The sequence below is a fragment of the Populus euphratica genome, unplaced genomic scaffold, assembly GCF_000495115.2.
Source record: "Populus euphratica unplaced genomic scaffold, PopEup_1.0 scaffold477.1, whole genome shotgun sequence".
In the NCBI taxonomy this organism is placed as follows: domain Eukaryota; kingdom Viridiplantae; phylum Streptophyta; class Magnoliopsida; order Malpighiales; family Salicaceae; genus Populus; species Populus euphratica.
The window spans coordinates 53888-125976 of record NW_011500355.1 but is presented as its reverse complement, the minus strand read 5'-3'; the positions used below and the strand labels follow the sequence as shown (position 1 = coordinate 125976).

Below are 72089 nucleotides of genomic sequence, written 5' to 3'. Positions count from 1 at the left end.
GGCCTAGCTAACCTAATAAGATCCAATTAAAAATTTAATTATAATTTGTTGATTTTTTTATATTAAAATAATATTATTTTTATTTTATAAAAAAATCAAAATTAATCTAAACGATTCAGCAACTGGGTTAAAACTCAGAATTGAAGCTTGAGTTGGGTCAACTATTAAATTTGATTCAACAACTATGATTTGGATTGTTGCCATTTTAATATTCAAATTATTCTCGAAGAACACAATGCCAATAACAGGGTCAAGGAATTTAGATATCTTGTTATCAGCTTGCCATGATGATTCAGATTATTTCACCTGGAAACGGATATGCTCCCCTTATTTTTTTGTTGCCTGAAGAGCATTTCCCACTCAGCTCAAGACCATCTCTTTCCCGTATCTCCTCCCACACCCACTAGTAAACACACTGGTATTTTCCTTTCATCATCTTTGTCTTGGAACTTGGCTCAAAAAGATGAATCAATTAGTCTTATTCTAGTTTGTCAATAAGGACACAATAGAGTAGACACTATGAAAATGTTCCTAGCTGAATTTGGAGTTTGGATGATGGTTTTGCATACAAGTCCAGTTTAACGGGTTGATCTAGAATTTAGAACTAAGTTGATCTAGGATTGAAATGGGCTAGGTTTTAAAAAAATAGAAAAAGTTAAAATCTAGAGTGATTCGGTGGCCTAGCTAACCTAATAAGATCCAATTAAAAATTTAATTATAATTTGTTGATTTTTTTATATTAAAATAATATTATTTTTATTTTATAAAAAAATCAAAATTAATCTAAACGATTCAGCAACTGGGTTAAAACTCAGAATTGAAGCTTGAGTTGGGTCAACTATTAAATTTGATTCAACAACTATGATTTGGATTGTTGCCATTTTAATATTCAAATTATTCTCGAAGAACACAATGCCAATAACAGGGTCAAGGAATTTAGATATCTTGTTATCAGCTTGCCATGATGATTCAGATTATTTCACCTGGAAACGGATATGCTCCCCTTATTTTTTTGTTGCCTGAAGAGCATTTCCCACTCAGCTCAAGACCATCTCTTTCCCGTATCTCCTCCCACACCCACTAGTAAACACACTGGTATTTTCCTTTCATCATCTTTGTCTTGGAACTTGGCTCAAAAAGATGAATCAATTAGTCTTATTCTAGTTTGTCAATAAGGACACAATAGAGTTTTTCAAGGTTTAAATTGAATTTATTAAAAGTTTGATTGTCATTTTTCAAGGTTTAAATTGAATTTATTAAAGGTTTGATTGTCAAAAAATTGATTTTTCAAGTCAATTTAGACTTTAATTAGAAGAAATTAAAATTCCAGGATTACTTTAATTAGAAGAAATTAAAGTTTCAGGATTGAATTACAATTTTAAAAAATAAAATAATATTATTTTTATTTTATAAAAAAATCAAAATTAATCTAAACGATTCAGCAACTGGGTTAAAACTCAGAATTGAAGCTTGAGTTGGGTCAACTATTAAATTTGATTCAACAACTATGATTTGGATTGTTGCCATTTTAATATTCAAATTATTCTCGAAGAACACAATGCCAATAACAGGGTCAAGGAATTTAGATATCTTGTTATCAGCTTGCCATGATGATTCAGATTATTTCACCTGGAAACGGATATGCTCCCCTTATTTTTTTGTTGCCTGAAGAGCATTTCCCACTCAGCTCAAGACCATCTCTTTCCCGTATCTCCTCCCACACCCACTAGTAAACACACTGGTATTTTCCTTTCATCATCTTTGTCTTGGAACTTGGCTCAAAAAGATGAATCAATTAGTCTTATTCTAGTTTGTCAATAAGGACACAATAGAGTTTTTCAAGGTTTAAATTGAATTTATTAAAAGTTTGATTGTCAAAAAATTAATTTTTAAAGTCAATTTAGACTTTAATTAGAAGAAATTAAAGTTTCAGGATTGAATTACAATTTTAAAAAATTAATTTGATCAAATCAAGAACTTAATTGCATAACTAATCAAGTTTTAAGGTCAATTAAGGACCTAATTGTGAATTTTTAAAACTAAGAACCAGCTGAAAAAGACAAGTGAATGCAAGGCTGAAATTGATCAAATTAGGAGTTAAATTGAAAAAATTAAAAGATAGTTGATCAATTGAGGGTCAAAATACACAAATCAGAAACCAAAATACAAGATGAAAAAGGCATTGAACTTTGAAGCTAATAATTGAGTGAAATTGCATGCAATTAAAAGTTGAGAGGAAATAACGAGTATAATTAAAAGAAATTAAAAGAATATAGACTAAATTGAAGTTTGTCAAAAAATTAAAAACCTTAGTTTTTAGGGTGTAATCTCGATAACGCGTTATTTAAATTTAATGAACGAATTAAATGACGCGTTGTTCAACTATTGTTCACCTTTTTTTTGCAGTTTTGGCCTGATCGAGTAGGCATTCTCAGACGAATAAAAGTGGTGTCACAAACTACTTTAGGAACTATAATCACCACCATTCAACTGAAAAACAGTCTCTCTACAAAAATTAGCTACTTCTATCAAACATTTAAACTTAATTTTCTTCAATGAACTCAACAATAACTTGTTCTTGATCAACCATTATTGTATTCATAGATTTTAAGCTCACCATCTTCAAGAAAATGAATGTGAAACTACAGACATTTTAATTGATCAAGATAGGATCTAAACAAAAAGTATGCACCCCTTACCAACTTCAGGTGATATTCAACGATGATGACGTTAGAGTTGCTTCAACAAAACCTCGAAAGTGGACAACTCAGTCATTACTGACCGTAATATCTATTTCTTAAAACCACTAATTTTTTTTGTTTGTCCATATTTCAAGCTTTTCTAGTAGGTTCTTATCAAAGGTTGATTGCATTTCTCTAAATATCAAATGACTAGAAACAAGCTCAATGGTCTTCTGAGAAAACCACTAAAATCTCCAAAACAAAGATAACTACAAAAGCACCATTATAAAACCAGTATAGTTACAAAACTCACAAATGTAAAACGTACCAAAAACTCTCTCATCGTGATTAAAGGGCCAAGCTTTAATGAATAAATATTAATCTTTTACTAAATCTATAAAAATCCTAACTCGAAATTCTATAAATACTCCTTAAAAAATCAGCACAGAGAAAAAAAAAAGATACAGAAAGAGAAAGAGGACATGATAATATTGAAAAAAAAAAACCTAAAGTGTGAAGGTTTAAGAGCCTATCTCTAAATTTCTTTAACTTTAAGAGAACTTAACAAGTTTGGAAAAAAAGAGGTATAAACTATTGTTAGAGCTTGGAGCTTTAATTCATTTATCTTTTGTCATATTGACTTTAGATTTTTATTTTTTTCACTAAAGACCCTAATTGGATTAACAAGGCCTTTAAATTTCTTCACTCTTTCATTTTAGTCCCTAGTTTTATAATTCATGCAAATTTAGCCAATTTCAACCTTTTTCTTTAATTTTCCTTTTGAGCAAACCTCTAATTGTTCCTCAACAATATCCCTACCTAAATTGTACCTATTTTTGATAAAGTTTTTGCTTTTTTTTTTAAAAAATAATTTTTTTCTAATTTTTTTCTAAATTATATTTTTTATTATTTTGGTTATTTTTAATAGCTGTTCTTTTCTTCTTCAAAAACCTATAAAATTTTTATTGATAAATTTTTTTGGTGTATTGTTTTTTAATTTTTAAAGAGGGAAAATTTTTGTTTATGACATACTTAAATAGAGAAATTATAATTTAAAAGCTTAGGAGTTATTATAAGCTTTTTCTAGCTTTAAAATAATCAAAGGTATAAAACATAAACTGCTGTTATGTAAAGTTATGACAAAAATTGTTGACATTTTAGTAAGGTTGTGATAATCACTTATATAATTTTAACTTTGTTTGTTTTGCAAACAAATTATTATCTTTTTCAATATGAATGGAGTAACAATTGTTAATTTTTGCATAAAATGGTGTCAAAAGTAGGCTTATTCAAATTATTTTTTTCCTTTAGATGGATAAGGTGGCATAGATACACATGATTTGTATTTTTTTTTGTATATAAATTATGATTTTATTATGGAAACAACAACAAAAAAAGTGAGAGATCTACATACTCTTTTTCTTTATGCCAAATATACAAGTAATGAAACTAAAACAAACAAGAATCAAAATTTAATTATCATTTATCATTAAAAGTGATGAAGGTTTTTGAAGAAAATGCAAGATAGTATGAAACATATCAATAAATGAATCAAGATAGTATCTTTTTTGTGTATCATTGAAACAAAATCAGTCCTAATTAAAGTTAATATGAAAACTTGAGGTAAAAAAAGTGATATTTACTTGGTAACAAAACTGTAGAATCAAAAGGAAACTGACTTGTGATAATTCATTTTCTTGTCCTTAAATCAATTACTTTAATTAGTAAAACCAAAATAGTATTTCACAGTGTGAACGTCTTTATAGATCTTGTCAAAATAATATAAAGAGTCCAAGATAAGAGAAGAGAAAGAGAGAAATTTTGTTCTTTTAACCAAATAAAAAAATTAACTTCTCATATAGGTTATGTCCTTATTTATTTAAGTAGAGGAAGCGATGACTTCCTTTAATAACTCCTCTAAATACTTGGACCAAGCTTATTCCTTATGGGCGGATCAAGCCTAATCTAATAACCAATATCTTTCATTTGTCTATGAAGGATTGAATTTCTCTAATATATTATATTTCAAACTTGCACAGGAATGTCATACTTGATGAACGGACCGTGTAGCCTGAAGTACATAATAAAAGGAACTCCAATATATAAACCTAATATAGGTTATATAAGAGACATTAACCTCATAATTACTTGTTCCTAAAAGTGTGCTCATATATCTTAAGTATTTTTAGTCACACATGATTAAATATAATTCAATCTCTCAAGAATCTCATATTCAATCCATCATTACAATTACAAGTATTCTAAATCATATCAAATTTATTCAAGTGATATGATCATAATCGGTGAATACAAGTAACAAGTGTAAAACTAAAATTACCTTTTCTTTTGCACACATATCAATCAGATCTGAATTAATTCACTTTTCTAAGAGTATTATTTTAAATTGAATCATTCCATGACTATAGAATATACTCTTAAAGTAGAAATCATTTATACATCACCTCTTAATATAGTCAATAATCACAAAGGTTAAGATTTGAGATCTTAGATAAGATCTCCAAGACTCACAAAATAAAAAAGCAGAGATCCATTCTTTATTCCTGTAATGGTCATTATTACATATAGTATAAAATACATGCTATAGTGGAGCATACTTTTTTTTTTTTCATGAAGATGAAGAGTGTATGTCATTGCTTTTCTTATTAGATAAAATACATCTATATGAGTCTTAGTCTTATTGCAAAAAATATAGACTTCAAATCAAAAATTCTTATTTGTTCATTGTCGACTTCAATAATAATAGACACATGAATGGTGATAATTCATTTAAGTCGATTTTTTTATTTAAGATCCTTATATTGGTTCCAACAAAGGTGACATTTTAATAATTACTTTAAGTTATAATTGCTCTCACTACGCTTAGTCGCTCATTGAACATTAAAACTTAATTAGTCTCATCTCTACTCACCATAGGTGATTGCTCATGTGAGTGAGTCAATCTAAGTCTATCGATAAACTTTAACAAATTATACTATACAATACTCAATATAATCCATAAAATAAATAATAAATAAAATAATAGTCTAATGGTATTTATTCATTACCTAGTTATTGTAAACCTTTGTATGATCCTTAAAACTAGTTACATTGCTAATTATATTTTACATAGGTAAAGAGATCTCACATATCTAACAAAGACATCCCTTCTTATTGGTTTTATGAGTGGATTTACAACCATAGAATTTATAAAAATATGTTTTAAGATTATATCATGTTCAGTAATTGCTTTTCTAATATAGTGATATCTCGTCTTGACGTGTTTGGTCTTTCCATAATATTTTGAATCTTTGGTCACAGTTACTACAATAATGTTATCACTGAATCTAATGTTAATTTGACAATTTTCAAATGATACATGAAAAGTTTTTAACCAAATAGCATCTTGTATTGTTGCAAAACAAGCTACATACTTAGCCTCCATGGTAGATAGGGTTATGCAAGATTGTTTCTTGCTCTTCCATTGTATTGCACTATCATTAAATAAAGAAAGCATATCTTGAAGTTGATTTACATTGGTTAACATTTCCTCCCCAATTAGCATCGGAGTAACCAATCAATTGTAAGTCTTTCTTTCCTTAGTAACATAATATGTAACTTGAAATTCCTTTCAAATATCGTAGAATTTTTTTAACTGTCATCCAGTGTTTCTAACCAAAGTTTGATTGATATCGGCTAACCAACTTAACGACATAACATGTATTAGAATGTGTGCACATCATTGCATGTATCAAACTATCGACAACACTAGCATAAGGTACTCCAGATATTTCTTCTTCTTTTAAAGTCTTGGGATACATATCACGACTCAGGCTTAAATTTTTATTAACAAAGGTGCCCATTGATTTACTATCTTGCATATGATAATGTTCTAAAATCTTTTTTATGTAAGTCTCTTGAGTTAAATTCAAAATCCTTTTAGTGTGATCTCTTATGATTTTCACACCAAGAACATAATTAGCGGCACTCATGTCTTTCATCTCAAAGTTTGATGATAACCATATGCTAGTAGTAGCAATCATCTCTTTGCTATTTTCAAATATCAAGATGTCGTCAACATAAAAGGAAAATACTATAAAACTATTATTAGAACTTTTTAATTACACGTAATAGTCCTTTACCATCATTATAAAACCATTTTTAAGGATAACTTGATGAAATTTGATGTTTTTTTTTGTTTAAAAGCTTGCTTAAGACCATACATGGATTTTTCAAGCTTGTAAACTTTGCGCTCTTGTCCTTTAGTCTTAAATTCTAAGGGTTGATCCTTATAGATCTACTCATTTAGTTCTCCATTGAGTAATGTAGTTCTAACATCCATTTGGTGTATAACTCTATGTCCATATGTGCGACTATAGCTAAAATAAGACCAACTGAAGTAATCCTCTCAACTGGAGAAAATGTTCCAAGGGTTGGTCCTTATAAATCTACTCATTTAGTTCTCTATTGAGAAACGCAGTTCTAACATCCATTTGGTGTATAACTCTATGTTCATATAAGCGACTATAGCTAAAATGAAACCAACTAAAGTAATCCTCACAACTGGTGAAAATATATCTTTATAATCAATTATCTCTTCTTGAGTGAAGTCTTTTGCTACTAGTTGAACCTTATAACGTTCTAGTGACCCATCCACCTTACATTTAATTTTAAAAACCCATTGATTTCCAATAGATCTTCATCCTGATGGTAAATCAACCAAGTCCAAGACTCAATTAGTTTTCATCGACTCCATTTCTTTTCTTATAGCTTTAATCCATTCTTTTGCTTTAGGACCAAATAGAGTATAACTGAATACTTTAAGCTTTTTATCATCTTGTAGAGCAATCATGAACGCTTCCCCCTCAATCTTAAATCAACGATGAGGAATTGGTTCACGAATGCTTCTACGAGGTTAAAATTGGTTATGATCTTGCTTCACGAGAGTAAGAATAGACATAATATCACTCCCACTATTTCTAGGAAGATTAAAAGTTCCTTTTAAGTCCTCTAAGAAATGGATTGTTACGCCATAATCTACATTTTTTATTTTTTATAATTGAAAATCTTTTTCAATCTCACTTGTCATTGGAAAAAGCCTTTTCTAAGAAGACAACATCATGTGATTCAATCTCCATCACTCTTACATCAGTTTTTTCACCAATAAATACAAATCTTTTCAAATGTTTAGAATATTGTATAAAGATACATTTCTTCCCCCAAAAACCAAGTTTCTCTTTTTCATGAGAAGTATTGTAAATATAAGTTGCATACCTCCATGGATGTTAATGACCTAAATTTGGTCTAATCCCATTCTATAGTTCATACAAGGTGGATGAGAGAAATTTAGAGGGTACATGATTAAGTACGTAAGCAGCAGTTAATAATGCATCTCCCTAAAATAAAATTAATAAGGTAGTTTGCATCATCATTGACCTAACCATACAAATAGGGTTTTATTAATAATGCATCTCCTTAAAAGGAAATTGGTAAGTTAGTTTGCGTCATCATTGACCTAACCATTCAAATAGGGTTTTATTTCTCCTTTCTGCTACAACATTTTGTTGTGGAGTATAAGGAATAGTTAACTATCTAGCTTTGCTCTTTTCATTTACCTAACCATGTCAAAAAGGTATTCACGTCTTAATCAGTTCTTAAAGCTTTGATTTTGATGGTGTATCGAATAAAGCAATCCAATGCTTCAGACTTATGTGAGATCAAATAAACATGACCAAACCGTGTAAAATCATCTATAAATATGATGAAATAATTTCTTTCCATCTCTTGCCCTCATATTTATTAGGTCAAAAATTTCTAAATGATTTAGTTGTAATGGACTACTAGCTCTTTTACCTTTGCCAAATAGTAATTTAGTTGTTTTTCCAGCAAAGCGATGCTCACAAACGAACAATTTCTCTTTGGTAAGTGATCCTAAAACAATTCCTTTTTAGTAAGTGATTCTACTTTTTCTAATCTATATAATCAATCTTGTTCAATGTGTCATAATCTAGCATTCCAAGTTATGATATTACTATCATTAATAGTGCTGGAATTCCAAACAACATAAATTGAAGCTTAATAAATAACAGATACAATAACAATGTCTAACACCATAAAACCATTTAATACAAAACCAGTATAAAAAAAAATATTATCCAGATATATTTTTACACAACAATCAACAAACGTAATATTAAAGTCTAATTAGAGTAAAGCAAAAACAGACATAATATTCCATCGAACTTCTATAGCATATAGTACATTATGAATATAATGTGTGCAACTACCCCATAACTCCAGTTTGTTGATACTGATCCCAAGCACAACAACAGAAGCATTATTCCTTAAGCATATGTATCTACTTCCCTTTGAAATTCGATGAAATTCCACAAAGACTGTTTGATCCCTTGCTATATGGTCGGTTACTCTTGAGTGTATAGTCTAGAAAGGAACAAATTCAACAAGCATTAAACAACTGCTAAAGTATAAGTTTGAGGGGTGATTGTAGTTACACATTACATTTGCCTTGGTGCAATTATGAGCAAAGGGACCAGGTTTACTACAATTGAAACAATTCATATTCTTGCATTTCTTACCGTTGTGTTTCTTAAATTTGCGTTTATGTCCATTATTACTTGCTTTTATTCTATTTTTTTCTTCCATATTTAGGTCCCTTGCCCTTAACCTTTTTATATTTAAAGTCATATGCTCTACGCATCTTAGTCTCAGATATAAAAGCCTCATTTACAGGCTTCTTAGCATCAAATGGATCTTCTTTAAGTTCGACATGATAAGCAATATCATCAAATATCTTGATGTTATCATTGTGGGTAAGGTTAACACGCATGTGTTTCCAATTACTTGGCAAAAAGTGGATAACTGCTTGGACTTGTTATTCATTAATTATCTCATACCCAACACCTTTTAATTCACTAACCACATTAGCCATGACTGTAAGATGCTACCTCATCGTCTGATTTTGGCGCTTCTTATAACCATCAAATTTGAGGGTTAATTGACGAAATCTAGTAATGAAGATTTCTCCATATTGAATCTTTATTGTGTCCCAAACAAATTAGGTTAAACAATGCCTTTCAAAACACAACATTATATCATTTCTCATATTGCTCAACATTAGAATGCGAGCTGCACGATCCTTGTATTTATAAGTTTGATATGCTTTCATATCAAGTATGTGCTAAGCAAGATTTCCTTGCTCAGGTTTAGCCATTGGTTGCGTCATTGTCTCCAGCATTTCTTGTTCTTTCAAGAGGTAATCAATCTTATAATATACTGACGTTTCCTCTAAATCAAGATTTCATCAGCAAGATTATTGAAATCTAAGGATTTCAGCCTATATTTCGATGATAGTCCCATCGACATCCATTCCTCAGTTAGAAAATTGAAAATGATTAACAATTGATGTCCCATGTAAAATTCATAAATACCACTCATAGCCAGTTTACTCATCCAATTATATATATAATCAATATGCTCTTGAATTTTATGAATAAGATTAATAGCATAAATAATAAATGATCAATTTGTTGTTGCTTATCCATAATAACAAAATGTTCCAAAAGCATATAAAAATTATAATCAATATTTAATTAAGTCATATATCATTTTTTTTTGTTAAAAGCTAAATTATTATAATAATTAAGCAATTTATATTAACAATGAATAAATTAACACTACATTTAAGCAATTTATATTAATAATGAATCAATATTAATTGCCTTTTTTATTATTCTATTTCAACTGCCAAATGGCAGTTACTTAACTATCACATGGAAGTTACTTTACACATCTCTAAAATTATGATGTGTTCAAATGGTTTTTTTTTTTCCAACTACCAAATGACAATTATAAATTTGTCAAACTAGATGTGTCCTCATGTGTCTTAACAGCTAAATGACCGTTATTTAACTATCAAATGATAGTTTTCAATTAACCATTGGGAATGTAGTTAATTGAAAATGGAAATGGCAATTTCCATTTATAATTGAATACTGTTATATAGTCAATCAGAAATGCTCATTATCTCTCAAATGTTATTTGTTGTTAACAAATAGCAGTTATATAATTGTCATTTATTTTGCAGAAAGTACTTCATTAAAGTTTTGTAAATCCAAGTAATTGTCATTTATTTTGCAGAAAGTACTTTTAATATATAACTCAATAAAGCATGCTTTCAACACATAATCTACTTTTAACATATCTATAGTAGCAAATGTATTGCACAAAAAATATTAAAAATATAGCTCTAATATCAATGTAGAATCGAAATGAAACTTTCTTGTAAGAATTTATTTTTTTGTCTCTAAATCAATTACTTCAATATCATTTCAATTATCATAACCAAAATAATATTTTAAAGTGTGAACGTCTTTATAGATCTTGTCAAAATAATATAAAGAATTCAAGATGGGAGAAAAGAAAAGGAGAAAATTTGTTCTGTTAACTAAATGAAAAAAATTAACTTCTGATGTGGGTTATGTCCTTATTTATCTAAGTAGAGAAAGCAATTATTTTTTTTTAGTAACTTTTTTAAATACTTAAACTACATCCATTCTTCATAGGTAGATTATGCTTAATCCAATAACCAACAAAAATAAAAAACTATCCATTGGAGATATTGTTTAAACAATTTATTATAAGTGTATTTTATTGAAAAAAAGAAGATATATATAAGGAAATAACAGATTGAATTCATAGATCTAACTACTGAGGATATAAGTGAAAAGTAAAACATATTAAGGATGAAGAGAAAATCCAAAAATATTTAGAAAAAAAAGTAGTGATATTCTTTTGATAATTCTTTTTTGAATTTTAGGTGAATTTAATATTAGTAGAGCTTTATTTTCTATTTTTCGTAGCATGTTTCGTATTTCACTTCAAGGGAGGCACCAAATCAAAATTTATTATATACTTAAATAGAGAGACTATAAAATATATGAAAGCTTAGGAGTCATTGTAAGCTTTTTCTAGCTTTAAAATAATTGAAGGCATAATTGTTTTTTTCGCTCCGAATAGCATGATAATTGAAAACGGTTTAAGCAGCATCATCTTTAATCTTGGATTTCCTACCTGGAAATTATAGGCACATTAGCTTGCATTCTCTCATGTTTTATAGGTCAAAACGATGGCTATGATCAAATTCTCAAATATTTATTGCAATCGTAGTTTTACTTGGTTATACTGATTTTTTCTTTAATTATAAACAAAATACAAGTCTCACGGGTAGGTAAATAGTTTACTACATTTTATTGTCACCGTCCAATTTTTTGGATTCCTCTAAAATTATTTTTTTTCTTTTATACATAAATTAAAACAAAAAGAAAAAAGGTTAAAAAAATGTAGAAAGAAAAGCGACTTTGTTGACGAGAATAAATTGAAGAGAGATGTGTGTGCATAAATAAGAGATGAGGGACCATACTGGATCTTTGATATTTTTAGGAACTTAATTGCATAATTGAAGGATCTAAATGTGAAAGGTAACGCAAATTCAAGGTTAACATAAATTGAATATTGGATAAAGTTGTATAAAAATTAAGTTTGAGGACTTAATTAGATTTTTAATAGGCTAATTTGATTTAATTATAGGTCTAATTAAAGGTTTAATGAAGTTTATAAATTAATTTAGGCCAAACTTAAAAGAAGTAATTACATGTGAGGATTTAATTAGACTTTTAATGGGTCAATTTAATTTTATTAAGGACTTAATTAGCGAAAACTTAATTTAGGCTTAATTGAGAAAAAAATAAATTTTAGAGGATCATATTTAATTTTTAGAAGCCTAATTGGATTAAATTACAAGAAAATCAAACTTTAAATGTCAATTAATTTTCAAATTTAAGAAATTCAAGACCAACAATCAATTTATAAAAGACGTGCAATATTAGGGTTGTACTGAACTTTTCTGGAGACTAAATTGAAGTAAATCCAAGTTTAAAGCTTAATTAGAGGCTAAATTGAACAAATTAAAAAACAAGGACTACTTTGAAAAATACACCTAATTGTATAAAATTAATTAGTTTTGTCTTAATTAAGAATGTTTAAGCTTAAATTGACACAATAATGACCAAATTAAAATTTATTAAAATCCTACTTTCAAAAACCCTTATTTTTAAGGTTTAAGTAGATAATATGTTACTCATTTTTAATAAAGGAACAAAGTTACACATTGTATGTCCTTGTTTTATTGTCTTTTTAATCTGAAAAAGCTGATCAGTATGTCCTTGTTTTATTGTCTTTTTAATCCGAAAAAGCTAATCGAGTTGTCACCTTCAAACGAATGAACGTGACATCTTCGACCACCTTAGAGACTCCAACCATCATCGTTTGACAAAGAAGATTCCCTTCTGCAGGTTTAGGCCACCCTTTGTTTTGATATCTTTGCTTCACCTACTACATGAAAGCTCTCAACTTCTTTTCCCAAGGCAACTTTTTCTATTTCAGTAGAATTTGACAGTAGTATACTTAACTTTGGATCGATGATATAAAAGCTACAAACCACCAAATCAATCATGACTTGATCCTGGTTTAAGAACAACACCTCCTTTATAGGATCTATATCTTGATTGGCTTCAATTACCCTCTGTGTGCCACAATTAATTCATGGAAGGTGCATCCCTAATCGTCTTATTTTTTGCCATGTTTCAGTTATGAAGTTCCTAATAATTTTTAGAAGCTCCGAAGTTTGTTAGATATTTAGGCAAAGAAAATACAGAAGAAGATGAGAGAAGAATTGTCTGTTAACAAATCAAAGAAAATAATCTTTTATGATCTAGTTTCAGAAAACCACCTTTAAGTTTCACAACCTCCTGTCATTTTCAAACTATAAAAGAAAAGGAAATCACAGGAAAAGAAAAGGAAGAAGAAATACATAAAAACCAATAAAATACTTAGAATAGAATTGAAGTAAAGGTAATAAAGATTGTGTTTTAAAAAAAAAGAAAGGGGAATCTAGATCAATTGGAAAAGCAAAAAATCAAAAGGAAAGAAACAAAGAATCCAGAGAAGGAATCAATATTCTCTTTACAAAGTAAACCTTCAAACTTTGATGAGGGAGTAGAGCTCAATAAGCAAACCTCCTCCCTCTTTTCTTGTCTTTTTTTTTCTCACAATGTTTGTTATGCATTCTTTGAAGTCTTTTGTTAGTTCAAAAGCTATAATTTTTGTTTTGAAATGTTTAAACATGTTTATGCATGCTCAAGTATTGTTAATTGTCTTGTTTTGATATGTTATAATATAATAATGGAATGGTATATAATAATATATAATGTTGTTTTACATGTTTTGCATGTTTAGTTAATCATTTTTTAAATTATGGCAAAATGTGTAAAGTATTGATGTTGTTATGTGTCTTGTTTTGATATGTTATAATATAATATGTAAAGTATTGATGTTGTTATATGGTTTAGGTTTGTTTTAAGATAATTTGCTAGTTTTGTTGAAGTTGTAAGCATGATATTTGAATTCAATGACAATAAGTTTAATCAATGAAACAATGTTTATAAATAAGAAGATGAAATTTTTGAGCTTATTATAGGCATGGATTTTGCATTTTGTTTTGCTCTTGATTTATTGTTTTTTGTTTTTTTGATGGTTCAAACAAGTTATGTTATGCGTGTTTAAAGTTTAATTGTTGTTCCTAGATTTTAGATATTTTCTGAGTATAAAGTCCATGTTTAGCATTTCTAGGTTTTGTTGGATTTTAGATTTCCTTTTCATCCGTTAAAGATTATCCTATATCCATGTTTTATATGTTTTTTTTATCAATGGTTGTCCACTAAACATTAATCTAAGATCTTAAGGGTTTAAAAACACTTAAATCATGACATTTGATCTAAATTTTTATTTATATTTTATATAAAATTAAATAATTGTGACTTTAGATTGTTTGTTGTGATAATCCAATTCTAAAATCTTACTTTAATTTTAATTATATAAGTTTCATGCCATCTTACTTTAATTTTAATTATATAAGTTTTATGCCTTCGATTTTGCACTTCAGGTTGTTTGTTGTGATAATTGAATTCTAAAATATTATTTTAATTTTAATTACACAAGTTTCACGCTTTTAATTTCACATAATATAGTCTAATATTGAATCTTAATTTCTATATTTCTTCATGAATTCTTAGTGTTTTTAAATGAATTCAAATATTTTTCCTCTATAATCTTCATTCTTTTTTATCTAATTTTAGATGATGTTTGTAAGTCCAGACTAAGAATCTCACCCAAATGGATGGATCAAGTTCATTTTCAATAAGATAACATAATATTTTTATCTAAAAAAATACAATATTTTATTTTTAAAACATGTTTACCAAACACAATCTTATGACATTTTTTAAGATTTAAATTTTTAGTTAAACACATCTTCAGCAAACATACTGTATTAATTTTCTAACAATGCTTATTTTTTTATTTTTGTGCTCTTGCTTAATAGATATTAAATAATTTCTAAAAATTCCAAAATAATTCAAAAACCATTTTAAATTTATTTGAGTTTCTCTAATGTTTCCAACCATTTTATTTAATATTTGAGCTATAAATTCACATTATAAATACTAATTTGATATTAAATATACCTGTTTTTTCTTCAAAATTTCAGGAAAAAAAACAAAAAATTCCTTAATTAAAAAAATTACAAAAATACATTTCATACTCCTGTATTTATCAAAATATAATGTATTCATAAAATTATTAAACTTCAAAATAAAAACATAAATGATATTAAATAATATAAAACTAAAATAAATTCTGAAGCGGAATCAGATATGACACGATAGCTGGAAGGCAGCTAGACTGGTCAACCAACCACATAGGCATGATCATGAAAGTCGGATAGAAATACCAAAAAACCGAGCAATTTCCCTTAATCTATCTACACTATCCAAAGGCATTGCCTTGCTCATGGATCAGGAATTGATCCAATAACTCAGGCAGATTTACATTTACCAAAGAGGGATAAAAAAATGGGGGAAACATTTCAAGGACTCCATAAATTATGTGTCCTAAAATCTTGGCTGGGGACAAGCATTTTACTTCGATTGAACTCTATTATCACAAGTTGAAAATCAAGCAAGGAGTCGATACTTGGTATTTGAATTTCGTATCAAAGCCCCAGCCAGTTTCTCACTCTGCTATATATCTTTTCTTTATCCCTATACTCGTGGGGATTCCGTAACATACTGGTGATGCTCCAATGAGGAAAGGGAGGGTGCAAGCTTCACGAGCCTGACCCATGAATGCTCCAATCTTTGGTCTATGGTCGCAAGAATTTAATGCAACACCGCCATCAAATGTTCCGGCAGATTTTGTTTTTGGAACCTTTTTCTTTGCCTTACCTTTACCAGCCTTTATGTTCATTGCCTCGAATTCTCTAGCTACTAAATTGCATTGATCGCATCCTAAGGAAACACTAGATCTTTCCTTTAACCAAGCATCAAGCATAGCCTTGCCAAATCTATCTATGTCTTTGTCTGTCACTTCCCAAAGATTAGCTACAATGGCAGGAGAACCAGCAAGTAGATACGATAGCGCAGTACCTTGGGGGGCATAACACCCATTTAATGATAATGAACCGCTACTGCATCCCATTAGAAGAGTAGCTGCACAATTTTCCAGTTTCTGAATCTCTTGCTGGGAAATGTACTGTGCACCTACACAAGACATCGTCACAGAATCAACATTATTGCAATGTAACTATTTTTATCCATGCACAACGTAAAGAAAACACAATGGAATATATTTAACATGCATACCACTTCCATGGCCAAAATATATAAAGAGGTCATGATTTTTCAAGGCAGAGGACAATTCTTCAGAAGTGGGTGCAGATCCAGCCTTCCCCTGAATGGATTTCAATGAACATTATTTGGAGAAAGAATTCAGGGAAAAAAAAGGAGTGAAAAAGATTTCTACCAATTTGCTTTTCCAATATTACCAGAGACTTCTGCACATATATTATCAAGTATGCAATTTGCTATTCATGGCAAGAAGAAATTACCTCCAAATTTTGATCTATAAACCAGTTCTCAAACTCCACTTGTGTGCTGCTAAGATCACCACCAGGATTCAGCAAATAAAATGCATCCAAGGGATCTATCAAAGGGAAGGCAGTAGTGATCTTCTCAACATGCTCCTGTTGGTGGCATCTTCTATCAAGTGTGAAACAGATGCTGCCAACAGATGGCATTCGATAAACCTCCTGGTTTCTTAGTATCGGAATGTTCTCCCATGGAAGCATCTGCATATAACAACCAGTCTAACAAGTTATAAATGAAACAAAAGAGCACACAAGAAAGAAATACAAATTACTCAAATCCACTCCAAAGGGATGCAGTCAAAGTTTGAAAGGAGACACTTGTCAGTATAAATAGATTTAGTTCGTATCCACATAAGGACTGCAGATAAAGAGATATATATAAACAATATCAGAACATTCAAATTATCACTCAAATCAACTATCTATCAAATACTATCTAACTTAAAGTAACCTGGATGGCAGTTCCACTGATGAAGCATGACAGGAAAATATCTGAAGACCCATTGCCCTAAAGGCTGGGTTACAAGTCAGCCAGCTATAAGGTTTGCAGTTCAGCTTTGAAGTCAACTTGATTAGTCATTGTTTAATAATAGGAGATAAACAGCTTTGCGGTGTTCACGAATCAAAACTACAAATAGTTTACCTACAATACCTTTTCTTTCCAATTATTTTTTTTAGAAAAGATGAGAACTATCAGTATTCTTTTGCAAAATATTGTGTACTGTGTACTGATTTATCAGCAGGATGACATAACAATATAATGAAATGTATTTTTCATCTAGACTGGCATTCAATAGAGTTGTTTCCATCATCTATTATACTTCAGATTAGTTATAACTTCACAGAACATATCATAGAGGAACCTTTCAAATTTCTAATGGTAAACCTAATGGATAAGGTATCCAGTCTCAATTATATACAGAAGAAACAATCCACCCCGTCATTCATTTTTAAAGCTAACCCTTCCTGTTTGCATGCTTGCATTTAAGTTTACAAAGAACTCAACAATCATATAGCAAATTACCATCACAGTTATAAAGATGGAAAAATTGACACGATAGTCAAGTTCAATCTCATAATGATGGGGGAAGGGAAGGGAAAACCCAACAAAGACCCACCTGCACCTCATAGTCAAGCACCAAAATTACCGGTTCTCTAATTGTGGACTCTTCTTCTTGAAGCTCATTCACAGCATCATATACCAATTGGACAGCAAGGTCAGACAGTTTCGTGGCCCCTTCAGACACTTCAGAAAATTTCTCACACCTTTTCTCTTCTGAATATCCAGCTTGAACAATGAAGCAACCCTTTTTAAGAGACGTTAATTGTGAAATACAAGCTTCTCCATTGAAAGAATGTCTTGCACCTTGAAGAATAACCTTAAGAAAGCTTTCATTTGTATTGATTTTGCATTTGGATTTCAAATCATGCACCAGCTTCTTCATTATAGAATCCAGGCGTGAGCAGTTGAACCAATCTCCTAAAAGAACACACCTCCAAGGGCCTAGCCATGAACCTTCAATTTTCCTGGTTCATAAAAGCATCATATTGAGTTAGAACCAAGATAAAATATCAAGTAATTTTAAGAAACAATTCCAAAGCTGTTATATAGATGTACATATGTATAGGTGGCCTATCTAACAGAGTTCATCAACAGCCACTAATAAGAGCTTAATACTAAAGCTAACTTAATTGAGCCAAACAGGAAATTCTATCAGACACCAGAAAAAAAATCCAAGAAACTTTGAAGATTCCTACTAGAGTCCTAAAACTAAATTGGTGTCAATAAAGCATCTAAACATTTTACCTTATGGCAAAGTAAGTCCGCAGTGGACTTTGTTGAAAGCATATTACATGGCTCCTAAATGCTCAAGTCATAACCCAACATGGAAAATTAGTGAAGATTAATTTGATATACAACTGTGACAAGGAATATTCAGCTACGGGCATTTGTTTTGCAAAAAATACACCTAATAGAAAAGTGAATGATGGATTTTCGCGTGTTTGTTTTTCATAAAATAATTCAAATGAGAACTAGTCAATGCACAATATTTTACAATCAACCTCCCACCAAAAATCACTAGTGCTATCACTAGAAGATGGCAGCACTCTAATAGCAAAAATCCCAACCAAAAAACAGTCTGTTTCCTGATAAAACAGTTAGACTTTGAAGCTTCAAGATGGCCTCACACAAGCCTGAAGTAAGCTTGTTCTTTCCATTTGTCAATACTTCAGAAGATTTATGCGATTGATTTCTGGAATTTCAAGATGGTTTATTTAAATGTCTGTGTTCTATCAAGATATGGAAATCTTACTGGTTGCAGGAATTATGTCTTTTTTTTTCAGTGGCCTTTATAATTTTCAGGTTTAGAAGGGTGAAATTGGTTTTTGGTAAGAGACCAAGGCTGAGATTATTGTCCTTGAATTTGCAGTTTCGCATCTTATTTTACTCTTTTTTCTGTGGCAACAAGGAGGCAAATTAATTCCTCATTAAATTAAGCACGTCAACATAATAATGAGTTACAATGTGAGCCTTCAACATCTTTTCTAACAGGCAACCACTAGCAGATTAGAGAAAAAATTTAAAATTCTAGAATATTTAACTGACCATGTGGATTTGATAAAATTCTAAAATGCTTGAATAGATAAACCTAACAAAAAAGTTTTAAGACTTGATCAAGAAGTATACAAAGTTTTAGGACTATTTATGCTGTTATCCCTAATCTGACTATGTTTGAGTCATGAAACTGACAAACAATTTAAAAATGCAATAGAAACTACCTCAGTAATTTGCCAAGTCGATGATCAAGCTCTTTTCTCTTCATCCACCATAAATTTCTATTCTCTTTTGTGTCTTCCAGGGGAAATTTTGACGAAGATAAGTAATTCTCCTCCAATATAAATCTAAATGTTGGAGCCACATCATCAACCACTGTCGAACCCCAGGGACAATGCCAGTGTTTATCCAAGTTGTTGCTCGCAAGAAACTCTCCAGTGCAAGACATAGCACAATCATCATCTGAAGTTTCTGACAAATTGTTGCAAATTATTCAGCACTGTGTGTGAAAATCATGAATTCCAGCTATCCATACATGTGTTAATCAGTGTACCTTCTAAAACTTTATTTACAGGTAGAAGCATCATAATAGGCTGACTCTTAAACTTCAAGCGTGACAACAACATCCACGCACTAATACATGAAGGATATTGCAGTAGATCTTTTAATAAATTTGCACAAGGTCCTCCGATTAAACTTATGCAAATGATTGTTGTGCAAGGAAGGCCTGAATAAAATTCTGTCACAAACTGTTCCAAATCTTGAAAAGACTCAGGAGCAAGCCTGCAGCATGAACAAAAGGTATCTGAGAATGTGCTTAGAACCATGGAAAGCTTTAGTATGCAAAAGACAGCAGAAACCTTGGTAAGTTGCATGTTTCTGCTCCTTCCCAAGCTGAAGCAGTCACACATGAACCCTGAAGAAAGAATTATTAAATTGTGAAAAAGCATGAGCTATTAATATGCCAATCATGTGCACAATCAACACGAAGGTTGAGATACTTGACCAAAGGCACAGGTTCCTAATTTCTAGATCTGCATTTTGACACCATCAACCGGTAAACTACAGAATATATATATTTCCTGAAAAGAACCAAGCTCTCAAAAAACAAGACAGCTCAGACCATTAAAATTAAGCAGTTTAGAGTTGCACCTTTAGATCTTTAGAATTACTTTTATGTTAATGCAAGTTTACTGAAACAGACAACACTCATCATGGTGAAAAGTAGGCCCATCATTAGGATTAGTTTTAACCATCACCAACATTAAAACCTAACACTCCATCACCCTGCAATCTTGGACTCGAACAGAACAAGGCACTTCCCAATTTTTTTCCCTATTAAAAAAATGAAAGGAACAGAGTTGGACTCAAACAAAGAGCTTGCATATTCATATGCAAATCTAAAAGAGGATATTTCCATGCATATGTGAAGATATATGAATTACACAAAAGAGGTTTAATTAATCATCTACTTCCTAATAAACATGGAAACATAAATGGAGCCAGCATTGAGAAAACACACCATACCACAGAGAATGTGCTGCTTCTTATTCTTAATTGTTTGAGTTCTTTCATGGTTTGAACAAAGCAAATCATTGATGTAGATTGCAACAAATTACGACTGAAATCAAAACAGGAATTGTTTCCATACAAACTTAAACAAGTTTCATAGTTTTTATTGGAACTCTCTAAACCAAAGTATGGAGAGACCAATGACATCTCAAATTGATTGGCACATAAACCATGAAAAAGTAAGGTAAACAAAAACATAAACCTTAAACTTCTTCAAGAAGCTACTCATCAAATAAAGCAATTCCAGCTGAAGAGTGAAATCATAAGCATGCAGGTCTACCTGATCATCGGCAAAGTTTCGAGCTTTATGTTTCAGAGTTGTATTTGAGAGGAACTGAAAGTTAAGGTTATTTCCAAGAGAAGCTTGATGAAAAAATGAAGCCCAATGACTTTCTGAGATAACTTTGCTATAATTTGACAACGAAAATGTCTTGCTAGAAGAAGAAAGTACAAATATAGCTGAAAGTAATCTGGAAACCTGTTGAAGTATGATTGCAAGTCAACAACAATTCAAGATGGCATAAAAGGAAACACAAGTAAAGCCAGAGCTGCAAGCAACAAGTGAAATTAAGATAAAAGGAAAGACAAACTCGGATTATAATGATCAGACATACCAAGTCCATTAAAAAACCAGAATTCTGATCAAAAGTGATTGCTATAACCTCTGCATTGCTTTCATCTATTAGTGTAAAAGAATGCTCTCCTTCAAATCCAAGATAATGTTCAGATTTGATTGCAATAAGATTAAGTGCATTATCATCTAAGAGCATAAAACCAACCACGGTAAGCTTAGTGCCCCGTAGAAATTAGAAAAACTTCAATATACTACTACTGAATATCAACTGCAGAGATCCTTTTAGGTCCACTAGAAGAGGCCAATGATTGAATAGAAATATTTAATGGGATTTTATAGCCAGTGGGATTTGGTGATGTTCGTTTCAATAGCATAGCAGCTCTAACTTTCATTACATGACAATCACAGCGACTGCACTAGAAACATCATTTTTATCTTTCTTTGAGTAATAAATGTTATATATGCTGTGAAAATTTTGCAGTCTTAAATTTTTAGGTTTGTGTAGAAGTTATCTGTATTTTTTTACAAGTTACAGCTGCAACAACAAAAACAATTCATAACACAATCGATGGCCCAATGACACCACAACTGCAAGCATGGAAGCAAACCATGATTGCAAAAAGAAATCCCACATCTTAAACCAAATTCATGGTGTACAAACCCCAAGAAAGGATTTGTTTAGCTAAAAGCATCCACATATTCCCAAAAATTCCTCATGCAACATTCCAATACATGACCGAAAATGAGATGATAGGAAACTTATCTACAAAATTAGCATCTTGGAATGCGTGATAGTCATTCCACCAACAAAGAATATATAACCCATAACACAAAAAAAAAAAAACCTCAATGGAGTCACATCATATAATTAAACATGCATTTGATTAAACTTAGTTCATGGTAAAATATTGCCGTAACCTCTGCAAACTTATGTCAGCAAAATTAGTCTAGAAAATCCACACTACTATCCATATTCAGAATAATCAATTACAAGGAAAACAAATGCTTATAACAGGTCCTGTTGTTTTGGATTCCCCTATTATGATAACAGTCCACGTACTTCCAATAAAAAAGACCAGACTTTTTCATAAATATCATACCTACAGAAAAGAGATCGTTGGGCATTGTTGTTTTATTCATGCTTAATGGAGCAGGGAAACTTTTGTTACATTAGAAAGTCTCCTTGTCTTCAGTCAGAATGAAAACAGAAGCTGCACTAGCATTAGGAGTGTTCATCCCACACAAGAAAACAATCTCATTGGTTCCCTTTGGTCTATTTTGTAGTCATCACTTTATATGGCTCTGTTTGGCATTTCAAAACCTCAAGAAAATTGGTTCCATTTCCCTTATGACTTTCAGAAGCCTAGAAAAACCAAACTCCCTAACTCATTAGAATGAAAAATATGCCTGTCATCCCAAATAAGGAGCCCCTAACATTACAAATTAAATTTTAATTTATATAAGTTTCATTCAAATCAAATAGCTTTTAGTCTTTTATGAGTTGAGCATAATATAATGTCTTTTTAATTGAAATATATATATTGAAATTTGATTCTTAACGTTTATGGACCACCTATGTTGTGGCTGATGAAGTAATTTTATTCTATTATCCTGTCCTCATATAATAAAAGGTTTTTCGCAGTTTTTCTTTTTGAACAATCAGGATTGCTGAAAAATAAGGCTTGCACAACTAACTTGGTCAGCTAAGTCCTTTAACAATCATTTATTGGGCAAATGCTGCCCCATATGTCAGCCTCCTTTTGATTTAACTATTAGTCAATGGGTCAACCTTAGACCAAGACCAAAACCCCCCGTAAAATGTATTTTGAGGTATTAACAGATGCTAACAAAGAATCAAGATTTTTTGAGGTCAAAAAGCTTCTTTTTTATCCTGAACACTAAATTGACAAAAATTAAAAATAGGCTAGAAGGGTTCCAAAATGTCTGCATGTGGTTCCCAATGCTAATACAATCATTTTGTGAACATTTCAATTAAAAATAAGCTTGGTTTGGTGAGGCATTACATATTGGACCACGCAAACATTTTGTGAGCATTTAAAATTTTAAAGCAGCCTTCAAGCATAAACAATCCTAATTGAGTAGTAAATTTAACCTCACCTGGACTGAAGTTTTTGATTTCACAAACCACAGTTCACTAAACAGTACCAACAATATTCGCTCTATTCAATTAGCTTAGCTTTCTATTAATTTTGTTTCAGTTAGCATCAGAAATTCTTAAACTGATCTTGAATGGTTCAGTTCAAAATTATCATCCCAAACAAACAAAGACAACCCATGAAACTTCCTGTGAGGAGTTGAGCCATCAAATACAAAAACAGGGCTTAGCCCAACTCCAACTAATCAATTAAAGGTAGGAGAGTAACTGGAAGTCCAACATATAGGACCACAACACAATATCTGAAGGCCTTATACCTTAAACAAGTCAAACATTTTTCCCAGCAAAGAACCAAAAAAACCTTTACCAAGTCATCACACATATAAAGACAGAACTAAAACCAAGGGATAAAAAAAAAGAAAAAAAAAAGCAACAAAACCAATCGAAATTAATGAGAATAGTGAATAGAAATGGTTAATAATGTGAAGGGAAAAAAAAAAAAACAGATTGACCTTCTGAAGAACTGCAGGAACCTGCCGGCAGAGTACAAATGCTAGCATCAACCAAGACACTATTTTTGGTACTTGAACATGGTATAGATCACAGCAGATAGTCCTGGAGCATATTATATCAAGACAAAAGTAAGTCAATTAGTTAAAAAGCCGACTTATAACAAACACCAAGCTATAAAACTGATTACTAAGTAGGCTAGGATTTTAGTCTAGATTACAAAACAAGATGAAAAGCTAATGAAAAAAAGATCTCTTCCCCTGGGAGTCATTGAATCATTGAGATACATGCAGAAATGGAGATGCAAAATGGAAGTATCCATTAAAACAAATACCCATTATCCTTTGAGGAGTAGCTCTTCAGAGAACACCAAGATATGTCGTAAAGTACTGCTGCACGCTCTATACTGAATACATCCCCTGGCAACTCTTTCCCAACTAGATCAAGCAAGAAAGTGAATGGAACACGAGCATGAGCAAACAGGTTTCGGCTGACTAGGACAGAGATGCTTTGTGAAATAATTTCATGTGCTTCATGAAATCTGCCTTGAATTTCCAGGCATTTTCCTGAAATTAAACACCATAGATAATATTGGATGGATCTAAAAATTAAGAGTGAAGAAAGAACGAATGAAGTTCCATATATATCAAGGTCATAGTTAGTCCTTATATTAGCTGGGAAAAACTGTGCGTATTTACATGTATAATGTGTGCTACTATCAGCATGGATGAACAAATATACAATATGATGAAAGAGTTTCATAACCTTTCCCGGAAATGCTTTGTGAAATAATTTCATATTAGACAAATATGCCACGTTGAAGTTTTTGTATCATTTTTCTTGCTATAAAAACCTCTAAAGAAATCTTGTATCTACTTGACCACTATGACTACACTACATTACTTCATAGAATAATCTAATGACATTAAAAATGTAAGTGCGCACTCACAAACAAAGCTCCATACATGATTCACCCATAAAAATATTGAAGCATGTGTGATATTTGATATGTTTGTGTACAATAAAATAATCAGAACACATGAAGTGTTGTGTGAAATATTCATATACAAGGGTATTTCTCTAATTTCAAAGTTGCTCAAAATTATCTAGATCTAAGTATTTTTTATGTTTTTTTTTTCTCTTAGTTTTAACCAAGTCCTAAAATATGTTTGGTTACGAAAGTGAGGTTTGAGCTCAAGACCTTTTGGGGGACAGGAGGGACACTAGTGACTGATGAGCTACAGTTCATTGGCAAGAAGTCCATAATTAAGTAGGTTTAGGTAGGAAAAGTATTTTCTTATTCAAGAGTCCAAGTCTTTGTAGGATTAGAAAACCACCTATGAAGGAAAAGTGGTGTTTCCCTACATCTTTCTACAATTTCTAGAAAACAGACTTCTATATTCTAACCATCAAACATCTACATTGAACTACTAAACATCCAAACCTTCATACCCCATCAATCCTATATAACTATTATAACTAAATTACGCAAAATCCCTATTCTAAACACTGTTCGTAGACCCTAAAATAGAGCACCAGAACATCCCTTATGCGTTCTTGCGTTACCTGCAAGCAAGAGTCAATATATGTCATTTAATCATTAGGCTTTAATACTCTCAGTACCACAACAAATGCCCATCCACTCATATATCCCAAATAATTTGTCCTTGTTTTTCTGTTGAAGGATCAATTCTCAACTCTTCTGCATCACTCTTTAAGTGATCATTGAGTGGACCAAAATAATCCACTAAAATTAGACTACTTCCTTAAACTGATAATTCAGAGATGACACCAGGAATTATCATAGCTTATAATTTTATGATTTCTTGTGCGTGCAACAATGACCAAACTAATAAATAATACTCAGCTTCCACTAACCAATGCCAGATAGTAGCCTTATTGATAGCCGCCTACGAGCAAACTCCCATTTCAGATATATGAAATTGCTCAACAATCCAGATTCCTTAACTTCCCTCGCAAGGCAAAACCAACACTTCTTTCCATTGCAAATGCAAATGATTTCACACCCCAAATCAACCATGCAACTCTTTCTTCCAGAGATACACTGCCTCTGACCATTAGGATCAACTATATCGCATGTTTTGTTTCCTTTCAATTGATTTAAAGGGCCGACTTGTACCTCAGCAGAACTGTCTACTTTCTGATTCTGAAAAGAATGATATCTGGAACGAGTTGATCTAGTATTGTGCTCCGTTACAAAAGATTGCTCCTTTAGCAAACATTTTGTTGCCTTTTTAGTCTTTCTACACTTTTGACTTTCCATCTTCAATTTAGGCCCCACCTGACAAGTAGGGAAACAAACAGAAGCTCCCTCAATTTCTTCCACATCTTTGGAATAGCTAACAGAGTTTTTCCATTCAGGATGACCTAGTCTGTCTAGGGCTGATCTGTACAACCTTTCAGCAAGAGATAGTCTCTCTATACTCCTTGTTGTATTAAAGAGACTATGGGATAAATCACCAAGTTGTTGATCAATTGTGGCTTCAAGCATCAATCCACACTTTAAACAAGAAAAATCTGCACAGCCATGTACCAAAACGTGTTTGGCATTTTGAAGTTCCTTTTCTGACAGATCCCAAGACCCCTTGTTGCAGTACAGTTTACCTGATGTTTTAACAGATATAGTAAGAGGATAAACTAAACAATTTATTACGTAACACAGAAATTAATACAGGGAAACAGGTAGCATGATCTTAATTAGTTCATACCTAAAACAGAGGAAAAGGCAACTATAAATAGCGGCAAGCATTGGGAGCAGGAGATGTCTTTACCCCACCGTAAAAAAATTTCAGCCTCAATTCCATTTCCAATTAATTCATGGATAGTTCCAACCTGCAAGGAATCCAAAGAAAATCAATAAACTCTATGCAAAGAAGAGAATCAGCCTTAAATTTCTAGGTCAGAAAGGTGATGGTCAAAGAAGGGGTGACCTGGAGAGTGCTTTCAAGGTAACACTGAAGTATTTTCCATGGGCTAAGATAACAGGCATCCATGTCCTGTGGAAGGGTATCGAATGACCAAACTTCACAAGCAATTGATTTTTGCATTCTTACATCAGAAAGACCATATGTATGCTTCTGCATATCACTGCCAGCTCCAGTGCAGTTTTCTGATTGCTTCTCAACAGTATACATAAATTTATCTTTAAAGAGTTTAGTACGCAACCGGTGAGCTTCTTTAGCATATGAAAGTGCCTTCAAACATGAGATAAAAATAGTCAAAATTAAAATCATATGAGCAGCATGAGGCATTAAAACATCAAGATTAACTATTAACCATTATGGAACCAAAATAAGGGTGTAGTGCACAAAATTACTTTCTTGAAACAAGCAGAAAAAGAAGCAATGCCATATTTACAAAGTATACGAGAGCATAACTAGTGAACTGGAGCATAAGTTGAAACAAAGTTATTTGCAAAGCTTTAACAAAAAGAAACACAGGCTTGCAGATAGAGTATAAAGAGTGGTTTTGTTACGATGGAGAGAGAAGAGGGCAAATCATAACTTACCAAAATCGAGATATCATTGAGAAAAATAGTAACTTCTAAGCATCTTATAGGAAGAAGCCTGTGAACCTTGTGGGACAGCAGAATATGATTCGTTTTTGGAATTACAGGATGGCTTTTCAACTTTGAAGAGCCTAATAGATACACTTCTCCCAAACCATTCCCATCCATTTTCTAGAAATGGAAGAAAAAAGTGGGACTTTCTAGACATACATACGTGCAGGCTAAGGAAACTCTATAGTTTATTGATTTGTTCATATTAAAAAATCAAAATATGGTCAATCTCTGTTGCTATTTGCAAATGCTTACCAATTATCTTAACTACTATCATGATTCCATTTGGATGCCTGACCATTTTTCTCTAATAATCATTTACAACATAAACAGTCAAATTTCACAGAAAGATAACAATGAAACAATTTCAGGCTAGAAATAACACAAGTGTATGTGGATAACAGCTAACATGCCTTACATTACCAAAACAAAATAGCCAAACTGAGACAAACATGACAAGCTACTTTTGAGACATGTTTTATAAAAGCTGAATAAACTTACTTAGGCCACAAAACGGTGGACATTTGCTTTAGTAACAAGTGACTCAAAACAGATGATAGCATAAATAAGGTACAAGGTGGAAAATGCAACTGAAAGAATAGGACAAGTGTAGGGCACCAGAAAAGGAAGATGGTATAAGAACAAAAGCACTTTAATTGCAATGGAAAAAACAGAATTAAGATGAATTAATAGGAGCATGTAATATTCAAAAGACCAAAATTTGATTATAAACATTACATTGGAACAATCACTGCTATTCCTGACAACCCATGTGTCCACGAGGTTGAATTTGGTGCTTTACATCTCTCACATGCAGATCTAATGAGTGCTCAAATTCAAAACAATTATATGTGCATTGTGATAGCAGCTATATCCAAAAAAAGCAATATCCAGAAGTGCTTCAGGATTCACATAAAGTTGGTCTAATATGCTGAACAAGTGCTTCAAGGGCACAATTCCATTTCAGTGTTGTTTTGAAATTTACAAACAACAAAATCTGCCATTTTTAGCTTATAGCCAGACTAAGTTTTGGGCAGACAGATTCAAGAATTATTCAATAACCCACTTTCATCATGCAACATATGAATCAAACTATGTATTGGTGAAGAGTTACAATTCCATCCTGAATGATGATCATCATTCTTTTGTAAGACCCACTCAAAGCACTTACTGAATCACCTTTGCAATTGCAATATCTAACATGCTTCACTTACACCCCTGATGCCCTTCTTTGTCAATGTTGCTGATGTCTACATAAAACTATGGTAATGTTATGGTTGCATATACATTTTGCATTCCAAGCATACTTCTCCCATACTTAATCCAGATATGACTTACTATTTTGCACACTCCAATTAACAGTCTACACTAATTTTTCACCTACAATTTTGACTGGTCTAAAACAAGAGATATTTTCTTGTTTCACGAAGATATCATGAATTCCCACAAAACAATTTAATTGAGATCCTATACTAGGACAAAGTGAAATCAGAAATAGTAGGCCATCCTGGTATGTAGTTATTCAATACAAAGTCATCCAAATTAGGTGTGCTGTTTTGCACAGAATAGAATCAAAAAAGTGAAATCAAGGTCTCAGTAAATCAAGAAACAAGATTTCCAGAGACTGCTCCCTTACCTCAAACAAACGCCCATTTGCAATAAGTCTTTCACACAAATCATAGTAAAGATGTCCAGCAATGAAAAAAGAATAGCTTGTGGCAGGAACCTATTAGAAGAATAATAGAAAACTATTAACAGTTTTGTGTCACGACAGATTATGAAATTAATGAAAGAGGCAACTTAGGTTCTAGGGGAAATCTTACACTTGAAATGAGTTTAAAGGCAGCTTCTTTAACATCATCAACAGTGATATCAGACTTGTAAGGTTTGTGATTGTCAGGGTCGCAATGAAAGTTTGTAAATAGATATGAAAAGTTTTGTTGGAACCCAACTAATAAAGGTGGGGACCCCTTTAGACAATGAATCCAGGAATCAATAGACCTAAATTGTTCTCCAGAAAAACCTGGTGAGGTCATTATCAAAGCATCATTTACAGGTGAAACACAAAGAGCATGGGTAAGCCTTCTACTCTCCCACAAAATGGATAAGCACATCTCCAGTTGGACATTCTTCCATTCAAACAATCTAATCATCAACTTATATATGTCATTGTGAAATTCCATAGAACCCTGAATACAAAGAACAGATAAAGCAATGATGCTATGAGCTGGAAAGTAAAGAATGATAAAAGAACACGACAGGATCATAAAAATACCTTCATTGCTAACAAGTCAACTATATTATACAGAAACAAAAGTGCACTGTCAGGCGACATGATACCCTCATCGTACGCAATGCCATAATCTGGGATTGGAATGCTTAACCAAAGATCCAAGGCAGCTTTGATATCTTGAAAGACTTGCTGATAGTAAGGAAAACCAAGCAAACATTTAGTAATAATAGAAAGCTTCATTAGCAATTGTGTATATGCATGATTAAAGCCTTAAGTAGTGAAATCAGGGAACTAGCCTTTTATGATTAACACCTTTGAGTTTGGTTCCACTTCCTGGGTACATAGCGCACGTAGGCAATATGTCACGGCTAAATGATGGCAGGCAGGAGTTCCATGGCTACATGATTCATCATTCTGTTCAAGCGAGTATGTAAGTAAATCATTGTACAGAGCAAAGAGCATCTACTGAACCTTTAATCATGAAAAAGAAGTAAGAAGTTTATCAAAAAATCAAAAACCAAAGAGAAGGTAAGAGCAAGAAACATGCATTGAGGCCAAAAAACTCACAATGACAGAGATTGCTTCTGACAAGCATTGTATACAGTCCTCCAAACCTTCAGAACCACAGGACCTCAGTGCCCGTCCTTTTCTGATCAAAACTCTTGATTTCTGCAAATGACTATCTGTGACATATACATCTTTCAAAAGGATATCTATGACTTCCATTTGCATTCTTTGACAAAATTCAGGATGCACAGCATACATTTCTTCATAAGCAAGAAGCTCCTGAAAATGTTAGGGACAGAAAAGGAAGAGAAAAGCCAATGGTGAGAAGTAAAAAAGACTTAATCCACAATAAAAAAATGCAAAAGGAATGGACTGATAACATCTGTCAAAAGGGAAACATGAAAAATGCTCAGACCTGCTGTAAAATTTTACCAATTGTCCTCTTTGACACTCTCATAGACGATGATAGCATACAGTACAAGGTTGGAGCATCATAATCCACGATCATGTTCTTATTATTCTCACATTGCATCTGGAAATTAAACTACATTTAGACAGCCAAAAAAAAAAAGGAAAAAACATACTGAAGACAATTGGAATCTTGCAGATGCTACCTTCACCCATTGTTTCACCAAAGGTACAGGACCTGACAGCCTTCTGAACAAATCTTCAGCAATAGACCAATTTTCAAGACTGTTTACAATGATCTTTTTCACCCTAAGACTGCCAGATTTATGGAGAACATCCAAAAGAAAAACTGTTTGGTTACATGCCTCTGTGACAAAATCCAGAATAGCATCTTCTGAAAGATCACCAGCAAACCCTTCAGACTTTTGCATTGACATCTCAGATAGAAGTTTGACACATTTCCATGATGCTCTGCAACATAATTCCAATGGCTTCAAAGCCTGCAAAGATGAATGATCAATAAAAGAAGGCTTTAAAAAAAGGTAATAAAACAGGGTTCTTGATGCAAGAGAATTAAGCATACAAGAACATCTTCTCCAGGTGATACCAAAGGAATAGTAATCAACGTGCACATCTATGCATATATGAAGTTTACTCCATGACCTGCTTTCCATGTATCCAGATGATCATATGTCTAAACTCAAAACACTCCTTTAATGATTTAATCCATCAGATAACAGTCCACATCTCTTCTCCTTATACCACTCCCACCGTAATTGTTACCTTGGGTATATCACAGTTGCCTGGAACACAGTATATGCCTGGAACACAGTATCTACTGGTTCATGGAACTTGTAAGCCACAGGGAAAGCCATTTAGATTAGTTGTGGCATGTACGGGGCAGTCTTATCGATTAGGAGTGCCCCTTAAAATTATTTTGGTCAAACATTAGGAGGTAAATTCCAAAAGAAGCACGGCATGTTTTTCACATTAATTAAGGAAAGTGTTTCTAAGCCATTTGACAAAAGCATGTTTCTTCTCCCTTTGTTTCTTTATCTCACACCTTTCACCACGCACAAAACCTAAATTATAAATTGGCTTGTCAATTTTGGCAATCCAGCCATGCATGGCTGTAATCTCAGAATGCAAAACGTAACCAATTCAAGATGCATGGTACCATTTCAAGGTCCCTAAGAGGTCAAGTGACACCAGTAACCTCAACCGCTTTCTTTACACCAAAAATGTGTCAGCAAAACACAGGGCACACTTTCAAACAGCAGCATGTACCTTTATAAGGTACATTTATGTATTACCTTCACAAATGTCTTTTGAACTCTAAAAGAAGCACTATAAACAAGTGGTAGCATAGCATTAAAGCAAATATGATGAAATGACTGCATCCTCAATGCACTTCTTAACCACTGGATTTTCAATGAAATTCAAATTTGGCACCATTATTTAAGCATTCTTGCAAAAAGACCAATAACATCATGCAAACAAAAGGAAATGAAAGCGGAATTGGCTTTTTATAATTTAAATTTTTTTAGTTTATTAGCCAGATACGATATCAAGTTAATGCCAATATGTTTTCCAAGTTAGAAATCACATCCATAAGAAATTACCTCATTCACTTGTTTATTTCTATACAAAAGTAAGCCAACACTGTATAGGGAAGCAGATATATATTTCAACCCCTGAGGTTGGATCCATTCGCTAGCAATGATCTGCTTAATGAGATGAACACTCTTCTGTAATAAGAAAGGGAAAACCCATCAGCAAAATCAAACTTTGAAAAGCAACATATTGTCCTTCAATTATATAGGATCAGTAGTTCATTATTAAGTGAATGGCAATCACTTTGGATTTTTTAATTTTACAAGAAAGAGAGAACCTGCAACTTGTGTTTTGTTCTGCTGGATAGAATGAAAGTAGCAACAGATACAGTGAGAATCATCTTGTTCTCATCAAAACCAGCTGCCTCCCTCTTAGATTTGTTTCTGCACCCATGTATTAGAATTATTCAGAGAATGCTAGATAATATTGGTAGCTAAAGATGTCAGTCAAAGTTCCATCCATGGATAGGTTTAAATAGTATAGGACCAAATGATATAGAGGAAAGGAGGACAGGAGGGGAAGGAGAAGAAAAGAAAAGGGGAAAAACAAAGAAATTAATTACAGAGGACCCAACTTTGATCTACCAGTTATACTTTCAAGCTAGCCTCAAATCTAGAATTTAACTTCTAATTGCATCTAGTATATCCTTGAGACAACTAACAGGATCTCCAATAAGGCCTTTCTTTAACAAACATGGGGAGACAGCATATATTATGCACTAGAAATGTTAAAATTTGAAAATGGGGAGTCATGTGTAGCAACATGCTGGCTCCTCATCTATTAAGTTTAAAAGATATCACTAAAAGAAGGTCCTGATGCACATTTTGTTATATATGATGGATACAATAAATGCAACTAGAAGTATAGGAACTGATTAAAACTCGCTAAATAAATCAACACTCGTGTAGCACAAAAACCTAAGTGGTATAAACAAGAAAGGAAATGGAATGAAAAAACATAATATCCCTTGGTAAAAATTAATCCTAAAATAAGTTTAATTGGCTAGTTGTGCATCTTATAGAGATAAAACAATTCTAATACACCTCCAACTGTTTTTTCTACTTCACTCAAGATAGGGTTCTCCAACAGGCACTATCCTCCTGGTTTCAGACTGAATATTGACAGACACAAGCAACAAGTAATGTTACTCCTAGAAAAAGAAAAAAATATATATTTAATCAAACACAATACCCTTTGTGAGATTCTAAATGAAATGGAAAAGATGAACTCACTTGCTAGAGGATGCAAATATTACTCTTGTTATTTATAGAAAAGAAGATGCAGAAAATTATACATAATTACCTGTGAAAATATAAAACAATGTCACTGAACTGATGAAATGCTTCTTGGATACTGCACAGCATCATAGAAAGAGAAGCAACATCGCTTTCGAAAATTATCTGCTTGTTCTGAGAGATCACGCGTTCAGAAAGCGGCTTACAGAGGAACTTCAGCACATTTAAGTAAGCCAGTAGATAAACCTCTCTACTTTTTTGTGTGCAATTTATTGAGGTTCCATGGTGAAAATCTAAATGTATATCAGAAGCAAGATCTTGGTAGTCAATCCCACATGACACACAGTTCTCTTTGCAATTATCATAAAAGTAGCTCCGTAAGGAACCAAGTACGGGTGCTAAATTGCGAAGTGTAACTCCTTCAAGAATACCAACTGCATGCTCATCTTTTGCACCTTTGGATGGCATAACATCACCAATCATGGACTTAGCATTATGATCAATGAAGGACAATCCAATGGCATAAAGTCTGATTATCATTTCCAATGGTGTCATAACCTGCCATGCAAGTTAAATTTCAAAGCATATACAAGTACATCCACATAATGATGTGACTGCTGCATAAAGTACAATAGATGGAAGCCTATAACTAAATCAAATACCTGACAGAAAACACCAGCTAAGTCATTTAGGAATTCTGCAAAAGTATTACAAGAAATTGTGGTTGCAGCATGACATTTACTTGCACAATAAGCGACAAGTTCAACTAATTCTGTTCCCCAAATTTCCACTTCAACCTGCCAAAAAAAAAAGGTTCAAAATAATATCTTCACTCCAGACAGAGCTTAGATACATAAATTAAGTAAAATCTAGGAGTGTAACATGAACTGAGTAGTTTGAGTTAAACTCAAACTCGACTCTGTTTGTGGCTTGGTCCTAGCCAATCTTGAGCAACTTTTAAGCTCATTCAAAAAATGAGCCGATCAGAAAGCTATATGTAGATCAACTCACTTTGTTCATGAGCATAAAGGTAATTGAATTTTTTTTGTCATATTCATCATGGCATGTATAAAGCTAAAAGCCAATCCCTCCATCATCTTTAACCATTGATGAAGCATGTGTTCAGTGCAATGGAACAAAGTTCCCTTAATCCTGATGTATATCCAGCATTGACTTCATATTCTACAGCAGATAAACAAGCACATTCAAACCACTAGAGATTCGTTGTTCACTGATTACTTGTGGTAGTCCAATTCTTTTCCTTGATACATTAAAATTCCACTTTTGTGTTTTATTCTTCTTTAGCAGATCCAACACTTCCACTTCCTCCTCCCCAAGATTGTAAGTTAAGTTTATCACTTGCCACTGCTTTCATGCAGTTAACAAAATGGTTTGTTATTTCTTAAAAGAATATGTTTTTTTAAGGAAAAGGAAAATGTTTTCTTTAAAGACTAAATCTCTCCTCTCGGATTTATTGAGGGGTATAGCTAACAAAATGAAGCAAGAAATTCCTCCACGCAGATTGAATGGAAGGTGAGGAGGGAATTTTTTGGTGCGATAAATATGTTTTTCTAAATTAGAATCTTGAAACATTGATAGATGTTGCATTTAATTTAGACTTAGCAAGGTTTACTTGATTAATTAGATTTTAATGGATAAATGTCAATTTTGTCAATCTTCATTACTAATAATTCCTTTTTTTATTTCTTATTGTTTTTTTTTTCACAAACTAATTTTCTGGTAAAGGTCCTGTGTTCTTTTTTAAAAGGCAAGGTCACAAAATCATGAGTTAAGATACTTGATGGAATATATTCACTTTTGTGTATGTCACTACATGCCACTCAAAAAAAGTACAAGTCTCCTTCTACATTTGCAGATTTAAATATGCTATTCAATTCAAAGTTAGTAGGACTACTAATGAACTGGAATCCGATCTAAAGCTCCTGCCTGAACTAAGCAGCCGAGCTCCATAAATGTTTGACAAGCTGAGCTGGAGCGTTTAGCTAAAAGAATAGCTTAAGGCAAAACAATACATGTTTAGCAGTTAAATTTTTTATCCAAGGTTGATCAGCGTTGTATTCAGCTCAGCACATCTCCTTTTCACCCTTAGTAATATCCTAAATAATCCACTTGCAAACTAACTTCCAAATCATAAAATGAAAAGGTATTGTTCATTATGATGTACATTTTAACTTCAAGAACTATCAGGATTCCAGATTTGGATAGTAATTTCAAATTTACTCAAAGATACACAGAAAAGAAATATATCTTGTGGATTTATTTTCAAGAAAAGTAATTAGAAATACATAGCAAATCATACTCGTCATTCACCAAGGAGAAGAGCAAGTAAAGTCAAATATAGCCTAGCTCAAAGTTCATATTCCATATATTCAATGATTGGTAATATCATGACTGCTTATCCTTGACAAAAACAAATATTAAATTTATCTTGCGACAAAGTTCTAAATAGATAACCTACAGAACAGGCCACCCAACATATCTTTCATATGAAATGAACAAAACAAGTAGCAAGAGAGCATTTCTATCCTGGCATAAAAACTGCAAACTCCAACTGAAAAGAACAAAAGGCAGACAATAACTAGGACCAGATAATGAATCAATTTGCACCTCTAATAAAATGCAACTCTCTAAGTAGAGTAAATCAAGGCATTTGCCAATTTCATGGACTTTCTGCTACAATAAAAATTAAATAGGAAACAGTTCTGGAAAAGTGTTCGAAGGTAGCATGCGCCTTAACAGTTAACAAACAAAATGCCAGTGATCAATTAGGTAATGTAAATGATATACGTGTTCAAATTACCTTGCATTTTTGGGCAAGTGAGTCCAAAACACACATCAGTATGTCAAATTTGACTGAATATCTATCAACTTGAAGGAAGAAAACAGAGCAGATATGACGAGCAAACTGCAAACCAGAAACCAATTAGAGAGACACAAAAATCTCCCAGCAATCCGTGTGGCCATACATCAACCATAGATTACTAGATTACCTTGTAAATTTGATCCTTCATAGACGACTCTGAATACTCATTTAAAGTTTCTGTACAGAAAGCGCACACGGTACCTCCATCAAAAATCATTAGCTCCCCTGCGAGAAACTGGGTGCACTTCCGCAGGTAGGTCACGAGCATCCTATGTAACTTCTCATGTGAATTGGCATCTAACACGCTAAAACATTCATTTAGATATATACTAGTCAGCAATACGGACCCAATAAATATCAGCCACATTTTCCTTCAAACAAAATGTGAATTTCACATCCACTAATTCAACCAGCATCTACAATAAGTTAAATTCAATCAACATTAATTAAGCTTTAAGAAAATTAAAAACTCAAACACACCTGAACCAGGGTTTAACCTCATGTACCATTCCAATAACCCTTTTATAATCCTCATCATTCTTACTCTGCCCTAACGCCACGCACTTCAAAATAGCCATCGCAACCTCCACAACCATCTTCGCAAAATCCAAATCCCCATCCTCAAGCAAAACAGGCAAATACTCCCCTAATTTCTTCTTCCTATTATTTTTCGACTTCGGTCCCGAATCCAAACCCCTAAGCCTCTCCAGAACCCGAAACCCTTCATTCTCACCCTCCCTGTACAATCCCCAAGCATCCAAGCAACATGCCAGCCTCAACCTCTGCCTATACACCGCGTAGGGCTTACCGGCCAGCTGCGAAGCCACCGATTCCAAGCAATCCAAACAGAGCCGGTAAGCATCGAACAATTCGGTGACAAGTTCGGGGATTCCGCCATCGTCTTGCTTGAAGGAGGGTGAGTTGAGGAGATCGGAGAGGCGTTTGGGTAGAATGGAAAGGCAGCGGTTTACGAATGGAAGGAACTGCTTGGCAAGAGATCGGGTTAGGGTTAGGGTTTGGTTTTTATTTAGTGGCTTTTTGGAGAGATCGGTGAATGGGAGAAGGTAGTTCGAGAACTGAGAATAGATTGGTGTGGAAATGGATGGAGATTCGAGTTTGGAGATTAGAGCAGAAGATTCCTCCGCAGACGCCGCCATTGCTGTGAGCGAGAGAGAGGGTGAGCGAGATATTGTGTTTTGATGTGTTCGTTTTCAAGGGCGGGAGTTTAGCCAGTTTTAAATTTTTGAAAACATAAAGAAAGAAATGGACTCGAGTGAACTACTCCACCGAGTAAGAGGGTAGATGTAAATTCATGAAACCAACATGTGTATATGACCCGCCCGTTCTCTGACCCGGCCTAGAACCCAAGTTACCGTGTCATTTAAGTTCAACCTAGTTCAATTCTAAAATATTTTAAATAAAAATTTAAAAAAAAAAGTTATCTTCATAAGTTTTATTATATGATTGATCAAGTTAACTTTTCTTGAAAAAGTTATCTTCATAAGTTTTATTATATAATTCATCAAGTTAACTTTTCAAGTTACTTAGATTTCACGAAATCAATATCCAAAATAATTTAAAATAAAACTTAGTTCGAGTTAGGATTTAAATTAATAAGTCATTCAACCAACATTTTACCAAGTTAAATAAAAATGAAAAATATAGTATGTTTTGAGGATGCAAATTAAAAAAAAAAAAGGACGTGGTTGGGAATTAACATGTAAGGGGCTTGATTGAAAAAAAAAAGAATAAGGATCATATTAAAATTACCTTGTAAGCTGAGCATTTCTTTGAGATTTGGCATATACATCAGTCCTTACACGCGCACATGCATGTCAAAGAAAAAATAACGCGCTGTCTATTGATATAGATTTTGGTGATTCTTTGATCACTCAAAAATCAGCCAATGATGTTTTATAACTAAAAAATTATTTTTCAATCCATTTATTATTTAAAAATATTTAAATGATATACTATATAAAATATTTATTCATCACCTCAAACAACTTAAAATTAATAAAAAAATTAAAATTAACTTAAATTTAAAAAATTTCTCAATTCATATTTACTGATAAGGTGAAGCCAAATAATATTTTAATAAAACTTTTTTCATTGAATAAAATTTTTAATAAAAAAATTAAAATTAACTTAAATTCAAAAAATTTCTCAATTCATATTTAATGATAAGGTGAAGCCAAATAATATTTTGATAAAACTTTTTTCATTGAATAAAATTCATAAATATTAAGATTGATAATTTTTGTTGCTAAAAATTAATATTAATGATTATTTTTTTTAGTTGGAATATAACGAACTCTTTCACTTGTCTCTTAGATCAAGAGACTAAAAATTAAATAAAATGAAGTTTTAAAATGGTTGAAAATCAAAAGAATTTTAATTTTAAGATTGATAATTTTTGTTGCTAAAAATAAATATTAATGATTAATTTTTTTAGTTAAAATATACCGACTCTTTCTCTTGTCTCTTAGATCAAGAAACTAAAATTTAAATAAAATGAAGTTTTAAAATGGTTCAAAACCAAAAGAACTTTAATTATTATCAATTAGAAAATAAAAGCATCAAACTTAGCATTTCATGCCAAATTTGAGAATTCCACATGGTTTTTTTATGTTTTTCATTTCAATGCTCCAATTCTAAATATTATTATTTTTCAACAAGCCAGAAGCAATTAATCATCAATTTAGTTATAAAATAATTCAATTGATAAAAAAATTTAATAACTAAAATAAAAGAAAAATCACTATTGAAATTCACAATAATTCGTTAGTGTGTGCACATTGCAATTTAGCACGGTAAAAACTCAATCTGTTTAGTTTTTTTTTTTTTCGGTAAAAACTCAATCTGTTTAGTTTTTTTAAAAAAAAAATGCAATAGAGATTAGGAAAATGATTTACCTGCATTCTAAAAACTGATTTTCATACAATTTTTTACGCTAAGCGCCATTTGATATTGTATTTTAATGGAGATTGAATAAATTTTATTTTTTTATTTAAAATTATTTTTATATATATTTTTAGATTTATTTGTTAATATAAAAATAATTTTTAATATATATATACACACATATAAAATGCATCCCCAACCGAAATATCACAAGTATCGTCTTGTTTTGGATTATCGTGAGGAAAACTATAACTAAAATTTTTTTTATTTGACATTAATTTAGAAGCATGTGTGTCTTTAAAGTATTTTTTATTAAGATTAATGTAGCTGTATATAAATATAAGATAATAGCATGATAAACCAAGAAATCTCAAGATTCTATTGTTAAAAATAATGAATTACTATTTTTATTTATAGCATGTAACCAGTCAGACAATTATATGCTTCGATCTGCATTAAAAGCTGGACTATTAGTTAAAAATAAATGTACATCGAACCATACAAAGTTTTACTATGAGCGGATTGTACCTATTGGGCAAATATAGGTTAGATCAAGATTTGTTTATCCGGAGTACCAAAAGCAAGCATGACAACATTATATACATATATCAATTTGCAAGCGGTAAAGTATGGCTCTTATTAATTTTAAATTGAAATAATCGACTTTTTATTAAAAAATCAAGTGATTATCACATGTTTGTGTGTTTGCATGACAATTTCATATAAAAACTCTGTTTACACAGCGTTAGTCTAGAGATTAAACAGGGTGCCACTCCAAGCACTAACCACCCAAATGGATCAGGAGGTCTTTGAAGGAGAGCAATGCAATCACGATTAGTACATATATTATGTATCAATCGAAATGAATCAATTTTTCACTGTACAATCTCAAAATCTAACTGGGTATATGTTGCATTTTGATCACGCCCTATATACCTCTCATCGCAAGCCTTCTGCTGAAACACAATCTCCTCATCGTTTTAGGCCAAGCAAGACAGGCACTCCAGCATTTTTAATCCAAGCAGCGCCCTGAAGGAATTGGCCAGCGGTGAATCGAAGAGCCTCGTTCCTGTTAATGACATGGAAAGTTTTCCAGTTCACCCTCTTGTTGGTATTTGCACCAGCGCCTCTGTTGGCATACTCTGCATAGTACAAAGTGTCAAGATGTAAGCTTCCGGCCCATGGCATCCACCCCGCAGGCTGAATAAAATCTGCCAGTTCTGATTCCATGACAACCGTCCTGGAGAATGGCTTCCATGGCCTGCCGAGGTATGTTGGGATCTTGAACCTATCAGCAACTAGCTTCTGCTCAGGGACAATCCTGCAGTTGTGGATGACCAAACCGGTGGTGGCATGATTCTCTTTCCTGCCGTCTGCAGTCACCGAGTTCTGCTGATTGTCATTAGGTCTTCGGACGACAATCAAGGAGTTTTGGATCACAGCAGCGCCATAACCGAAGATGAAATCAACTGTGCCAGAAATAACACAGTTGCGGTAGAATTGACGCTTGGCCTGGTACAACAACGTGTCTTGATACCCGTCCATCCGGCAGTTGAGGAACGCTGACATATCAGGGCTTACACGAAGTGCCACAGCCTGGGGCCCGTCAGGACCAGCAGTGTTTTGGAATCCTATCGACTTGGCAATGAACCCATCAGCTTCAGCCACTGCACAAGCAGAAATTAATCAAGGTAAAGAAAAGCTTATTTAAAACAAGTCTCGCAATTCATTTCTTCGAATTTTCCCAGCTGGTAATTTCTTATTGTTTCACGCAATTTCAAGGGCCGTCATATCTCTAAATCGATATGGTGCATTGAGAGGAATTTAATAAAAAAAAAATAGAAAATCAAGAAAAGGGATCAGTATACTTCTTTCACCACCCAAACCAAGATTAAGCTAATTATTAATCGTGAACCCATCATGCATAATTATATATGTTTAAGATTAATGGCAAAAAAAGAAGCTTAATTGTTACCAAAAGTAGCCGTCTTCCATGTGCCTAAACCATCCTTGGCAAAGCTCTTGCTTCCGGTGACGATGGTCTTCCTGGGTCCATCACCATAGATGAACACATTGGGTTTCTTCTTGTCAATAGTAACATACTCGCGATAAGTTCCAGCCTTAACATAGATAATATATCGTCCCTTGAGTTTATTGGGATATGCAGCAATGGCTGCACTGATGGTCTTGAATTGTCCACTACCATCCTGAGCCACAACCGCGTTTGGTTTAACCTTACCATTGCCTTGTGCAGCCAGAAGCTTACGATCAGCACCAGAGAACCAGGTGGGAAATCCATCCTCGGCAAGAAGGCGACGAGAGTTGGAAGGAATGTTAAACTGGAGGCCCATGGATTTGAGGTAGTCTGACAAGCCAGAGATGATAGCCAGAACGTTATCTGTGAGCTGGCTAGCATTTACGAAACCTTGTTGAATGGTAGGCTTGATGGGGCTCTTATCATCGAACCCGTCCACGCATGTTTCTTGATATGCAAGGACAGCACTCAACCAACTTTGTAACTCTGCAACTCGGTTATTTGTGGTGTGCAAATCACTATCTCCCACCATTGACATTGATGCCTGGAGTTCTTGAACGGCATAGTCCAACAATTCCTTGCAATCGTCCAAGGCCATTTTCTCGCGCTTATCTTGACTGGCCTTGACGATCAATTCCTCGGAGAAGTTGAATGATTTCTTCACAGCATCTGAGGCAGCTAGTATAGCATGCTTGACAAATTCCTTAGGATCGGTGCTGTTCACAGAGCTGAGGGTCTTGGTGCACGCCTCCTTGTAATCTGACGGTTGACATAGCTGATTAGCGATCTTCATTGATGCAGATATGTTTCCGTCTTTTCCATCGGATCCCTTCTGATTGGTTTGCACTAGAGCCACCACCCCAATGACAACACCAACAATAAGAAAGAGGGAAATAGCAGAAACAACTACTTTTCGAAACATTTTTTTCTGGTTTTTTGTGTCAATACCTGGCTTGCGCCAATTCTTGATTTCTACAGGTAAAAAGAAGAAGAAAAATATGGATGGAAGAGAAGGATAGCGATGATGCAAACAGAGACTTTGCTCTGTTTGTACGGCCAGGCTGATGGTGAAGAAGGGACGGTGCGAAGATTTTATAGTGCATGGCATTTTCTAAAATAAGGTTTTCTGCATGCATGCAGGGAATGTCGATAATTCGGCAATGGTAGAGCGCAGTTTCAGTTGGGTCATGAGCTGGGTAAGCTTTTTGATTGCAAGTTCAAATATTTTTAGAAGAATCTGTTAATCATGCTTCCATTTTCGCTAGCTCTCTCCAAAGATAAATCATAGAATGGAGGGGTATTGTTAAGAGCTCCTTGCCTTGACCACTCTCCTCGTCTCCATTCTCATAGATAGCACACACTTACTGCACACGCACTATTAGCTTGCAAAGGCAACAAATTATTTGTGGATAAGGTATTTTTTCCCCGATGGTAATGGGTATATTAGGAAATTAGTTTGCATATCAATCAAGTTTAAGTATTTTGGGTTGTTTGTTTTTATGTTTTAAAATTATTTTTAAAAATAATAATTTATTTTTTATTTTTTTCTTTAAATTAATATTTTTAAATCATTTTAGTATATAAATATCAAAAATAATTTTTAAAAAATAAAAAAATATTATTTTAATATATTTTTAATTAAAAAACTTTTTCAAAAATAGATATTATCATCCTCTCAAATATATACTTTTTCTTTAATGACTTTAAAAATGTATTTATGCATATTAATTGGGTTGCATTCTTCAATGATAACACCAATAACAACGAGGAAAATAACAAAAACAACTATATTTCCAGGTATTTTTTTATATTTTTTTGGATCAACACTTGGCTTGCAATAATTTATGCAGATGAAAAGAAAGGAGAAAAATATGGATGCAAGAATAATATCAAATATATTATACTAATAAATTCCCGTATATCCTGGTTCTATTAGAAAGTCAAAGAAAAAAAATAATTTCTTAGTTCTCGGTAGATAGGGTGTAGGCCGATCTAAATTATTTTCAACACGGAAAATGGATGTTAAGATGATAAAAGTGGTTCAAAAAATAAAAAAATAAAAAATATACTTGATTAATTTAAATAATATAAATAAAAAAATATAATAACAATAAATAAACTAGAAAAAAAACACTAATAATGTAAAAAAAACCTTGAAACTTAATTATCTACCAAATAGTTTAATGTTAAAGGATAAGATTAAAATTTTTTTATAAAAAACAATGAAAAAAATCAAAAATCAAACCTTGCAATCTTAGACTTATGACTGAGATAATTTTATATAAAAAATAAAAATTAATTTTTAATAAATTAAAAGTCGAATAAGTAATTGAAGATAAAAATAGAAAATAACCCGAAAAAAAGAAAAACCAAAATCATCTCATGTTAAATTTTAAAATTTATAACTCTGATTATAAATACAAGACTTATTTTAAAGAAAGCATATTTTAAAAAATAAAATAAAAAATTTAAATTAATAAAATAGTAATGAATAAAATTAAAAAAAATAATACGAAAAGATACATACGTGTGCGTGTAAAAAAATAACAATAAAAATAAGGATTAAATAAAATAACTATAAAAACAATAAAATATATTTTTCCTTCTCCTTATAAGATGAAAAAAAATCAAAAGAATATAAAATCAAGTTTGATATAAAAATTAAATAAAATTAAATGAAAAGGGAGGACATTAAAGAAAACATCAATGAAAAAATATAAAAAAATAATAAAAAATAAGCATCAAATAAAAAAACATTTATATTTTGACAAAAATAATAATAAAAAAAAAAACATTGGAGCCCAACCATTACTCGCCTATGTAGCACCAACAAAAAGATCACCATGAGCCACTTCCAGAATCACCCTAGTGGGTAGCACGTGGATGAAGGACGGCAATACATACGCTAATAACTTTTTAAAAATAATATTTATATTATTTCGAAAGACTAAGTTACCCTAATTAATTTGTTAATTACTAAAATATTAGTTTGAAAATAAAAAATTGCTTTTAATTTTTTTTTAAGAATAATATAGTTTTTATACAAGGCATTTAAAGGATAAAAACATCAAATTATTCATGATCAATTCTATAATAACTAATTTTCCTTAGAAAAATATTATATCACCTATAATAAATTGATTGATTTTTTGTTTAAAAAGATAAAAAAAAATTATACTGTTATGGTGAATACTATACCTATATCTAGATACACCATAAATTCTCCATAACAATCAGCAATTATATATATATATATCTTCCTAGTTATTATAGAATGTAATTTGGATTTTTTTTTTAATTGATTTATGTATATCAAATAATTGGACATTTCCATTTGTAAATTTGTCCCAAAACTAATCCCCAGTCCCATCAATAATGTCTTAATGATTTTTGCATAAGATTTTAGGATTATAAAAAATTAATCAAGGGTGTTTGTTTTAAAAATATTCTTTCACTTTTACCATTTATATAGATAAATGTTTATTATTATGAGTAAATTTAAAGAATAATAAAGGATATTAAAAGGAACTGAGTGAAAGTGTATAGTTATACTTTGATATTTACGGTCGACATTTAGATTGGACGGTAAAAATAAAAATAAAATTGAACACTTATTATATATGGTGTGTTTGGTAATGGGTTCAATCCACCTTTTAAATTTTTTTTGTTTGAAAAATCATGAAATTGATGTTTTTAAGTATTTGTTTTGAATGATTTTAACATATTAATATTAATTTTTTTTAAAATATAATAAATATTATTTTAATATATTTTTAATCTAAAAATATCTTATATCTACAAAGGTAAAATATGCTGCTGTAATGTGTCCATTGTCAAATTTTTTTATTTAAAAAAGAAGGTATTTCTATACCTACAATAAACCCCTAATTATAATCCTGACTATCCCATATAGTAATTCCTACCAATGCTACGTTTTTAATGTTTTTTTCTCCTCATTTTTTATTTGTCGAAGGAGAAGAGACAATATTCCCATATTTTTCTCTTATTATTCATATTTTTCTCTTATTATTCTTCTCCTTGTCTACTACCCCACCAAACTTTAAACCACTCAGTGCTGGCATTGTGGATTAATGTCTTTTAAGTTTCTTTTATTTATGGTTTTAGTTGAGAAATTTTATGACAACGAGAGTAATTAATAATATATTATTAGTTATTTTTTGAGTTCATTTTAAATAAAAAATAGATATAAAAATAAGAGATAAATTTTAAGTGAAGATATTCTTTTTTTTGGACAATAAGTAGTTTTTTTTTTATATCAATGTAAGTGTCCAGACCAGTTTGCGTGTAATCTTGATTAATCCTACAGATTCTAAAATTAACAATCATGTAAATCTCTATTGGCTTTCATATTAGCAACAACAAAACTCAAACTTGAAACTATAAAGGGGATAAATACCGTGATTCTAAACTCTTATCACTAAATCATCTACTAAATGATTATTTTATTTTATTTTTTATTTATATTTATCTTTTAATTCAAAGTGGATTCACAAATTTACTAATAAGATTTCACTAGTTATTCTCTTGGACACTATAAATTTTTTTAGTTTTGATGTATTGATATAAAAAATAAAATAATTTTTTTTAAAAAAATATTATCTTAATATATTTTTAGAAAATCACTTATTACCAAACAAACAATAGTATAAGAGCATTATTAATTTGTTATATCACCGTTTAACAAGCTAATAAAAATAAAAGAAATGGAATCTCAAGTGTGATTGATAGAATTTTAATGATTAATATTCGGTAATCATATCGGATTTGAAGTGAAATATCATTGTAAGTATATGTAATAATAACATTTAGGTGATTGTCTTTATTATACAGGTTTAGAAGTATTTATTTAACTTTAAAGACAATAATATCTTACTAGCAATTATAATGAATTTTACTGTCATGGGATCTTAAAACATTGGTTTTAGAGGCCATTAAAATTTAGTAGCATCCGAAACATATGGTTTTATATCCAATATGGGTGAATATATATATATATATATATATATCACAATTATCACTAATATTAAGACAAATACCGATAAAAATATATAATAATAACAATTATAATATATATCTTTCATAGCATTTATTTTTCAGTAAGCTCTTTATGACAAAAGTTATTGAAAAATAATTTTGTTAGGTTGTTAAATGTCATCACGTCCTAAATGTTGATTTATAATCATGAAAATAATCTTGACTATTGTTGTATTTGGAATAACATATTAAATTATAAAAATTAATTTAATTATACTATTTAAAATAACATAAATAATAGAGTTTAATTCAATTATACTATTTGGAATACAAATAAAAATTAATTGAATTAATAATTCTATTTTTTAAAATCATTTTTTTTTGTTACAGAAACCTTTATATTTACCACTTTTTAACTACTATCTTTGTAACAATTGTATCATCTCTAAAATCATATTTTCTTAATAAAAAAAATATAAGTATTAAAACTTTTATTCTATTATCACATATTTTTAGAATCAATTGGGTTTTACAAAATCAATAGAATTAAAAATATATAGTGTTTATATTTTGTTGTAGGAAGCAACAACGATTGATACAATTTTTAATAACACTTCACAATAATTTTGAAGAATTTAGAGATTTAATTTTACATCATTTTCCACTATTTTTTGTTGGTTCTAATACCATATTAGACAATCCATATTAAACAAAAATAAATACAAAAATAAAAAAGAATGGAAGCTAGAGTTTTATTGATATTGCATTATCGCTTTATCCTAAAGAAGAAAATTGATGGTAACCTGAATACAAAATATTTATATATAAGCTAAAGTAAAAATAATATTTTATTTTTAATAAATAAAATAAAATATATTTATTGACAACACATCCTAAATGTTGATTTATAATAATAAAAAGTAGTGTCAACTATTCTTATAGTTTAGCACTAGCATCCGATCGAAAATGCATGCTTGTCACCAAGGATATTCATGGTTTGGTTCGGTTTGGTTTGGACTCAAAAAATCAACCGAACTAAATTATATTAATTTTATAAAATATGAACAGGATCGTACAGAAATCCAGTTTAAACAGAATCGGTTTAGTTTGATTAAATCTGGTTTTTTGGCAAAAAACTAGAAAACCGAATCCTTTTACAAATCAAACACTAATTTTTCCTTGTTTAGAAATTTATATTTCTTGTTATTGCAATCTTGAGCTGATAAGTAAGGAATAATGCAGTTTAGCTAACCATTCAGAAGATTTTGTAATAGATTCATCTTTGTTGCGGTAAACAACAAAAGTTATAAATTTATCTTCGATCATTAATCAATATTTCCTGTTGATATGCCTTGGATCCTTGAGCAAACATAAAGCACTAGGTCAAAAATTATCTAGTTATCTTTTCTTTAAAGAAGTTGTCTTCTTTTACTGCAACTGCAACAACTTTCATAGAATTGAACAAGGCTTGTGTAAAAGTAAAGAGAAGAGAGATCAAGGAGATGAAGAAGTGGATTTGTGTTTAGCTAGAATTTAGATAATGTGAGACTTTTGAGATAGAGACAAACACAGAGATAGAGCAATTAAAATTTGAAAGGGAAAGGAAGATTGAGATAAATATTATAAGGAGTCAATACGATGACTTTTAAGGTTGGATTTCAATATTTAACTATTTATACCCCTTTTAATTTGTATAGTTTTGGTTTTTTAGTTGGTCCAGTTTGGTTTGTCAGTTTTCGTTTTAAAACCGAAACCGAATCGGACCTGTTAAAATTTATGGTTTTAAAAATCAGTTTAATTAGTTTTTTTTTATCTCGGTTCAATTTTTAATTAATTTTTCTTATATTTTCTCAGTTGATCGATTTTTTAAAATATTCCTACTTGTCATCTTTATGTAATTAGGTACTCAACCATCTCCTTATTTCATTGTCGCCGATAGAACTTTGGTAAGGTCTATGAGCTACTTGATTCAACGTGTTTGTTTTTGTGTTTTATAAATATTTTTTTAAAATTATTTTTTAAAATTAATATATTTTTAAATATATTTTTTAATAAAAAATAATTATAATTACACTCCCAGCACTCTCAAAATGAAAGAAACACACTCACAAAGAAAGCGCAGGGGTGCCTACCACCAAGTATTGTTACTTCACCACTATCATTGCTTTTATGGCCAAGTCTTGAAATGTTGATAAGGCTTTGCAACTAGCTAAGAGAATGAAGTCAGTTGGATGTAAATTTGATACGGTTTTTTTACAATTCCTTGATTCATATAACACTAAGAACCGACTAAATTGCCAACCTCATTACAAAGTTTCTTCGAGTGGATATCTATTCAAATTATGCTCAAATTGCCACTCCTATTTAAAGTGTAATTATATAACTATCATTAAATTTTATTTTTATGGTTTTTTTATTTTTATAAAAAAACTAGGATTTCTTATAGCTAAGTAGAGATGACGGTTCTAGCATCGAATCTCACAACTATTTATTTTTTAAAAAAATATAAAAAAATAAATAATATATCATCCATTCATTTAATAAAAAAATAATATATCATTAGATATCCAGTATTGACCTCTAAGCCTGCATGTACCTAGCTTGCTAGTGGAGAGCTAGGCCTGAGCTAGCTTATTATTGATTTTTTTTTTCATTTTGAATTTTTTAAACACTTCAAAAAACATTTTATTATATTTATTTATTTTTTAGTTTTGACATGATTTTTAAATATTATTACATATTTTTATTTGAATTTTAATAAAATATTTTTCAATTATTATGTATATGATTTAAAAATAATACTACCAATAATAAATTGTTTGTGAAAATTTGTTTGAAATTAGTTTTTTATTAAAAACTTTATATAGATATTGAATATGATTTAATTATAAAATATCACAAGGCTTGTGATGTCTAATCTACTGGCTTTCTATATGATTGTTGCCATGAAGAGCCTGCTTTGATTGGTTGCAATGGTTGCCGATGCCTTTTGCTCATTTTTTTGTGTGTGTTTGGGGACACCTTGTCCTTCATTTGGTTCATTTTCTAACCATTGTCAGTAGTTTTTATTTGTGATACTAATAATAAATTGTTTGCGAAAATTCAATTGAAATTATTTTTGTATTAAAATAATTAAATAGATTTTAAATATGATTTAATTATATTTATAATGTTTTTAGCTTTTAATTATTAAAAAAATATGAATATATTATTTTGATATTTTTAAGATGTTTTAATAATTATAAAATATATTTTTAAATAAAAAATGATTTTAGTAAAATATTATAGTGATTAATATAAATAAGAAATATATTAATAAAAAAATTTATTTTTATTATTTATTGTAAACAACTCTATTTTTAGATTTAATTACCATGTTCGAAAAATTACTTAGAACTGAAAATCTTTTCGAAGTTTAGCATTAACTAAAAGATTCATAGCCTGACATGGGATGGTTCGTAGGGATAAACGAAAGTGTAATCCGAACACAACTCTAATCCCAAAGAGCTGTCCAATCCGGCTCGTTTTACTACACGTACAAGGATTAAAAATAAAAGACAGGGAAAAGAGTAAAGTGTTCTTTTAAAGAGGATTGCAAATTCAACAAAGGCAAGCAGTAAGAACAACTGTAGTGGTAAGATAGGAGCAGGAGGAGAAGAATCGAAAACAATGACAGACTTAAGCAAAACCCTAGAAGAAGGGGAGAGAATTGTGACTCCCAGCAGACGACCTGACGGTACCCTTAGAAAACCCATTCGGATTCGGGCTGGTTATATCCCCCAAGACGAAGTCGCCGTCTACCAATCCAAAGGGGCCCTGGTATGCTCTTATTTGATCTGGAGAATCATGGGTTTGGTTCCGTTCTCTTAAATTTTCTGCTATGTGTGTATGTGGATGAAGAAAGATTGACATGGGTTTGGTTTCTTTTGTTCTAATGTGTGATGCAGTGGAGAAAGGAAACGCAGACTCAGGAAGTTCCCCCGGGTTATGATCCTGTTTTTCCTACAAAGCCAAAAACTAAGTCTGTTAAAAGGAATGAAAGAAAGAAGGAAAAGCGGCTTCAGGTATGTTCCTTGCTACCGTTTATTTTTGATTTACTAGTTGGGAATCTCTGTATCTGCGCATCGTTCAACTTCCCATGTGGTTTCCGTCGAAGAAATCTATAATCTGCTTCAAATTTTGAATACGATTGTGAAACTAGCAAGTAAAGAAGTACCGTCTTTTCGAATGGAATCTTGGCCTTTGAATGATGATTGAAATTGCTGTTTCTTGAGATCAAGATGTTCTTATGTATTGAGTACCCACCTCTCATTCTACATGACAAATTTGAATCCACACGGTTTCCAGCTGCCAACAGTCATTTTTGCTAGCATACAAAATTCGAATTATCATATTTAATCTAGTTATGTGGCACTAGATGCAACATGTATTTGATGGATTGTTTTTTCGACTGTTACTTGTATTTTAATTTTTTAAATTCTCCAGCATTCTAATGTCTCAGTTAAATGTTGCAAAATTCTGTGTTAGTGTAGAATGTTTTCAATTGTAAGCATGCATATTTTATCTTCATGTTCAAATACCAGTGGCGCTAATAGTTATTCATATCTACTTTCTTAATCCAGCCCTTCTCTTTGTGTATTCTTTATGCTACCTTTACCAGTCATTGAAATTTGTTGCAAATCGATTTATCTGTCTAGAAGCGCCTTTAAATCAAGAGTTCATGAATTATAATATAATTTGTATGGGTAGAAATTTTGCAGCTGTGGGGTTCGAAATTTAGGCATCTTAAATAATCAGGCAATGCATTTCATGACTATAATGTGACCAAGAAACCAAGCCACTCAAATGTAGATTACAATAACATTTTGTAGCATTCAAACATGCACATATTAGTTTATATTTAATTTAAAAAGTAACAGAATGAAATAGACAAATCAAATATCAATGGAACTAAAGGAGACTTGTTCAGTGAAATACTGTTTTTTTCCCCTGAGATCAAGATGTTTCAAAAAGTCAGATAAGGAGATAGAGTAGTTCTCTCTAACCATTATCCAGCAACCAATGATATCAAAGATGTCTTTTCCAGCTTCAATTGAAACAGAATAGTTTGTACTTTAGAGAAGCTTTTGGGGTTAAGCCAAGATTCTATGTTTGTATTAGATTTCCTACTTGTCTATTCTCCTGTTACTTCTGGATGTTCTCCAATGGGTACTTTGTAGTCACTTATGCTGTTTCGGCATCTTAAATAGCTCAATATTTCAAGCAAAATTGTAATATAGTCTTAACCTATGACCTTTCGAAACAAAATAGTACAGGATAAAGTGGGGTGGGGTGTAGTGGAGTCCCTCTTCGATGGATATTCTATATTTCACATGTGCTTTTGTAAACCGTATTCCTACTTTCCTTATGTCGTATCCACTCAAAGGCTTTCTACAATAACTTTCATATACCTACACACATAATATACTTTTTTCAGATTAAAACTCCTCACTTTCTCTCTTTTTTTTCCTTAATTATGATTTGTGTTCATTAATTTCTTCTTCATTTTTTTTTCATTATAATACTTGAAATCTCTAAACCCATAAGCAAAAATCCACCCTTCTCAACTTGAATTTTGCAGTATAGGTTATCGATTCATGTCTATAACTTTAACCCTCAATTGAATTATGAACAAGTAGCATAAATATCAATCAAAACCCTAGAAAAGCAGGGTTTTAACAGATTCTATTGTCATATTGTGTAAGGTAACAATGAAGAGAAGAAGAGAAATATCAAAGAAGAAAAGCAAATTTGAGAGTGAAAAAGGAAAAACAACAGAAGGATAATGTTGGTATGCTAGAGAGTGTATGGTGTGTGTTCAAGGTACATGAAAGTCACTGTAGTAGAGAATTATAAAGATTACCACTTAAGAGAAGTAGGAAATCTCCTAATTCCTTGGAAGTAGGAAATTGTTGTCCTGCCTGATAAGAAATTGCCGGATATCAGTTGTATAATTGCTTAGAGGCTAATTTGGATTTTGCTATTCATTTAAAGTTGGTTTCTGTAACGAAACTATACAACTGCATTATTGCAGTTAGCGCCACTAAAATTTCTGCCTTCTATATTAGTTTTAAAATCTTTGCAGATGGAAGACAACTTTGTTAGAGCTTGTGAGATACAGTGTGCAAATGTTTTTTTTTTTGTTACTGTTTAGTAATTTTATTTGCCTTCCTTTTAATTTGATGCAATTATATCCTACACATGCCCCTTAGCAGGCTGCACTTGAAAAGGGCAAAAACTCTGAAGCCATGGAAGATGGGAACATGGAAAAGGGATTGGTACCTGCTGAAGATTTAGGCTGTGCATCTGAATCTTTTGAATCATTGTCATCTCAGATGAATGAGCTAGCTGTTTCTTCAAATTCCTCTGTAGACCTGGCAGATTCTTCAAATATGGAATCTCAGCTTGAAGATATCGATAAGAGAATTCGGGCTCTTAAAAAGAAGGTATATTTTAATCATGCCTTTTTTAGCCTTCTCTAGTGATAATGATGGCTAACGTGTTTTCCACTTATTATGTACTCTAAGGAATTATGTAAGTTGTGCTACGTAAGTGGGCCTAAAAATGATGCTAAAATTTCGACTGACTAATAATCTTGTCTGAAGAAACCGAAGATAACATGTGCATTCTTCATATTGAAAAATCTCAGTAAGAAACTGAAGATTTTACAGGTTTGGAATTATTTGGGGGCATGATTAACAAAGCAAATGGGCATTTTCTGCATGTTGAATGATCTGATCTCTTTCTTCAAATGTGCATGTTTTATTATCATGGTTATTCCTCAAAGTACGTTTTCCTTTGGCAACACCTATATTGCTGGCGTTCTTTGGACTTTTTTCTTACAAAGTTGTCCAGATAGATGAAAGAATGAGGATAGTGGAGGAAAAGTAGTAGAAATCTATACAACTACTGATGATTGTGAACAAAAGAATTGTATGTAATCTTAAATTGTCAGGGAAGGACTAACAATTATGAGATCAAAAAAATTATAACTATTTCCTCGAGTGAGAAACGAGTATTCTTTTGACATACTGTAAGCATCTTACTTTATCTAATTAAATTTCCAAGGTGCATAATATGCATCAAGCTGTAACTTTTTCCAGTGTTATACTTATTGTACATCTGTTTTTGCCATAATGAGGGATGAACCATGGTTTATGATTGCAAAAGGGCTGGATTACATATGTGCTCCTATTTGCAAAATGATGAACCAAATAAGTGCTCAGATAAATATTGATAAAAAATTTACAAAGGGCCCTTATGAATGCAAAATTCTAATTCTATGCACTGATCACCATTAATTTCTGAGTCCCAAGTATAAATTTGACTTTGTACTGGTTTTCTATTTCCCTTCTGAATTAATAACTACTTCAATTTCAAGTTTTGGAGACAGAGGGCATGATCTGTATAGATATTTATAGCTTTGTTTAATGTTTTACATAATATCTCCTAAAAATAAATCCTATTCATGTATTTCTCGAGTTCCTTCAAGAAATCACAAGTTTCCTCCTCAGTTTAGATAACAAGACTATAAACTCTATCACACATGAGTATTCATTTTCTGTACATAGAAGGTTTCTAGCATTTGATTTTGTGCAAGGATGTAAGATTTTGTTGCTTTAATCTTTCATACAAAAGAGATAAGTATATGGACTTGCCACAAAGGTTTGATGATTTTAGTTGCAAACATATGGTGGTCATTCTCCCTCCCTCCCTCTCTCTCTCTCTCTCTCTTAATTTATTTTGGAGGAAAACATGGTAAATTATGTTGTATGATAGATGTTAATCTGAAACAAGATCATCTCTCGTATCCGCATAGGTTCATACATTAAACATGATGCAGACTTGATTTGGTTGTAAGGGGCCATAAACTGCACTGCCTTTGCATGATCTAACAATGTTTTTGTCTTTTCATTGTTAATTATATACTAACAATTTGAAGATATGAAGTTTACACAAGAGTAGGATTTAGTTATTTATTTAGAGAACATTGAAAACTTTATTAGAGGTAGGAAAACAGAGATTTATCTACATCAAGACAGGGAGTCAAGAAATGTGAGTTCAAAAGTTGCCATACGATCACTAGGAATAGGGCAACAGGATTCATATGGCTGACCCCAACTAGTTTGGGATTGATACCGGGTCCTTCATAGATGTAAGCAAATCACTGCACACGCTTATATTTACTTGGTGACTCTATATTCCATGGAACAAAGCCATTAGAAACCGAACTAGTTCTGGAGCAGAGGTAGCTTGAGATGTTCTTACCCTGGAAAAAAATTCAAGCACCAAGGTGAAAAAATAATGAAAAAGGTATAATAATAAAAGAGCATTTTGACTGGTCAGCCTTTTTTCCAGCTCTTTCAAATTATGTTACATTTCATAGAAATGCTTTTAGTTATTTAGAAAAAATGTTTCACTTTCACCTACAATTTATTTTTAGGGTTCTGTTAACAAAAAAGTTACTTTATAGAGCTGTGGCATGCGTACTAGGTTCTGGCCTGCTTAAACAGCCATTAGTGATTCCACGCATCCTTCAAACACGTTGGACATCATGACAATTTAACTGATTCAAGCTCATACAACTTTGTTAAGTTCTTGCCTTCAATTGAGCTGGTCTGTTCTATAAATGAGTGGGAACTGATGTAGAGACTAATGATTGGTATGCTTGGTTGTTGTTTCCATATCCAGATTCGACTAGTGGAAGCTCAGCAGCAGAAAACTATGTCACAGGAAATGAAGCCAGAGCAAATGGAGAAGTTGACAAAATTGGAAGGCTGGCGCCAAGAGCTGAAGCTTTTGGAGGGTAAAAAGGTTGAACAGGCATTGTCATGAATGCTGTTTTGTTTTAGTGTGAGAAAACTCTGTAGTTTTCCATTTGCTTTTTTACTTGCAGTGGGGAACAAGATTAACCAATCCAGAATTTTTCAACCATGGCTCTTCAATCTGCTTGAACCATTTTGGTTTAGAAATTATCATTTCTTCTTCGTTGATGAGGGACCTTTATACCAGATATACGCAAACTGCACCAACCATGTATCTGTTAATTTCGGATTGATGTCTGTGTTCATGGTGCAAGTGTGCTTGTTTACATCATACGTTCAAGGGAATCAAACTCTTCACTTGTCCTTAAATGACATGCCACCTCAGAGCAAGATGTTAACCATCAAGGTGAATCCTTTGGGAATTTTTCAGGATCTTTTGCGGCACGCAAATTTTCTTACCATGCCACCTTTTGCAGGCAGACATGGTTTCGAACTCCTTTTCATGACTTGCATATTCTCACTTAACATTTCGTCTTTACTTTATTTCTATGAGAAGAATTTGGTTATGCAAAATAAATAAATTTTGTATGGCACTAAGTGTTTGTTTGAAATAGTAGACTTTTTTTTATATTACAGTTAACCCGTAAAATAATTGAGTTTGATTTTGTATTCATAAAAAAAAATCGTGTAATAGTTTGATCTCTGTGATAGTGAAACTCTTGAACAAATAGATTACTGAATTTTTATAAATATAGATTATTGAATTTTTATAAATCTTAATGAAATCTATCTAAACTCTCATTTTTTAATTATTATATTTATATATTTTTATATTTTTATATTTAGTTGAGTATTTAAAATTACATGTTATTAGAAAAAAAAGTTTTAATTTATAGCGTTACTTGCATATTTAATTCACTTCCCCTCCTAGGTGTTTTTACTTACCTTAATCACATAACAACACACAAATATCATCGACAACTCTCCATTATGTTATTTAATTAGATATTTTCTAGACTATACTAGTTCTCTGTTTTTTTTTAATTATGCTAAAGTCTAAAAATAGTCATTGAAAGAGCTTGATATCAATTGTTTTTAATCATACTAAACAAAGTAAACCTAGGTTATCATCTTCAATTTATTTTATCTATTAAAATGAATTTTACTTTTCTCACTGTCAAAGTTAACAAATATAAAGTTATATATGCATGTGTTTTTTTCATAATTTTATGACTTTTATTTTAACTATATTATTTAACAATATCATTGAAATGCTTAGTATGATTCAATTATTTGTAAAAAAATAAATCTTTTACCATATTAATATTTTGTATTGGAGATTTTATCGAAATATTATGGTAATTAATATAATCTTATGTATTCATATTCTCTTGTATTCAAATAAGAAACAGTAATAAATTCCATACTTGTGAATAGAGGTGTGCAAAAAAACTAAAAAACCGATTAAACCGAAAAAATAAAAAAAATAACCAAAAAAATCGAACCATAAAAAAACCAATTAGAATCTTTTTTAAAATTTTCAGTTTGTTTTGTTTTTGATTTAATAAATCTAAAACAAAAAAAAACCAAACTAAAATAATTCAGTTAAAAAAATACTATAAATACACTTTATAATTTTTAACCCTAGCATTTTCTTACCCCTTACCCCTCAGCCCTCACAAACTGGCTCCCAGCCCTTATAAATCTCAAATCTTAAAACTCTCACTCTCATTTCTTAATCTCTCACACTCTCATCCTGATAAAAAATGATTTTTCTATCCTTCATGGCTAGATATAGAGTGTGTTTGGTATTGCAGTAGCTATTATGATTATGGTTTGAAAAAAATTATTTTTATAAAAAGTGTTTTTAGTTAAGATTGGTTTAGAAAAAATATATGTTTGGTTAAAACTGTGATTGAAAATGAGGTTGAACAAAAAGTAGTTTAATGTGTTTGGTTACAAATGCTTTTGAAATTGAGGTTATAAAATAATTTTTAAAAATATATTATAATATTTATGGTTTTTAATTTAAATATTATAGATTTAATTATTGCTATTTTATCATGAAATAAATCATATTTTATATAAATTTTTTTATTATTCCATTAAACTATTTACAATTCTATTACATACAAAATTCATTCGACAAGAACTATAGTTTTCATGATTTTTTGAGCATGTAATAAAATTAGGTCAAATATTATGCAATAAAATTAAATAAAATATTATCAGGAATAAAATTAAGATTACAATACGAATAAATTTAATTCACTTTTAACTAACTTTTTTTAAAAATAAAAATTATCATTTATATTTACATGAACAGTGCGAGTGAAATCAATTAATTATATTGATTTTTTTTTAAAATTATAAATTAATATAAAACAAAAAACACTGTTAAGTGAACAATATCTTTATTGAGGGATGCTGCATTGTTTAATGAACAGTAGTGCAGCCGTAAGAAGCATATAGTAGTTTGCTTTTGTTTTCTAGCATTTCAAATGTATAATTTGATGAGATTCATAAATAATATTTTATGTTTTTTTAGGTTATTAAATGTTGTTGTGTATATATTTTAAACAAAACATAAACGCAACAAATACGCTTATAATCGTCTAACAAGTTTTCAATCTTCATCTTGCAGATTGGTAGATCTTCAACAAGGCTTGGAGAAGTGTTGGGCTGCTCGTACATAAGCCTTTGTTGATTATGGACCAATCTCTTAACGTTCATCTTTTCTCTAAAAACAGTTCAATCAGATGCTCTAACAAGCTGCTACTGCTTCTTTCACTCTGGGTGCCAAATACTATTTGCTTTTAAAACTCCATTTTTGCTGTTAATGAGAGTGACAAGACATTAAGCATTCTAAACCATTCTACAGAAGATTATGCAATCCTTGTAATGAAATATTACATGGCATTAAGCCCAAAACACAATACAAGTTTTTGCCCCTTTTTAATGAAAAATAGTGAAACCAAACTGAAATTAATCGGTTTGAATCGGTTTTAGTTCGGTTTCAAATACTTTTTTAATTGAAAAAAATTAATTTAATTATTTTTATAAAATAAAATCAAACCAAATAAAAAATGATCATCTCTACTTGTGAAATATGCTTTTTAATTTGAAGTTTGAATACAAACAACTCAAAACACATTTTATATTACACTTATTTATCATGCTTATTTATCATTTGATATTAATTGAAAATAATTAAGATATAGTACTAAAAAATCATTTTAGGATATGTGTATATAATATATTTTATTTAATTTTCAATTCATATTCAATTAAAAAAATATCACCACTATTATATTATCATAAAATTTTAAATAATTGAAGAGGTTTGGATAAAGATTGATCTAGTATGGAGATAATTTCCTTCTTTTTTCTTTCCTTCCTAGTTTTATTTATAAAAATAAATATACCTTTAATTACGGTATTTTAATTGATTAGATATACGTTTCTTAATAAAACTACGAACTTTTAATTGATTTAAGTGATAAAATTAAAAAGTACATTGTAAGAAACTTTAATATAAAAATTGGAAAAAATAAAAATCCCTAAAATGAAAAATAAAAAATAAAAATAACTAAGTGATATATTTATTTGCTCATCAACCGGGACTGTTGGTGCTACAATCTTTAAGCTGCTCCTGTTATTTGTGCGCAAGTGTGTCCCAGCACTACAGTTGCCTGCACTCAGGAGGGAGCTGCTCTTTCTGAGTTTCCTGGATTTGTGCTCCTCCATTCTTCTGCAGTTGATATAAACAAATCAGACTGAAATTAATACACAGAACAAACAGATAGCATTAAAAGTTCAAAATAACGAACTTTCATCGGATGACGGAAGCAACATTGCAAAGAAACAGCGGAAGAACATGTTAGCATCTTCAAAAATATGGAAGTCTGAACAAACATGCATACGATAGGGAAAATATATATACAGAAGAGAGTCCGAATTTATCATATTGGTGTCTTTCACCTTCTTCTCGACCTGGTTTTTTTCCTCTTCCTCTTCGACGTCCTTCTTTGGGGCCCCCTTTTCCCCCTCTTCCTCAGTATGGTCTTCAGTGACGTCCTCCATGCCTTCTTTTCTTTCATCTTCGACGCCCTTCTTCAGGGCCCTTTCTTTTTCCTCATCGCGGTCCTCATTGACGTCCTCCTTCACGCCTTCTTTTCTTTCCTCTTCCTTCTCAGCCTCATGGTCCTTGGTAGCCTCTCCAGTAAACCATGACACAGCATGAGGAATGGTTTTGTCCCGAATAATCATACTACCACAGGCAAAAACTTAACGAAAGGACAGAGATGCACAGATGAAATCAAGAGAAGTTCACAGAAATAATGTGGGACTTACCCTACAATGTAGTCCAGTTCTATCATGTCCTGAAGTTCATCATACTGTGAACACAAGAGACTAAGACATCAGTTAACATATCAACAGTTACATTGCTTTCCTTGTACATAACGAAGCAGAACTTACAGCATCATCATCTCGGCCATCCTCGTTCACAGGGATCCGAGGGGGAGGAAAGAAAGGGAAGAAAATTTCACTCTTCTTAATTTTTGTGATGGTTTTGGCCATCTTTGACCCCCTTCTTGGTTTCTTCTTCACAATCACCTTCTTCGTCAAGCATTTCCCAGGATACCATTCAATTTCCGTCCTACAAAACCGAACGAAACATTACAAAAAGGAAAATTAAAAAGGAAGAGATTAAAGATTCTCAACACGACAACATTTGTATAAATAGCTACCCAATTGCTTGGCTCAAAATAGGATCAAGTTCATCAATTATGAGATAGGTCTTTGTCAGGACAGAATTTTTGAAGTAAGGATTAGGATTGAAGTAAAACTCCAGCTTGAAACCCTCATGATCTTGAAGTCTCGACCACTTGATATCGTTAATGAACTTCAGAGCTCCTTCATCTCGTCCCTTAATCTATTGCAAGAATCGATTGATAAATCAGGTTACACAATGATCAATCCAACAGGAAGAAGTATCACGTGTTTGTACGATCCTTGCATAAATACCTCCGCTGCTAGTACTTCGTGAGTTTTCATTGCAGCGAGCCAGAATTCAGGCACCCCCTTCTCTGCATTAAAGAAGTACTACACTCTTTAAGTTCAAGGCAGGGCATTGCTTTCAAATACACCATGTATGTTTGCCGAAAACGACTTTTACTCTTCAAAATATTCACTAATACCTTCTGCAGCCCCTTCAACTTCTTCTTGACCGTTCACAATCTCAAATCTCTGCGCCGAGTGTCCATGAAAAGCTTAAATTAAGTGCAGAAATACAAAACAAAAATTGTAATGCATGCTACCTCTGATCCAGCATTCATGGAACACATGCGGAAGTAATAATGCAAGACAATATATACCTCAGTGTAGAGCGGTTGATAAAGCTTCTGGTATTTAGCTTCTAATGCCTTTCTCTCCTCAAGAAACTGTGCCTCCAGCTCATCATGTTGGCTCTGCAGAAGACATCAATGAGCACATATATAATTAAGCGTACCATGATCATGTATACATGTAATAAACATTAACAAGAATGTTGTAAACTGGGCAATAAAATAACATAAGCTGATGAACAGCACAATGTTTGTTGTGGAATGTAGATGGATATATAGACCAACCTGAAGATGTCTGAGACCCTCCATACGTTTTCTGACCTTGGGAGACAATGATACCTTCATGTTGCAGTTACTCACAAGGGAGGAGTCTGGGAGATGGGAAAATATGAAGTGCCAAGAAAAGGATGGAAAGTGAGTTTATTATGAACTCATGTGAGCTTACAGGTTCTTATTTGTAAGCCCAGGAAAGTGATGCGTTTCTTGTCGAACTGGTACTGGTATCCATCTGTTCCTGTTAAGGGGATGCCACCTGTGGTTCAAGCATACAGGCCATTGGAATCGATTCAAATTTAACAGTCAAGCAAAGGATCAGATTCAGGAAGAAATTGAAACCATTTTTTCATCTCGGAAAGAGCAAAATCCACTCCTCTCACTTTCGACTCTGGGACTGATTTCCACTTCAAAGATGGAGATCCCTTGTCTTGTTTCGTGTTTTCCTCTGTTTCTTTTGTCGATTCCACTTCTAAAATTGAGTTGATCATAAATTACTCTTGAGGTTTATTGCAATGAATTAAGTTAGGGTAGGAAACTAGGAATCCAATCCTTCTTTTACTATGAAACATGGACCACTCATTGGTTAAACTCAATTACAAAATTGATATAAATGTATTTTTTAGCCACTGTACTGATTAGAACACATCTCTTTTTAGGCTTAATTCTATTTTATTGGTTCATACAAGCATATACTAACCTATTTATATAGTTTATTTGTGACAGGTCCCGAAACACTGATAAAAAACTATTTGGTTAGAAAATGTTTGAGAGTATGGTAAATATTATTTTTAAATGTTTTTTATTTGAAAATATATTAAATTTTTTTATTTTTGATATTAATATATTAAAAAAATAAAAAAATATTTTGAAGCTAGAAAAAAATTTGAAAATATATTAATATTAATATATTAAAAAAATAAAAAAAATATTTTGAAGCTAGAAAAAAATTATTTTTTTTAAAAACATAATTTAACCACAATACTTAATTAAATATTTATTTTTTTGAAAAACTACAATTAAAAATATTTTTTTTAAACCTCTTATTTTTAAATTATAATAAAATTTTTTAATACAATACCAAACATACCATACATCAATATTCCTCTAATCCCAGAGCAAGTCTCATGCCCTCATACCATCAACTTTTTCTTCTTCTTATTCTTCTTTTTTTTTTTTTGTTTTTTTTTATCTGGAATGACAATATTGATTTAAATTATTATCTATAATTTAAAAATCCATAGACATTCTACTAATGCTTTAAGGAAAAATTATATTTATTAAATTTAAATCAGCTTAATATGTCAACCCAGGATCTGATTGATCTAGTGGTTGAACCAATCCAAGTAAGACAAAAGACCAGGATAAGCAAAAGTTATGCATAATCTGGTTGACCTACCAAGTTAACTTGTTACTTGGATGACCCAACAAAACTTAGTTGAAACTCCTTTTTTTCTTTTCAAATATGTTTTTTCTCCTAGTTAAAAATCTTTTTTTTTTAATATTTTTTAGATAATTATTAACCTTTTCAAAATTTACTATATAAATACTAGAAGAATATTTTATTTTTTTAATACGGGATTTGAAACTTTTTAGTTTATATATTCTATGTTCTCAAGAAAAAAATATTTTTTTAATATAAAATAAAAAATCCTTTTAGTTTAAATACTTCAACATAAAAAGGATAATATATTAGCACAATATTTTTTTAATGTAGAATAAAAAATCTTTTAAAATAATTTTGTAAACTTTATTATTTATAACATGTATATTTTATATTTACATGTATTATTTTTTAATTTTTTTATATAATATATTAAAATTTTAAATATATTTTTTAATTTTTTTCAATTAACTTGTATAATTTGAAATCCAATTCTTAACCGGATCAATAATCACATCATAACTACCAGAAAAGTAGGGGCGCGTGTCATTAGAATTACACTACAAACAAAAACATACGCTCCTTTTATTGCAGGGAAAACAGAGTTTGGTCTTAAAGTTTTTCTTTTCAGTATATTTGATCTTTGTATTTTTTTTTTCCGTTTTAAGACATGATTTTTATCATGATTCAAGGATTGAAGAGAGAAAGTCATTACAAAAACAAAAAAAAAAAGGTTTTGGCGAACCATATCACAGTCACAAAATAAATCAATTTTAATACAAAAAAATTCAATTAAGATGGTTTCGCAGCATTGGTGCCCTAATGGCACCCGGTGACACAACCTGCAATTTCACCCATGGAAGAAGATCCCTAGGAGGCTTCAATAGATACCTGCAAAGACAACAAAATAAAATAAAAAGATAACATCATTAAACGCACAAAGACTGCCAGCTTTTGGCCAAGAGTTTTTGAAGCTAAAACACTTAACAAATGAGAAACGTGGTGCATCATCTTGATTTGTTTTGACCAGGGAAATCTAGTTTATCATCTCTCTCACCTCAGCCCAAGAAATAAAATAGACTGAATGCCAGAGCAATAATTATCACAATTTCATGAAATATATCGTGGATAAAGGCCTTTTTGAGAGTGTACTTGCTTTTCATGTCGAAATGTAATAAAATAATATTTTTTTAAAATTATTTTTGAGATCAGTACATCAAAAAGATTCAAAACATTAAAAAAATAATTTTTAACAAAAAAAAATTGAATTTTTGTGGAACGTGGTTTGCACCATGTTCCCAAACGGCGCCTTAGCCATTAAAAGTTAATTTGGTTGATTTAAATTATTTTTTAATTTTGAGTTAATTTAGGTTGACTTGAGTCTTTATTTTTATTTTTTATTTGATTTTATCATTTAGTATTAGGTTGATTTTGAGTTTGGTTGAATATTTTTTTATTTGCTTTTTAAAAAGTTATTACGGTCTCATGACCTGGATAGCAAATGTAACAAGTTAACCTAATTTGATCTGAGTCGATTTAATATCTTGTTATTTCAATAATGTATATAAAAAAATCATTTGATTTTTTTAAATTAAACTATATTTTTCTTAGTCATCTGAATTATTTTTGGATTTGTTAAGTTGATTATGTCACTAAAAAGAATAAGAATAGAGGTGAATAGTGGACATATTTTCCTCAATTTATTTTGGAGGATCATATGCTATTTTATTTATAGATGTTTTTAGATAAGAACAACTTTGTTACAAGATGTATTTGAAAATATTTGAATTTACAGAGAGTTTGTTATTTCTTAATTTTGCTTCTTTGAACATAATCTTCTTCTTCTCGGTTGTTTTGAATTTGAACTTTATCTGTTTGTTGAGATTCAGTTGTGCCATTATCTTGAGCTTTATTTATTTTGGAGGATCACATGTTGTTTTATTTGTAGATGTTTTTGGATAAGAACAACTTTGTTACAAGATACATTTAAAAATATTTGAATTTACAGAGAGTTTGTTATTTTCTTATTTTGCTTTCTTGAACATGATCTTCTTCTTCTCGGTTGTTTTGAATTTGAGCTTTATCTATTTGTTGAGATTCGGTTGTGCTATTATCTTGAGCTTTATCTAATATGTGAGGTTTATCCATTTTTAAGATTTAGTTGCACCATTACACCCCCTCAATCACAATAAAAGCCCGTGAACATTGAGATTGCTGTGGAGATTGTGAAACCGTGTAGTTGGGAGTGCCTTTGTGAATGAATCAACGATCTGATCTGTACTGGAGATGAACCGAACCTAGAGATGACGTTGGGCAACCTGATTAAAGCTTACAAAGACAAACATCTCTCATGGCCTTCAACAATTCTTCTTCTTCTGGTTTTGTCAGTTCTATTCTCCCTACCCAACTCCATCATTTTATCACAATTAAACTCACCAAGATAATTATCTTCTTTGGCGAGCTCAGCTAATCCTATACCTTTATGGTCAAAATTTTTTTTGTTACCTAAATGACTCTGCCCCCTACCCACGTATCACAATTCCTTGCTCCTCTACTCATATTCCTAATCCTGAATACATTCACTAGTCCTAATAAGATCAACTCATTCTCAATGCCCCTTCCTCTTTTCCCTCACCGAATCCCTTCTCACACAAGTTGTGGGTCTCACATCTTCACGAGATGTCTGGCTTGCATTAGATAAAGCATTCTCTTGTACCTTATCTGCCTATATTCTTAACACATGTTTCCAACTCTTTATCTTTAAAAAGGCTTCCCTAATAATCACTGATTACTTCATAAAAGTCAAACAACTGTCAGATACTCTCTCTACCATTAGTCATCCTCTTGGTTTCTTAGAAATCATCTCATATCTTCTTGTTGGTCTCCCCCCTCCTATGACTTTCTTGTCACCTCTATTATCACCAGAATCAAACCTAGCTCCCTTGATGACTTATATAACTGCCTCCTCACTCATGAAAATCATCTTAACCAATAAAACACCTACACTGAATTCAACCTACCTACGACTAACATTGTCACCTCCTATCCCAATCGGGGTCATCATGGTCTGCCTTTATATAAAGGTGGCTCTCACCATGGTAATTGGTCTAGAGACAGGGGTGTGGAATCCAAAATTTCTTCCCTCAACAACAGTCGTGCTTCAACAGACCTTAATGTTAGATCTTCTCCAAAATAGGCCATACAACATCAAATTATTGGTATCGATTTAACCAGCAATATCACTCTTCTTTTCCATCCACTTCTCAAGCAAACACAGTCCACTCTCCTGCATCCCTCTATGATCAAAACTGGTACCTTGACACTGGTGCCACTAATCACATTACCTCCAATCTCAGCAACCTTTCACTCAATGCCAACCTTTACATTGGACCTGTTCAAATTCAAGTGGGCAATGGATAAGGTTTGAAAATTCTTCACATTGGTTATTCTCTTTTTTATTCTACTTCCAAATCTTTCTTTCTTAAGAACATCTTACATGCTCTTGAAATAAAAAGAACTCATTGTCAATTCATCAATTCACAAATGATAATAACATATATTTTGAATCTCACCTTTCTTTTTTCCATGTCAAGGATCCATCCTTGAGCACTATCCTTCTTCAAGGATTGAGTAAAAATGGCCTTTATCCTCTGCGTACCCTCACTTCTCCATCCACCAGTCCAGCTTCTTACCTTAGCGAAAAAGCTTCAGTTTCATAGTGGCATGCACGCCTCAAACACCTTGCTTTACGCACAGTCAAAGCAATTCTCTTTAAGTTTCATCTAGCAGTTATCAACAATAAAGGTTATTTTTGAGGAGCCAAGAGGATGACAAATGGTAGAAAGAGTATCCGACATTTGTTTGACTTTTGTGAAGCAATTAATGATTATGAGGGAAGCCTTTTTAAGGGTAGAGAGTTGGAAATGCATGCTGAGAATATGGGTAGATGAGATAGAGGAAAATGTTCTCTCTAATACGAGCCAGACATCTCGTGAAGATGTGAAACCCATAATTTATGTCAGAAGGGATTCAGTGAGGGAAGAGAGGAGGGCACTGAGAATGAGTCGATCTTATTGGGACTAGTGAATGTATTCAGGATTAGGAATATGAGTAGAAGAGGAGGGAATTGTGATAGGTGGGCAGGGGACAGAGCCATCTAGGTAACGAAAAAGATTTTGACCACGAAGGTACGAGATTAGCTGAGCTTGCCAAAAAAGATAATTATCTTGGTGAGTTTGATTGTGAAGAAATGATGGAGTTCGGTAAGGAGAATAGAACTAACAACACTAGAAGAAGAAGAATTATTGGAGGCTATAAGAGACGTATGTTTTTGTAAGCTCTGATAACATGTCAAAGAACCATCTCAACTCAATAGCTTAAGCTATTGGGTAAGGTTCTAAGATATAATTTATATTATTCTCTAACAAACATTTCCACTATTCACCTCTCTTATTGTTTTTATGGTATTAAAGCCTTGATGGCAAAACGGTCTGGAGTTCAAATCTCACCATCCCTATTTATTTGATAAAAAATTAAACACAAAGTAATATGAATGTGTACAAATTTCAAGCTCAAAGGGTTTTCACTTGAGAGTGTGTGTTAGAGAATAATATAAATCATATTTTGGGACCTTACTTAATAGCTTAAGATATTGGGTTAAGATGGTTCTTTGACAGTCACATTAAGTTAATCTCTACATAGTTTTAATTATTTTTTTCTACTAAAAAAATATATTAACAACATCTAAATACTTTTTATATCCAGAAAAAAATTATTTTGACCCGCAACATGGTACATACAATTATCTAGTCAAATACTAAATATTATTTATGCCTCATCATACCACTTAAATTTAAATATTTTGTTCTTAAATTAAAAAAATAAAATCTATTTATAAAATTTGTTTTACTATTTTAATTCAATACATTATATGCATTGAATTTTATTTTATTTTTTTATATAAAAAAGGAAATGAACATATAAATAAATAGTATATAAAAAATAAAAGAAAAATAAAAAGTTTTATTGAATTAAAGAAGAGATACGGGCTCATTTCAGGCCTTTAGAGTGTGAAAATTTGATGAGGCCCTCTCATGGGTTAGGTAAAAAGTGACTCCAAAGGACTATCAACAAGAGTTTAAGAAGCTTGGCAAAAGAGTTCTATGCATAGTTATTAAACCTGGACCGGCCAGACAGGTTGACCCGGGACCCGATCGACCTGGGGGTTGGACCGGTTCAAGTTTGTCAAAAAACTGGCCAGTGTAATGACTCGGTCAAACCTGGTTGACCCGATGTTTTTTTTCAAATGTGAGATTTAAAACTTATTAGTATATATATTCTATATTTCTAAGAAAAAAATTGTGTTTTTTCAATGCAAGATAAAAAATTCTTTGGTTTAAATACTTCAACTTAAAAGGATAACATAATATCTTTTTAATGTGAGATTTGAAATCTATTAATATGTATACTCTATGTTCCCAAGAAAAAAACTATTTTTTTTAAATATGGAATTTGAAATCCATTAGTATATATACTCTATGTTTTCAAGAAAAAAGTTATTTTTTTGTCAATGTGAGATTTGAAACTCATTAGTATATATACTCTATGTTTACAAGAAAAAAACTATGTTTTTCAATGTGGGATAAAAAACTTTTTTGGTGTATATATTTCAACTTAAAAGTTTAACATAATATCTTTTTAATGTGAGATAAATTTTTTTTAATTTTTTTTAAATGTCATTATTTACAATATGTATAACCCATATTCACATGAATTCTTTTTATAAAATATATATATTTTTTAATTTTTCAGGATAATCTAAATTGATCTGGGTTAATTCATGAAACTCAGGATCTGACCTCTTGACCAAATCAATCCCTAAACCGGGTTTAATAACTATGGTTACTACCAATCTCAAAAGGCATTAGGAGGGACATTCATCGGGGAGGCTTGGAGGCTGAAATTGCTGATGGGATCCAGATGTTCAAATCAAAAATACTGAAGGATGCCATTAGCTTGGCAAGGATGAGAGATGATCAGCTCACACAAAAGTGAAAACTCTCATGACCACCCCTACCTGCGCGATCTCCTCTAGCTCTTCCACCAGCAGCTTGTGATGCTCCCACAATGTCTGTTGCTCCAGTCAGGCGATTACCACGAGAGGGAATGCAAAAGAAGAGAGCACCAGGCCTCTGTTTTCATTGCAATGATAATTTCACAGCCAGACGACATAGATGCAAAAAATCCCAGTTTTTGCTCTTGAAGGGACATGCGGGTAACATGGTATGTAAGGACATCATCAATGATCAGCAAGTACAAGAACCTAGCTAGACTCAAACCTAAAATCTCGTTGCATGCGTTGACTGTGGACAGCCCTGAGAACCATGCGTATGACAGCCAAGATGGGATGAAATGAAGTAGTAGTGCTGACTGATAATGGGTCAACCATAATTTCATCGGCGATCATTCGGCAAACACGCTCAGGTTACCAGTGGTACATACAAAAAGATTTACTATCCGGGAGGCCATCGAAGAAAGGCTAAAGTTTCAAGGGCATCTTGATAAGCTACCGGTGGATTTGTAAGGCACCAAGTTTTACTTCACTCTTCTCTCTCTACCCTTGTCAGGTCTTGATCTGCATCCAATGGCTTGAAATGTTGGGTTTCGTGGTTTGTAACTGGAAATTAAAAGTTGCCCATGGATTTTATTTGGGACAATCAAACTCAAAGGCTACAAGGAATAGACATGCAGGCTATTCAGTAGGCTTCACTGAAAGAAACTTAAAATGAATTTTGCTAGCGTCATACGCTGTTTGCCATGTGCTTACAACCCACCATGAGAGCAACATCACATGATGCGAACACCTAATAATAAACAGCAAAACAGGCAGATAATGTCGAAAGAATATGATGATGTGTTCCAAGAACCCTGAAGTTTGCCACCTGCACGTGAGGTAGCTAGATCATTGCATTGCACTCAAAGAAGGGACTGAACAAGTTAATGCACGTCTGTACAGATATATCCATTTCCAGAAAGCGGGAATTGAGAAGCACGTCCAAATAGATGCTGAACTCAGGGCTCATTCGTCTTAGCACCAGTCCATTTTCTTCACCTGCTTGTACTACCAGTGAAGGAAAAAGATAGAAGTTGGCTGTTTAATTTGTGCAGACAACCGTGCACTTAATGTCGCGACCATCAAGGACTGCTTTACCATTCCTACGGTTTATGACAAGCTCGATGTATTGTATATATGGTGCCTCTCACTTTTCAAGTTCCACCGAGTGCCGACTATAATCAAGTGAGAGTAAATCCTCTCGATGTTCCTAAAACTACTTTTCAAATTCATAATCACCACTAAAAATATCCAGTAATGCCTTTTGTTCTATACTTATAATACACCCTCCACATTTCAGGCCATTGTGAACTCAATATTTCAACCCTATTTTCTTTGATGATATTCCATATATAATCCTATTTGGGATAAGCATTTAATGTATGTTAAACATATTAAATAATATTTATATAGTTTTATTTATTAAGAATATAATAGTATTTTCAGTTTAATTTATATATATTTTATTTATATTTAGATTAAAACTAAACTTTTATAATATATAAATTATTCAGAATTTTAGTTTTTTTTTTTTTATATTTGATCTTAATTATTTTAACGATACAAACCTTAAAGACTTTGAGGTAGTATTTTTTTTTTTATCAAAACAAGAAAATGCATGTTTCGCCAGCAAGAATTAGAATACTTGAAGCATATTATCACTTATCAAGGGGTGAAAGTAAAAGAAAATAAAATTGCAGGAATGTTAGCATGGCTAACTCCTACTAATATTTCTGAATTACATAGTTTTTTAGGCATAACAAGGTATTACAAAAAGTTTTTTCAAAATTACGGCATGATAGCTCGATCGCTCACCAACCTCCTTTAAAAGGGAAAGTTCAGCTGGCATTATAAAGCTGAAGCAACTTTCTTAGCTCTTAAACAAGCAATGACAGCGACCCTTACTTTGACAATGCCTAATTTCAATGACTCCTTCACCATTGAGACTAATGCCTCGGGAGAGAGTATTGGTTCAATTTTATCTTAGCAAGGCAAACCCATTGCGTTTATGAGTAGAGCACTAGGTGTTAATTACAAAAAGATCTTGTTCGACCTAAGCCAAGGAAATGCTTGCAATCGTAGGGTGGTGAACTTGTTTTCGGGGAGGAAATTCTTCATCGAAACAAACAAGCATAGCTTGAAATTTTTTTTTTTTGGAGCAAAAGGTGGCTACCTTAGATAAACAAAAATAGGTGGCAAAGTTATTGGGGTTAGGACGACGAGATCACCTACCGCTCAGGCTGTGAAAACTCAACCGTAAATGCCCTCTTACAAAAGCCTGACAGCCCAATTCTTCATCATTTGCCTTTGCCGGAGGTGACAGTTTGGGATGAGATTAAAAGAGCAATGTGGCCAATGCTAAACCAGAAAGGCCATATGCACGGAGAAATATGCTATTATTATATAAAGGAAGGGTGGTCATTCCTTCTCTTGCGACACTACGGGCCAAACCATTGTATGAAGTCCACAAAACAAGAATATGGGGTCATATGAGGTTTTGCGGATATTCAAAAGGTTGGCTCAACAATTTTAATGGCCAAAAATGTGTTAAGCAATCCAGGAGTACGCCAAGAACAATGAAGTCTGTCAAAAGATGAAGTCTGAAACAGTGTCTCCAGCTGGGCTCCTGCAATATTTTCCCATTTCCTATCAAATATGGGACGATATCACCTTTGAATATTCGTGTTTTCCCATTTACTATCTCATCCTTCCACTGCTAAAATCGTGGCTGAAAAATTTGTTGGAGGAGTTATCAAATTGCTTCACTTACCCAAGTCTATCATTAGTGATCGGGACCTGTCTATATCAGCAAATTTTGACAAGAGTTCTTCAAAATGTCAGGCACCAAACTATAACTCAGCCCTTAGTGCATACTAAGGCACCCAATGGGTTAAACGAGGGGATAAATTCGAGGAAGAAAACTTGGCCCAATGGAAGCATCTACTAGCAGAGGAGGCCTTGTAGGAGACGAATTAATTAATTAGTCTCTGCTTGAACAGTTTCAATATGTGGACCTAAAGGACAGGAGTCTACTTAAAGGTCGGAGTATTGTTACGCCACGACGATCAGAGAGAGGTCTATAACCAAATCACAGGTATCATGGATGAGGGGCTGGGCGTGGAAGATCGTTGCCTGCATGTAGTCGTGAATGGACTTAGGTCAATAACTGCTACAGAGTTTCAAGCTTTCTGTCTACTTTTCTGTTGAATGATTCCAATTCCCATAGAACGTGTGTTTATGCCTTTTGTTATTAGTTAATAGGTCTCCTTTTATTTTGGTTGTATGTACTGGTTTATTGCTCATATAAAGCAGCCCAGGGTATCCTTATAATATAGAATAAAAATTAACATAAATTAAAGCCTGCGGAGAAATAGCTTTTTTTATAAAATATTGTGAATTGATATAATATTTTTTTTTGTTAATATATTTTTTTTAAAATATATTTGTCAAATCATTATTTTTTATTGTTTTTCTATAAGGTTAGTGTAATTTCTAAATTTATCAAGATAACTTAGGTTATTTTATTGGTTTGGTGGGTTTTTTTAATTGAACTTGACTTTTTATAGTCTAATTTTTTTATATAATTAAAAAAAATAGTTTCAGAGAAAAATCATGTTATTAAAATTTATAAAATAACAAAAATTAAAAGATATAAGAAAATCACTGTTTACCCAACATCAATCATATTATGGATTATAATATATAGT

General features: G+C 31.8%; 4 protein-coding genes across 5 annotated transcripts; 1 reads left to right on the top strand and 3 right to left on the bottom strand.

The window, feature by feature from the left end:
- Positions 1-15467: 15467 nt before the first annotated feature.
- On the bottom strand, positions 15468-37777 carry ESP (separase). The gene is made up of 27 exons (XM_011010393.1): positions 37008-37777; positions 36655-36832; positions 36465-36569; positions 34306-34440; positions 33711-34201; positions 32686-32791; positions 32417-32542; positions 31001-31294; positions 30802-30918; positions 30447-30665; positions 30192-30293; positions 29922-30068; positions 29470-29835; positions 29283-29372; positions 27018-27281; positions 26796-26919; positions 25945-26691; positions 24401-24632; positions 24069-24171; positions 21147-21344; positions 20155-20210; positions 19848-20077; positions 19519-19765; positions 17856-18264; positions 16699-16938; positions 16454-16541; positions 15468-16351 (listed from the first exon to the last, which is right to left on the bottom strand). The coding sequence occupies exons 1-27, from the start codon at positions 37682-37684 to the stop codon at positions 15825-15827; spliced, it is 6618 nt and encodes a 2205-aa protein (XP_011008695.1). The 5' UTR covers positions 37685-37777; the 3' UTR covers positions 15468-15824.
- A 2626-nt stretch (positions 37778-40403) lies between these two features.
- On the bottom strand, positions 40404-42388 carry LOC105114007 (pectinesterase-like). The gene is made up of 2 exons (XM_011010391.1): positions 41407-42388; positions 40404-41098 (listed from the first exon to the last, which is right to left on the bottom strand). The coding sequence occupies exons 1-2, from the start codon at positions 42386-42388 to the stop codon at positions 40404-40406; spliced, it is 1677 nt and encodes a 558-aa protein (XP_011008693.1).
- Positions 42389-49905: 7517 nt separating this feature from the next.
- On the top strand, positions 49906-55629 carry LOC105114006 (partner of Y14 and mago-like). Of its 2 annotated transcripts, none has more exons than XM_011010389.1 (4): positions 49906-50280; positions 50409-50525; positions 52713-52946; positions 55192-55629. In XM_011010389.1, the coding sequence occupies exons 1-4, from the start codon at positions 50131-50133 to the stop codon at positions 55333-55335; spliced, it is 645 nt and encodes a 214-aa protein (XP_011008691.1). In that variant the 5' UTR covers positions 49906-50130; the 3' UTR covers positions 55336-55629. The 2 variants fall into 2 exon arrangements, with proteins under 2 accessions (XP_011008691.1, XP_011008692.1); XM_011010390.1 differs by having other exon boundaries at positions 49907-50280; positions 52716-52946.
- A 3185-nt stretch (positions 55630-58814) lies between these two features.
- Positions 58815-61027, bottom strand: LOC105114005 (nucleosome assembly protein 1;2-like). Its single transcript, XM_011010388.1, has 9 exons — positions 60899-61027; positions 60644-60736; positions 60467-60515; positions 60294-60355; positions 60017-60201; positions 59745-59925; positions 59619-59662; positions 59247-59535; positions 58815-59016 (listed from the first exon to the last, which is right to left on the bottom strand). Exons 1-9 carry the CDS (start codon positions 60956-60958, stop codon positions 58948-58950), a joined length of 1032 nt encoding a protein of 343 aa, XP_011008690.1. The 5' UTR covers positions 60959-61027; the 3' UTR covers positions 58815-58947.
- Positions 61028-72089: the final 11062 nt, after the last annotated feature.

Bases quoted from the DNA above. Each gene is read 5' to 3' on its own strand.
- ESP (XM_011010393.1), bottom strand. From the start codon at position 37,684: ATGGCGGCGTCTGCGGAGGAATCTTCTGCTCTAATCTCCAAACTCGAA. The intron at 26,692-26,795 runs GTATGAACTAAT...TTAAAACATCAG, and splicing joins TGCCTTTTCCTCTGTTTTAG to GTAAACTGTACTGCAACAAG. The intron at 21,345-24,068 runs GTCAATCTGTTT...ATACTTCAACAG, and splicing joins TTCCTGCAGTTCTTCAGAAG to GTTTCCAGATTACTTTCAGC.
- LOC105114007 (XM_011010391.1), bottom strand. From the start codon at position 42,388: ATGTTTCGAAAAGTAGTTGTTTCTGCTATTTCCCTCTTTCTTATTGTT. The intron at 41,099-41,406 runs GTAACAATTAAG...CTGCTTGTGCAG, and splicing joins ATGGAAGACGGCTACTTTTG to TGGCTGAAGCTGATGGGTTC.
- LOC105114006 (XM_011010389.1), top strand. From the start codon at position 50,131: ATGACAGACTTAAGCAAAACCCTAGAAGAAGGGGAGAGAATTGTGACT. The intron at 50,526-52,712 runs GTATGTTCCTTG...CATGCCCCTTAG, and splicing joins AGAAGGAAAAGCGGCTTCAG to CAGGCTGCACTTGAAAAGGG. The intron at 52,947-55,191 runs GTATATTTTAAT...TTCCATATCCAG, and splicing joins TTCGGGCTCTTAAAAAGAAG to ATTCGACTAGTGGAAGCTCA.
- LOC105114005 (XM_011010388.1), bottom strand. From the start codon at position 60,958: ATGAAGGTATCATTGTCTCCCAAGGTCAGAAAACGTATGGAGGGTCTC. The intron at 60,737-60,898 runs GTTGGTCTATAT...TGTCTTCTGCAG, and splicing joins AGGGTCTCAGACATCTTCAG to AGCCAACATGATGAGCTGGA. The intron at 59,536-59,618 runs GTAAGTCCCACA...TGCCTGTGGTAG, and splicing joins GAACTGGACTACATTGTAGG to TATGATTATTCGGGACAAAA.